Source organism: Parasteatoda tepidariorum, chromosome 2, assembly GCF_982258835.1.
Source record: "Parasteatoda tepidariorum strain Cologne lab strain chromosome 2, Ptep-v5.0, whole genome shotgun sequence".
NCBI lineage: Eukaryota > Metazoa > Arthropoda > Arachnida > Araneae > Theridiidae > Parasteatoda > Parasteatoda tepidariorum.
Genome location: NC_141756.1, coordinates 54,226,721 through 54,290,674, shown reverse-complemented (window position 1 = coordinate 54,290,674; position 63,954 = coordinate 54,226,721). Strand labels below are relative to the sequence as shown.

The 63,954-nt window shown below is 30.2% G+C and overlaps 2 protein-coding genes across 2 annotated transcripts; one reads left to right on the top strand and one right to left on the bottom strand.

Moving 5' to 3' along the window:
* The first annotated feature begins 18,907 nt into the window (after positions 1–18,907).
* Positions 18,908–50,821, top strand: LOC107437913 (uncharacterized). Its single transcript, XM_016050053.3, has 6 exons — positions 18,908–19,112; positions 35,127–35,310; positions 38,715–39,040; positions 43,180–43,573; positions 45,567–45,694; positions 50,152–50,821. Exons 1-6 carry the CDS (start codon positions 19,095–19,097, stop codon positions 50,419–50,421), a joined length of 1,320 nt encoding a protein of 439 aa, XP_015905539.1. The 5' UTR covers positions 18,908–19,094; the 3' UTR covers positions 50,422–50,821.
* Positions 50,822–54,006: 3,185 nt separating this feature from the next.
* Positions 54,007–54,471, bottom strand: LOC107437903 (protein GVQW3-like). Its single transcript, XM_016050041.1, has one exon. It carries the CDS (start codon positions 54,469–54,471, stop codon positions 54,007–54,009), a length of 465 nt encoding a protein of 154 aa, XP_015905527.1.
* Between the last annotated feature and the right edge of the window lie 9,483 nt (positions 54,472–63,954).

Sequence of the window (63,954 nt, the reverse complement as noted above, 5' to 3'; positions counted from 1 at the left end):
AATGATATGTTCCTTGTTTGAAAACTTTATTCTCAAATAATAGATACATAGTTTATCCCTTCATTACTTTCAGATAACATACTACACAGTAAAATTTTATAATTTTATAATTGATATGAATTTGAATATGTAGCTAAAAACAGAATAGCTGAATTCTAGTTGAACTTATTCTTTCAAAACTAAAAAATACTTACCAAGAAAACGATTAAAATTAATTAAGAATCAGCACAAATGGCACTATTTCAAGTAACTTGGATAATTTTTTATTGTTTTCCGAATTATATGGATACAGAAATATATACTATTGTATAACGAAGAAGAATATGCTATAACTATTACAATTCTGTATGTTCTGATTTCATATTTATTCACTGGAATGACGAAAGCAAAGTTGACTTCACTTTAATTCGTAATGAATTGAAGACAGAAGAAATGCATTTTACCTTAATACACACATCTGTAACAGTATCCGAAATCGGAAGTCATCAGTTGCAAGTTTGTTGATAATAGAAATTAAAAATTATTGAGGAATTTTTCTTCAAATGTTTGGCGTGTTCTGTGCCTGAAAGATCTACTAATATTCTGGAGATTTTTTTCAAGTTCTTCGGCCTTTTCCTTAGGGAAATTTTGTTTCTTATTTGCTGCTAAAAATGGCGTCTGATTCTGTCAATGAATTTGATGGAACTAAATGAAAACGTGATAAATTAATGTCTGATATTTACAGGCTCCCGCTAGACGGCGTACTCGAGCGTTGCGATCGCGAATTTAAAAAAAACTAAATAGGAGAGCGGGTCATTTAAGGGCGCTGGATTAGATACTGACCAGGACGGAAAGGATATCAAGAATTGGGGATCGCATAAGCATTTACAGATTAGCATGGGTGACGTTTAGTTCTGGATTGTGAGACAGTTGTAGAAATACTTGTTAAACCACCGATAGATGGCAGCGTTTATTGTCAATTAAATTGTAACCGTAACTGTAGAAAAGATTTTGTTAAAAAACAAGAACATCTACATTGTAATGTAGTAGTAGTAGTAATGTTTACCATTGTTCCATATTGATCATGTTAACGATATAAATATATATTTGTTACTTACCCCTTTGTAATTATTGCGTAGTTTTCCTGTACTATCAAGAAAATGAGAAAAAGGATAAATTCACTAATACTTGAGATAAATCTTCGGTGTATTTAACCTATTAGAATTAATTAAAGATGAAAAGCGAAAACAGTTCTTTACTTTTATAAAACGTAGAAATGCGTTTTTGATTTATTTCACAATTTTACATATGTAGTTACAATTTTACACGGATTGTAATACGCTTTCATTTAGTCACTGTTTATGTATAGTAAATGTATTACGTTATCAGCTCTCCCTTCTCAATTTACTATCACACAGTGTAACAACCATGTTGAGGAAAAGAGCTGAATGAAAAAAGATTCTGATCAAAGACTTGATCCCATAGGATAACAGTTTTATAAATATTAAGCAGTTCAAATATCTTTTCTCAATTGTTACAAAAAATAGTAATATTAAAATTGCAATTAATACTATATATTAAATGTGGCAAATGAATGTTTCTGTGGATTAAGAATTAAAAAAAAAAATCATAATACTTTAAGATATAAAACAAAATTAATATGTTAAAAATGTGAGTGAGTATGGAATTAAAAGCTTTATCTATAATATTAAAATGAAGAGCTTGTCTGTCTGTGTATGTCTCTTTCTTATAACTACAGAACCCTTTATCATTCTGAAATTTGGACAGCACCTGCAAGAGGCAAATTCCCACCTATCCTAAATTTCATTCAAAATTTTCAAAATAATTTTGATCTTAATTTAGATAACTACTGAAACATGTTTTGCTTAATCTAACAACATAAAGCCCACGCGAAAGAAGAAATGAAATAATAAATTTAAAAAATTCATTTATTTTAGATTTATTAATTGTGTTGGTATATGTCTTTCAGTTTAAGTTTTGTGTAGGATTTCGTTGCGTTGTTCAATGCTGATATGTTTTCTTGCACCCTGTACGAAGAGCGGGTATTCAGAAAGTACTGTATAAAACTGTGAAAAATAAACTCATGTTTGAAGAAAAATATGGCAGTTAATGCTAATATTTGGCGAATCTGTTGTAATACTGAATTGAATACAGGATGTCTCAAACAGGTCAAATAACTGGAGAAATACACATTTGACTGAGAAAGCACGTGTGAGCCGCAATGGCTCAAGGGAAAGAGCGTTCGCCTTCCAATGCGGCTAACCGGGTTTGAATCCCAGTCGATAGGAATTCCACATCCGGCTTGCACCGACCACAGTGTTGACGTAAAATATCCTCAGTGATAGACGGATCATGGGTTAGAGTTCCCTTGCCGTCAGTCTAACCGTAGGAGGTTCTCGTGGTCTTCCTCTTCATGTAACGCAAATGCGGGTTAGCTCCATCAAAAAGTCCTCCACGAAGGCAAATTTCTCCCAATACTCGATCCAGGAGTTCCCTTGTGTTCTGGATTGGGTTCAAAATTAAAAGGTTACGGATTTGAACATTAGTAGTCGTAAACACAAAAATTGGGTCGGCTGTTCAACGACAGTTATAAAATAAAATAAAACACGTGTTTAAAATTCTCCAACTTGACCCATTCCTCACTCGGGGAGTATTGCGAGGGTCAATTTCGCAATCCTCAATTAGGAACCCTCCTTTTTTAATTTCAGATTAGTATACTCCAGAAAAAACTTGTTGACATATACGTTTTTGACAATTAGGTTCACAGATGAAACGGAAATCTTGTTTAAAACTGAAGATATATCGAGAAATACATGCCAATCGAAAAAACAAAAATGGTCGTGTTTGATGCATGATGAAACCCGCTTAATGATATCAAGTTCGACTTTATCCTACCATCTAGGGCCAGGGTCCGATCAAGACAAATTCAGGCCCATGACCAACCAAATTTTCTACGCCCCTTACAAAATATTTTGAAATTAAATTACTGAAGAGTAGTCCTAACAAAAAAAATTAGAATCTATTGAAGTGCATGATTCAAGAAAAAGATTGTAGGAAATTTTGAAAACATACAGTTGAAGATTATTTTTCTAAGATAAAATTTACGTAACTATGAATTTAAGCAAAATATAAAACAACAAAACAATGTTATGTCAAAATTAAAATAGTTTGGTGGCAACAAACTATTGAAATCAGTGATTTTTGCTAAAAGTCACGGATTAGCGGAATTATTTGTTAAAGTAAGCTGTAATTATTTTTTATTTAGTACTTAAATCAACACAAAACTAGCCTACCTTATATTAGACTTTTTACTAATTTTTGAGGTCCCTTAGAAATTGTGGGCCCTAGGCCCATGCCTATCGGGCCTAGGCGATGATCAGGTCTTGGGCTTGGACGACTCCCAATTCGGGAGAGGCAAGCTTTGGGTAGGGGTCAAAATTGGCGTCGTTTGATAAGTTTTTTTTTTTTACGTATTTTTATTTGTTTATTATTTTTATTTCTTAAGACAGGGCTGATTGTGCTCCGGAAGAAATCCGGATTTCCGGATTTTTCGCTAACAGTGATCCGGAAGTTTCCGGAGATCGAAGGTTCAAACGTTTCAAAAAATCATTGATCACAGAAGTTTCCGGAAATCAAATTTTCAAAAGTAGAACTTAAGAACACAGTTTATTTTATTTGTTTGTAAGGGAGAGACAGAGAGATACTTCATAAGCTTACATTTATGATTAATATTCATTTTTTATCAGTAAGTAGTTGTTCTAATCATAAACTCAAGAAAGAAAGACCTATTTGTAAATTTTAATTACTTCTCCAGGTTATCATAGGTATGTGTAAATGGTATAGGTATGTGTAAAATTTTAAATATGTTTTAAGTAAACTAAGAAATATTGAGAAAAATTAAAAAAAACCTGGTTTAAATTTTTTTTTAATTTTTGAATTCAAAATTTTTTTTTGTAACTCAAGAAATTTTCCGGAATTTTGACTTGGGCTCACAATCACCCCTGTTAAGATATTTGACCGTTTTTTGGACATTCCTTTTAAATTTCAGAGAACCAAATATCTTCAACCACGTCATTGTTCATTAATTGACTTAAAGATTTTTTCAGTTATAGGGACCCGATCCCAGCAAAAATAGCAACCTTTTTTTTTTAAAAAAAAAAAAGAAAGTGTGGCAAGTTTTGTGGCTGTATGATAGGTCAATGTTTAAATTTTTCTTAAAAATTATATTAGATAATTCTATTGACAGATTATCATGGTTGATGGAATTGAAAAGAACTGACTAGGATAGCTTTTGTCTGTGTCTGGCTGAAAAAGAAAATTTAATTATCATAAATAACATACTTATTCATAAAACTTTCATTTTAGAATACATGGCATTCAATACAATTGGAATACAATTAGAAAATACAATTAGAATACAATGGGAGAAAATCTTTCAAATTTAATATGAAATTTACTAAATTCAAATATTTTAATGATAATGAAATATTTTAATAATTGAAATATTTTTTTTTAATTATCGAGAGTATAAAAACAATATTCAAACAAAAGTAGTATGCTCATTTGATTTATCCCTCGGCAACAGGCTTGGAAAAAATATTCATCTTTATTTCAATTGTTTTTCTTCGCTACTTCAATTACTAAATTATTTACCATCATGAATTCTAATCCTTAAAGTACTCCCCTGATGTATTGATGAAATGAATTTAAGTGTTAATAATAATTACATTTGAATAAGTTAATGTGAGAAATGTTTAAAACTAAAATCATCAAGAACTTATTTGGATCATTACTAGTATGAATCTATTTGTAATTCATTTTTTGAAAACGGAAATATAAATAAATTTTAAATTATTGAAAAGCTTTTTCGTTAAAATTATGAAAGATTCTGTTATTTTTTTTTATAGAGAACAAACTAAAATATTTGTCTCCTTAACTATTTACTTTTTATGGTTGTTTTAAGGGCGTTTGCATTCTTTAAACCAAAAATATAGAATTTTTTTTTTAAAAATATGTACATTATTTTGGCACTTTTTTTCCTCCTTTATATGTAAGAAATTGATCATGAAATTAAACGTCATTCTGATTACTTTTTTTTAAATGTACTTTTTCTTAAAAACTTACCATAAATTTTATTTAAAAGCTTACATTACAAACGAGGTAATTATTATTATTATTTTCTTTTTTTTGTCGAATTACTGAGCCTTTGAAAAATTTTAATTAAATAAAACAGCAAATTTTTTACCTAAACTTATCTCTAAATACTGTAGCCTTAAAAAATTGTCTTTCTGTCTTACTCTAAGCAGTTTAAGAAAAAGAACCCATATTTCTTCTCAAAGAGCATCGATGATTTCATATGATTTGAAAGGCTTAGGGAATTAAAACAATAAATAAGCATTTTCAAATTGTTCAGGAGAGTGTTTAATTGTTGGTGAAAAGTACCTTAATTTCCATATAGATAATAAGATGTTTCTGTGTCTAGTGCTGCCATCTAAAGAAAAATCTGAAGCTTGTGAAATACCTATCTGGAAATAATACACGTGAACAGTTTGATGCAGAAAATGTCACTTTAGAAAAAATGTAGTTCATCATTACATTTTCCCCTTGCCTTTCGATTGAATTAATATTGAAATAATTATTTTTTTTTATTGATCTAGTTGTCTTTTACAGTATCAAATGTTTTTTTCTTATATAAATCAATTAAAACAATCAATCAGTTATCCCTTTGATTTGCATTTAAAATGCGTATAGATATATAAATTCAGGAGAAGGTGCTACTGTAGAAACCGTATAACAGTCAGTTTGGGAAGCGACTTGAAGCTATAAATATATATAAATATATACGCCTAAGTGAATTTATTTAATGCTTCAGTAATATTTAATTGAAATTGAATTTTAGCCCTATGCATCACGACGCACTTTTACTAGTTGATTCGGTGGATAGAACGATTGATGCAGCACAGCTTCATGTGCGTCCTACTTCATGACGCCTTCCTTCCTTTTAATAGCTATTACCCAAAAACAATGAAATCAGCTCTACACAAATATAAGTAAAAAAAATTATCTATTAATTATATATATATAACCGTCGCTGATCAGCCGAACCAATTTTATGAGTTTACATCTACTAATGTTTAATTCCGTAGCCTTGTAATTTTGAACTCTATCCAGAAGACAAGGGAACTCCTGGATCGAGTATTGGGAGAAATTATCCTTCGTGGGGGACTTTTTTTGATGGAACTAACCCGCATTTGCGTTATATGGAGAGGAAGATCACGAGACCCTCCCACGGTTAGCCTACGGCAAGGGGACTCTAACCCATGATCCATCTACCACTGAGGAAACGCCACGTCAGCACTGTGGTCGGTGCAAGCCGGATGCGGAATTCGTATCGACTGGGATTCGAACCCCGTTCGCCTTATTGGAAGGTGAACGCTCTATCCCTTGAGCAATCGCTGCTCTCATCTGTTTATTACAAAAAAATCAAACATTTTAAAAATTTTATCAATACATAAACAAAAATACAAGAATGAAAAAAATAGTATTTAACACAGGATATGCTCCCATCAGTTTGGTCAACATTAACTATGAATATTAAAATGTGTTTTGCCAAATTTAAGAAAAGATAAAGGAACTTCTATAGATATTTCGTTAAATATTTCCCATAAAAATAACCTTGACTGCTTTATTGCTGAACTATGTATATCTCTAAATATTTTAGAGAAAAATATTAAACGGTAGTGATTACTTTCATAAGTTATTGAAAAACAAATCTCAGTCTATTAATAATAACCTAATAATTTATATTCACCCAATAATTATTATTAGGTTAATATAAATAATTACCTAATAATTTATTTTATCCAAATAACCTTATATATAAACCTAATATTTACATTATAGCAATCAATTATAAAGAATAGTGTTTTAAAATAGGATTTCACACCAAAACTTTGCCACCATTAACTGAGAATGTTGTAATAGTAAAGAAAAGTTTAAGAAAAAAGTGTTTAACTTAAATTATTTCGTAAAATATTTCCCATGAAAAATAACCCTGAATGTTTTGTTGAAGAAATATATACCTATTAATATTTCAGAGAAAAATATAAAGCGGAGCAGACTATTTTTATAAATTATTGAAAAACGAATCCTAGTCGATTAATAATAACATTTATACTAACTCAATAATATTATTAGGTTCATGTAAACAATAATCTAATAATTTGTATTAACCAAGTAATATTATTACATTACTATACATAATTATCTAATAATTTACATTTTCCTATTAACCACGTAATTGTATAACCTAATATTTAAAATATAACAGTCAATTATAAAGAATGATAGTTTAAAATAGGATTTTACGCAAAACTTAATTGATTGAGAATGTTGTAATAGTAAAAGAAATTTAAAAAAAGTGTGCTTAACTTTAAAAAAATTATTTTGTTTAATATTTTCCCTTGGATGCTTTGCTGGAGAAATATATACCTATAAATATTTCAGAGGAAAATTCAAGGCGTAGCTGATTGTTCTCATAAATTATTGAAAAAAAAATCCTGCTGAATTTAAATGACTTTCGAAAGTTGAGAGCACTATAGAGATAAAAGAGGTTCATAAATAATCCGAAGGAACGGTGGCTTTGGAAAAAAGTTTAATACGAAAAATAAACGTTCTTTTCGTAATTTCGGAAAAACAGTCTCTAGAAATCTAAGTAGTAGGTAGATTTAAAATTTCTAAAACAATGAGAACGAAGTAAAATGAGGAATTTTTTTTTAACAACAAAGAACATCTAGTAAACTCTATTCGCTTTTTTTTCGTATAATACAGTTTAAATGAAACTTTTGTAAATACAATTAGTTATAAAGCGAAGTTTACGGAGATAAGTTAAGGCTATTAATTCTTTTATTTTTTGAAACAATTTCTTTATTTCGAAGAAAAACTTGTTTTTAATTGTTTAATAAATTAAAATTTTTTCTATTTATTTATTTTTCTATTTGCTTATTTATTTTAAAATTATTATAACAATGGATAACTATAACCATTTTCAACTTGACCAATTAACAGTTCTGTTACAAATCTTCGTATACTTTTTTTTATCTCAGTTGCTGAATCAATTGATGAAAAATCGTCGACGACTAGCAATTGATAAAAAACTGCTTTTAAGACAAATCAAGGTATTTGGGGAATTGTGTTAACAAACCCTATTAAAACTCTCCTCTTACTGGATACAATCATCAAACCCCATAATTGATTCACAATAATTATTATTTCCTAACAATAGGATATATCAAAGTTTTATATATTTATATCATAGTTATAAAGTTTTATATCAAAGTTAAGAATTATTTTAACTAAAAAAGCTCTTCTTTTTTAAATTTTTTATTTATAGTACAGATTTGTTACTTGATTTTATTGAGATAAAATTTAAACTTAAAAGCGGTAACATAAAAAGCTGTTTATTTAATTTATTTTCACCCGATATATTATTCAAAAACATTTTTCAGGATAGTTAATTCTTAGTATTTCTATGCAATTTCAAATAATAATTTTGCAATAATTATTTAAATGCATTTACTGACATTACGTGCATAAAATCACATGCGTAATAAATATTAAAAACTTATAACTTATTTAAAGATATTTTAACGCAAATTCATTCATGTGTTGCACATTAAGTTAACACCATATAACTCCTTACGTATAATAAAAGAACTCCATTTTAGTTTCGAGCCTTTAATTTTTAATTAAATTGTTACTTTGAATAAGACTACAATGATGCACTATTCATTTTAATTAAAAATGTAACATAAACAGTTTAAATGAAAAAAATAAGATAAATATAAACAATATATAGTTAAATATAGTTAAAAGTAGTTGAAGATAACTATAACAAATGAATAATAAATATCTCTGTGATTAAACTGGAATGGAACAAAAGTACTTTTAATTTAGAGATACTTTTTAATTTATGAATTACCTTTTATTAATTAATAGTTCCAACTTTCATTAATTTTATGTTGATGACAGGATAATATCTTCAAATCTTAATTATTTAATGGTTTCATCGCCAACCTTTCAGTCGAATAATATTGCACTGACAACAATGTCAAGGAGTGGTTTTAAACTCTATTATCTTTTTATGTCATTTGAAGAAATTGAACTTTAAAAGAAAAAAGAGTGTGTTCACATTAAAGACGAAAGAAAAAATGATAACACGGTGGAATTCTAGATGGAGTAATTGATTTCATGTGTACATTTAGTTCTAGTATCAATTTTTGAGAACCTAAACTACTATAACTAATATGTTTCTTGCGTTCATTATTCATTATACATATTACTCGATTAAATCAAGATTTTATTTGTTGTTTAGTATGAAATTTGTAGTATTTGAAAGAAAGTCTGCTGATTGATGTGTGCATTAGTTCCATTAAAGTTTGGTTTTGTCTGCAAAGTTTGAAATACGCTAGTTCTCGTATCGTTGACAGTTTTATCAAAATTAATTCTAAACTTATGTCATTATTTTCTATAAAGTTGAAAGAATTTTTCCTTTGAATTTCTGTTTTGTCTAAGATATTAAATTGTGATCAATATATTTGAAGTAGTGACAAGAAAATAAAAGCAAGGAAAAATATATTGCTTTTTCTTTAAGGCAACTTTAAGTCGCCTTTACAAAAAGGAAGCAGCGTTTAATTAAAATAGCTTTCGTGGCCAACAGCTTGATTATGACAATCTGGTCAGCATTACGAGCAAGCCATCTTTACTTCCCAGACAAGCTGATGTCCATTCATCTGAAATTGGGTGGGCTTCAAACCGCCCCTGTGAGGATTGAACCCCAGTTCTTCATAATGACAGTTCAATGTGTTAACCATTAAGCCATAGCAAAAAGCATTAATATAGAAAAATATTTAAATAAAAAAATATATATTAGACTCTTATTTTAAAATAACTTTTTGCATACATGTTTATGTCTAGTTCCATTAAAATATGACCATGATTATGCTAGAATTTTTAGACCCGAATATAATATTACCAGTTCAGTTACGTTACCTTCTATAAAATTAAAAATTCGACTACCATTTTTCAAAAAAGTTTCAGCTTGAATGCTTAATGTATAATACCATTTCAAAGCTAGACATTTGTGAAAGTTATTTAGCTTCTCAAAATAAGTGTTCATAAGTTTCGTTAAAATGCAACATTAAAAATGAAATGTCGTTTCTCTCCTACTAATCATTTGAATTTCAAATGGAATATTTGAATAATTTCATACGACAAAAGCAGAATTATTTGAATTAACATTTTAAAAAAAGTAATTCTGAAAGCCATTTTATTACACCGATGGAAATAGTTAATGGGTGGAATGGTTATTTAAAAAAAAAGTAAGTAACGCCGATACTTAAATAAAGAATCAGATGATAGCTAAGCTCTTCGAGGACAATGGCGCCGTAGGGCAACAGCGCTGTGTGTGTTAAAGTTCCTCATTTTTTTGTATGTCAGCCTAATCCTTTTTTTAAAAAAAATTTCTTTGTTACCCATCGTTAGTATGGCCAGTAATCACCGTCTGTTACAAAATGGCGAATAGCTGGAAGAATAGGGGTGGGCCAATCTTCCAGCTAATCTTCTAGACGTTGTAGGGATGTCGGTGTTTCTAGAAATGTGGTGTCCACTCTGTGGAAACAGTTCACAGAAACAGAAAGAATGGTCCTTCAATTTGGTCAAGGTCGTAAAAGAGCAACAACGCCGGCTCAAAACCGTTATTTGAGACTTCTAGCCAGAAGAAATAGTTTTACGACACAACTATCTAACAAATTGTAAAATACAACAGGAGCATCCATTTCACAGATAACAGCCGCCCAGAGACTTAATGCATATTATAGTCTGTATTCTTTGACTACGAACCCCGAAAAACATCGTCTAGCTGGTAGCAAGAATATATTATACCTACATTGGACTGAGTATGATTGGAATCAGGTTTTTCAAGCGATGAGCCGTGATTCAGATAAGACAGCGACTTGGGATGTGTTCTCACTTGGAGAGAACCCGAGGGTGGACATGGGTCCTCTAACATTGTAGAAAAGGGCCACTATGTCCGAGGTGGTTTGATGGTCTGGTTAGGCATCATGGCTGACGGGAATACCGACAGGAATGTGTTCAATAGAGGTAATTTGTCAGTTCAGCTGTACAGGGACGAGATTCTTGCACCCTATGTGAGACTTTTTCGAGGTTGAAATGGACGTAATTTCATCTTTGTGGACTATAACATCCGTCCACGCAGGACTCAGTTGTTGGACAAATACCTCCATTCGGAGGACATTCAACGACTGGAGTGGCCTGTGATGTTCCCTGACCTTAGTATTATCGTACACGTATGAAATGTCCTTGGATGGTCAATTGCAGCTTTAAGACCAGCTCCAACTACAATCGATGAGCTAAAAGGTACCTTGGTTTAAAAGTGGGTGTGGTTGTCACATTGCAATTGATATGGATCTCTGTAAACAGTATGAAACGTCGATGCGATAGTTGTGCTAGAGGTCATCTTACACCTTATTACACGTGTTTTTCACTAATGGCAAGGTGTCAGTCAGCTTATTGTGCTGGGCAAGGGACAAGTTTTCTCATTTAGGTTTTTTGTTTTTCCAAATATCGAATGATATTTTGGCCAGGTTTGGTTTATTTGCTTTTTTAGTTTTTTTTATTGGAAGGGAAAAAAAACAGTAAGCCATTTAATTGCTTTTACTAGTGTATAGATACAAGTTATATACTCAAGTTACACCAACAACGTAAGTTTTTATTTATATTTTTATTTTATTTATTTATTTACTTTTGTAACACAACATAATCTTAATTTTTTTGAAATGTAAATACTTACGAAGAGAATAATTGTATAAATACTTAGCGTAAGTAGTTACGAAGAGAAAAAATTACATCTGCTTGTTGGTTTGAAAAATTCGCATCAACATTGCTTTAAACCCTTAATTTAGTGCAATTTACTGGAAAAAGATCTTTTACTTTTCCTATTTGAAAAAAAAGTCTTCTATTTAAAGATATTTAAGCTGCCGTAATCGGTTAGCAACATTTCGTCTTTAAAAGACTTAATTTATAAAGATGTTACAAATTTCTTAAAGAAAAGTTTAAAAATAGTTTTGGTAAAAGAAGTTTTCAGAAAATCAAAAGAGTAATTTAAAAAAATTATTTTAAAAATTGTTTTGATAAAATAATTTCTAAAAGACCATAATTTTTTGTTACAATATACGTTGAAAAAAATGAAAAACTAAGATCGCAAATCATAAAACAATACATTTTATTACATCATTGCATTTACATACAAATAAGTGACCATTTTTACTATAAGCAGCAAGTAAAAATCGAACAAACAAGTTAAAACATTTAAATACAATTGTATTAGAATAAAGATTTAATTTTAATTCAATATACCAGTTTTGTAAACAGTAAGATTTTGATGCAAAGAGCAATGCTTTTAAATTAAAGTATCTTTAATTAGAAATAAAATCTCCATAAGGAATAGTTTCCTTTCAAAATTATTATTCTAATATTTTTTCTGTAGTCAATATCCGTTTTTCTGAATTAATACAAACCACAGGGATGAGTATGATTTTAACGGACACAATTACTTTATTCTATTTTATAACCGGTGTTAAACTGCTAACCTATCCTTTGATTTACGGCTACCAATATTCCAATCCGTAGCCTTGTAAGTTTGAACTTAACCCAGAAGACAAATAAGCTCCTAAATCAAGCCGTGGTGGCTCAAAAGATAGAGCATTCGCCATCCAATGAGGTGACCCAGGTTCAAATCCCAGACGATAGACACGAATTCCGCTTCTGGATTGTACCAGCTTTGCACAGTGTTAACGTAAAATAATCTCAGTATTAGATGGATCTTGGTTTAGAATCCCCTTGCCATCGGCCTAACCGTATGAGGTTTTCTTGGTTTTCCTCTCCATGCAACGCAAATGCGGATAATTTTTATCCAAAAGTAAGCAGAACTTCATACCTGGTTAAGGTTGAATCAAATATGCATGACATCGTGGTTGATCGTACACGAATACTTATAAAAGTTCGTTGAAGCAGATCATGTTATAGTTTAGGTGTAAAATAACATCTCACGATTTCTGTCGTGTAATGTAATATTTTTCTTTATATAAACTAAATAATCCATTCATTAAAATAATACTGTACTATTCAAATTAGTAAAAATTTGCTAGTTTAAATTCCAATCCTAATCCTTGCCATTAAAAAACGAAAGTACGAAATTTAAATATAAAAAATATTTTTTAGGAAATTCACAAAGCTCAAAAGACAGTCAGGCTTATAAAATGTCTCAAAAATTGGACAAACTATGAAAAAGAAAACTCGCAGACTTCTTAAAGATGTGCCAAATAAAAGGAATAAACTTGATACTTATTCTTTTGATACTAGAAGTTTCCTTTCTTCAATGAATAATGTATTACATTTTTTAAAATTTAAAGAGAAACTCTCTATGTGACCTAGAAAACTAAATTATTTGAGAATCAACTTGGAATATATTAATATTATACTTGTTTAATATTATTATACTATTGAATTTTTTGAATTATAACTGTGCAACTGTCAACGATAAATTAAATTTTTATTTTATTTTAAACATTGTGACTCTATTATCGAATTTAAAAAGATATGAAATGTTAAGATTTGCTATACTTTTAAAACTTTCTGAGAAATATTTTAACATAAATATAGTAATTCATAAAACTGCTCTTGTTAATTTTACATTAATTTTATTTTCCCCGTCATGAGCAGTCAATTTATATCGGATTTATAGCTATCAATGTTAAAATCCGTAGTCTTGTAATTTTCAACCAAACACAGAAAACAATGGAACTCATGGATCAAGCATTGAAACAAACTCGCCTTCGTTGTGGACTTTGATGATTAATATTTGTTACAGAGAGAAGAAAATAAAGAAAACCTATCACTATTAACCCGACAGTAAGGAGATTCTAACTTTTAATTCGTCTACTACTGGAGATGCAACTACCCTTCAATAAAGGACCTTCGAATTTTTGTCATTTTTTTCGAATTTCTCAAAAAATACTTAAAGGACAATTGTATAACTGTAGAAATGTTTAGTTCATGTGATTTTTGATATTTAGCAATAAAATTCAGAGCTTTCAGAAGTTTGGGTAACCGACAGAAAATTATGAGAGTAAATAAGTATTTTTAAATACGCTTCGCCAGAAAATCAAACCTTGTAACTTGTATCGATTACTTCAGTTGTTCATTGAAATGCATAAAATTCCGTAAGCCTAAAATTTATGGAAATATGGACATTTTTATAAAAATCCAATTTTTTTTATAATTTATAAATTGCTATAATTTTATAAATATTCAATGGAATCAAACAATATTATTAGAGCAATTTAAAATTAGAATTTAAAAAAAAAATCGTTGAAAACTGTGCAAGATATCAAAGTGTCTCTTCCATTGTTGTAGGGTAGTGTAGTTCACGTCAAAAATGTGGTTAGTTAGCAACCTTTTAAAAAATTAATAAAATTAACAAAACATTTTAAGTTTTGAAAACTTGAAAGTTTTTCGAATATAAAACCAAGATATATTTTATAGACTGAATTATCCTTGGAAGCAAAATTTCTTCTAACCTTAAGGAAATTACTAGTAAGATTTACATAACATTAAAAAATAATTGATAAATAAGATAATTTATGTGTAATTTAGGTGATTAATCTGTGTATCACAAATATAACCATCACTGTACTCGTAATTTTATAATCTGATTCTGAAAAAAAAAGATCAATTTCAAGATTTGAGGAACTATTTGGAATAAGGTTGAGTTCATCTTCATTATACAATAACTCTCGGGGGGATGAATTTTTCACGTTATTGAGTTGTCAAAACTTAGTAATCCTTGAATTGCAACAGATCGTCACTTTTGTGAAAAACGACATATTCTCCCATGATCTTCAATTGGATATAATATATAAAAAAAAACACAACTACTTCCACTTAGTAGGAATAACATTTACCATGACGCAATGCTAAATTCTATGCCACTATCCACATAAATGCCACTATCCACATAAATCAATTATTAATCAAAAATCGAATATCAATTACTTTTCTTTATAATGCAATAAAATCTGGCGAGCAGCTATTTAAACGATCAAACACTTCGTTTGTTTATTTTTGGCTTGAAGTTAGGCTCGCAGAAAATGCCGTTCACGGGTTAAATTTAGTAGGAATAACACAACCTGTGACGTAGGCTATAGTATACCCAATTGGCACAAATTAGAAATCAAATTATAATAGAATCAAAAAGATTTTAATCTAAATTATTTCATAAACGAAACTATTTAAATTTTTCTAAGATATTTGAAATCGTTGAGCTCCTTAAAGTGAATAGAAATCGAAAACAGTTTTTTTTTGTTGCATTTCCGATGCATCGCTAAAGCTTATTTTCACATAAAAACATATGTAGAAGTTATAAATTATATCAAAGTTAATTAAATGGGGTACCACTTTGTATTTAAAACAAAGCATCCAATATGGCTAAATTTAGCTCTTTGCACAGCATATTCGAATCCCAACATTTTCACATTTTGTATTCCATTATAATTGTTTCCTTCCGTATCGTGTCTGGTCATTTCATTACATGCGTCATTCATACATAAAATCGTCTGCATCTCGTCTAATCTACTGATTATATAATTAGGACTTAAGTATGGCTGTAAATGGTTAGAATATCAATATGTTACAACTTTAATTAAATCAGCAGACGGTATTTTACAGTATTTAAATCAACAGACAGTACTATTGGAATTAACAGCACAGGTAATTATCTGGTTTCCTTACGTCTTAAACGATGCGCAATTTCTTACTTAAAAACTATTTGGTACTTTGATTTGTTTCATCGTTAATGTTCTTTTAGTTTTGAAGTATTATTCAAATCTCTATTTTGCACATTTTCAGTAAGAAGTTTGCTCTTATTTGTGTTGAAATTTTTATAAACTCTGTAAAATTATTTACTGATCAAAAAGTTTTTTGATTTGTCGCATTTTATTCAAAAACAATATTTTAAGGTAGGAAAACGATTAAAATTATTTAAACTAACGATTAAATTTATAAAAAGAATAACAAATGACTATACATAGCTAATGAGTCCTGCATTTCAGCTTCAGAAAATAAAAGACGGAAAAGAAAATAACTAAAATTAAATTTGTCATCTCATCTTAAAGGCTTCTTTCATGCTATGTATATGTTGTTCTGTTATGGTTAAACTCTGCAACTTTTTCATTTTTATCCAGGAACTGAAATTATTAATTTATTCTTAAATAACGCTAAACAACATTTTATTTTATATTTCATAACCGTCGTTGAACAGCCGACTCATTTTTTTTTTTTGAGTTTATGACTACTTACGTTCAACAACTCCCCGTAACCTTTTAATTTTGAACCCAATCCAGAAGACAATTGAACTTCTGGCTCAAGTTTTAGGAGAAATTTGCCATCGTGGCAGACTTTTTGATGGAACTAACCCGCATTTCCATTACATGGAGTGGAAAATCACGAAAACCTCCCACGGTTAGCTCAACGACAATGAGATTTTAACCCTTGATCCGTCTACTACTGAGGATATTTTACGTCAGCACAGTAGTCGGAACAAGCCGGGTGCGGAATTCGTATCGACATGTCTTTTGCTAGGATTTGAACCCAGTTCACCTCATTGGAAGGCGAACGCTGTATCCCTGAGCCACTATGACTCACTGAACAACATTTACACTAACTTCATCCAGTATATAAATAATTCAACTCGTACAGTAGTGCGATGAGTAGTATAATGAGACTCAACACCTTTCTTATTAAATTTCGCTGTTAATGGAAAATACAAATTTTTATGCATCAATGGGAAAATGCATATTAATTTTAAATATAATACGGTTTTTTGTATTCGATGAAAGAGAAATAAAATCTTGCAATAAATTGAATTTTTCAACACTTCTTGTTAATCGTTGAAATTCAAGTTTACCATCATTAAAATTGATAAACGGCCTCCTTATGTGTACTTTTTGCCAACACTTAAATTTTGGAGATGCATTTTATAAAAGAACTAGATTTTTATAATGGAAAATAAGACATTTAAAAATTTACACTAAATTTCCACCCAAAAATTAAACAAATTTTTTAAAAGAGAGATGAAATTAAATATATGTATATTTTGATTTTTTTATATATATATATATATTTTTTTTTATTTTCCTGTATATTTTTTTGAAATTCGTGTGTGCTCGAAAATATTAAGTTATGTATCAAATTAGCTTTGCAAGAGCACTTCTTTCGAATTAAAAGCAAAGTTATGCAAGGTGACAAGTTCTTTATGCAAATCTACTCAAACTTAGAAAGCCATCAAATCTGAACACATTTCTTATAATAGCGTCAAGTAGCGAGAAAAAACAAAACAGATTTGCATTTATAGTCAAACTGCAACATGGAAAGCAATGTAATATGTATGACATAATTTGTTAATTTGTTGTGATGTGAGAAAAATATAAGTTAGAGTGAACAAAATACAAATGGGCCCCAATAGCACCTAATCATTTATCGACGTAATATTGATAAAAAATATGTTTTTATTATATTGTGTAAAAATGTAACTTTTTGGTAAACGTAAAATTTTACTCTTCGTGTGCCTTGTTTCAGCCAGTGGTATTTGAAGGCATACTTTTTATCGACTTGATTTGATTTCGTAATTTGGTACGTGCGTGGCATAAAAAAAAATGTGTTTAGTAACTACAGCAGGAATTGAAAAGTAATGGGAAGCTTTTACGATTGGTTTGCATTTGAAGGAACGTGTTCTGTATTCATATTTTGCCAACGTCCCATGTTAACAAAAAGGGAACTATATGAATGCCATTCATTAAGTTTTTAACTCATACTTAAGAATATTTTTGTTTCATTTTGTTTATTCTAATATATTTAATATTTTAACGCCCATTTACATAACATTCTGTACTGGCAAATTGATAAGTTTAAGACGACTTCGTATTTTTCTTAAAAAAAGAGAAAAAAAATCTAACATGTGCCTTTTAAAAAATATGTGTAGAAACTACAGCGGGAATTAAAACGTAATGGAATGTTTTTATGATTGGTTTGCATTTCAAGGAAGTTGTTCTGCATTCATATATAACCAACGTCCCATGTTAACAAAGGAGAATTATAGGAATGTCAATTTCCTATTCATTAAGTTATTAACTCATATTTAACGATATTTTTGTTTCATTTTTTTGTTCTTATATATTTTAGCACCAATTTACATAACATTCTGTGCATGTAAATTGGTAAGTGTAGGACGACTTCATATTTTTTTTAAAAAACGAAGAAAAGTGCCTTTATTTTTTTATTCTATTACTTAGTCACTAAATTTCAGTTTATATGGTTTTTATTATTTTTAAAATCTTAGTTGTACAATTCAAACATTGAGAAACGGTGAAAGTAGACACTTGTAATTGTAGGACATTTTCAATAACTGATTGGAAAGTTATTGTAAAAATTCTCCAAACCCTAGATAGGCCACTTTGCTCAGACTTTCACTTCTGACAAAAATAAATCAGACGAACTTGAGTTTTTAACTGACGAGATAAAGTTTAAACTCCTCTTAAAATACCACGGATTATCTTAAAAGTCTATAAGTAGATTTAATCCAAATTCAAATACCTCATGCAAACTAAATGAAAAAAATATTTTTTCCTTTTCTTTCAAAGATTAGGGTCATATTTCAAGTTTAATAAAAGTATGTTTAGGTGATGTGATTAATTTTAAGATTTTAGAAAGGAGATTTTCTGCATTTCAGCCTTTTGCGCGTCCTTACGAAAAAGTCGCTTTTTCCTGCGTCGTTGAGCTATTCAGTTTGACACTACTGCGCATGTGCCACCCACACAGCCACCAATCTTTCAAAAATCGATAGCGAAGGTAGTGACTAAGTCTCATTGGTAAATATACTAACTTAAAACGTCTATCCCCTAAGAAGATCTCCCCATAATACTCTCTGCTTTTCGTTTAGTTAAAACATTTCACGATAAAACATGTCACACTGCAGAGTGGTAAGTATAATATTGAAGAAACTAATCATTCTAAATTGAAATGAATGGATTTGAATTTTGTTTAAAACTTTAAGACCTTACGAAATGCACGTCCTTGTTATGACCCGTTGTTTCTGTGTAATTTTGCATTATGTATTTTGTTGAGAATTAAAATCTAATCTTAGCACCGGAGATTAAAAATGTCTGCTATGCAAAATGTGTGCATTCAATGATGATGGCTTAAATTAAAATGATAATGGCTCAAAGAAAGATTATGGGTGATACAATAGTATACAGTTAAAAAAATTGTACAACCATATCTAGTTGATGTAGTGATCCGTGATAGATTAATGCAGAAAGTTAGTTTTAAAAATAATTTTATTTTGCACGCAAATTTTTTATAATTATACGAAATAACGGCAAGTGAATTGTTTATTTTCAACATCAGTCTTAAATATAGAAATATAAAATACTTTTAACTGAGTTGATAAATTGCATGTAAATAAAACTTAAAGCATTTGTTGTCATCAAACATTGTGCATGCTTTTTTTTTCTCTCCAGAAAATATTGTCTCGTGAACAGTTTAAAACGCTATGCTCCTTTTTTTTATAAGAAATAATTAATTGATAAAACTTTACTGTAAATGTACTTTAGTTATACCAGGATTGAGAAATTAGTTTGAAAAATAATTTTGAGTTTGTAAACATTTGGCATTATCCGGTAAAGAAAACGTTAAAAATATCAATAATTTCTACATTAGTAAATATAAAATGCATTTCAATTCTTTGATTAATTGCATGCGCGGCAGTTAAGAAAAGAATTTACTGAAGTTGAGGTGTGCATTATTTTTGTTTTAATAAAAATAAGTTATGTGAATAATTGTAATTTTTTGTCTGCTTTTTATTTATACATAAATTAGTTTATTTCTGATAAACGGAAACTTACTTTTGTATGACATTGTACATTGTAGTCTTAAGCCAGAAATTAATATTTGCAAAGACGAGACTATTATTTCGTATGCGTCATTTCAGTATCATTTCACATGTAATTGTATTACATAACCATCTAATATGAATAATTGAACTCGAGAATGCATCAGAGAGAAAAGTTTTATACGGTTCAAATGAAATTACGTTTTAAAGATGTTGCATTACGATTTTCGATTACACAATTCAGAATTTTGAATATAACATATCGTTTAAATACTCAGTTCAACAACGTCGTCTTAAATAGTAGGTAACATATTTACTACAGTTGGTTGCTTAAAAATAGTTACAGCTTTAGATCTATTATTATTATTACTGAATACCCGTTTTTCGTACAGAGTAAAGAAAAGGAAAAAAATAATCAATAAATCAGTACACTGCGAATTCATGCTCAAAACTTAAAGACATATACATAGACCATTAATTAAGCTAAATTAATTCCAATATTTATTTATTATTTTATCTTTCCAGCTGTTTTTATATTGTTAAAATTAGCAAAATAGATTTGAAATAATTCTTGACATCAAAATAAATATTAAATGTATTCAGTATCATTTTATTTTATGACAGTCGGTGAACAGCCGACCCAATTTTGAGTTTAAGACTACCAATGTTCCTTTTAATTTTGGATCTAATCCAGAAGACAAAGGAACTCTTGGATCAAGTATTGGGAGGACTTTTTGATGGAACAAACCCGCATTTGCGTTAAGTGGAGAGGAAGAGCATGAGAACCTCTAATGATTAGCCTGACGGCTAGCCATATTCCGTCTATTACTGAGGATATTTTACGTCAGCACTGTGATCGATGCGAGCCGGGAGAGGAATTTGAATCCCAGCCAATGCTGGGATCGAACCCGGGTCACCTCGTCGGGAGGTGAGCTCTCCGTTCACTGTGCCACCACGGCATTCTACTGAGCCACCATTCAGTATCATTTGGCATGGTGGTGTTGCTTGAAGCCAACTCAAGAGAATTAAAATTTACCACAATCAAGCAATTTTCTCTAGTACTTATTTATTCAAGTGGCCATAAAAACCTCCTTCCACAGCATAGTTTTTACATTTCGCCTGAACGCCATTTAACAATTAAATTTGCTTTTTAGTACATAGCTTATTTTTTATTTCAATTAATACCTATTATCAAAATTAATTAAGCATCATTGGCTTTAATAATAAATTGGAGATTTTAAATTTTTCTTCTAAACAAATTAGCACTATATCTCTGTGGATTTTGCTTTTTAGTGTGTAATTTATTTTTGTTTCAATTAGTACATATTACTAAGATTTATTAATCATCATTGGCATCATAAATAGAATGGCGAGTTCTTATTTTTTCTCTAAATGAAACAACTTTGTAAAACTTCTATATTATTTTTGTTTAATGTTTCAAATATAAAATATTACCACAATTAACCAAGTCTCATTAGTGTAAATAATAGTATGGAATTTCTTTTTGAGTTTTTCCTAAACGAATTAGTAATATTTCTCCGATAATTTGGATTATCAGTGCATTACTTATTTTAATTTCAATTACCGTTTATTTTATATTACTTAGTTTAATATATAAACATGTTTTAAAAGCTTAACTATAAACAAAATATGAGCGATAGCTCTTCACGCTGTCGTACCACAGGTCCCTGGTTCGATCCTCGGGCCGGGCAAGGTTGACTCAGCCTTTCATCCCTTCAGTGGGTCGATAAATGAGTACCAAGCATGCTTGGGAACTAAACACTAGGGGTTCCACGTTCGGCTGACCACCTGACCGGAACAGCTGCTGCTGCACCCCAGAGTCCAAGGTCAAGAAAACTGAGATGGGCACAGTGGGCCTTGGCCCTCTTGGACTGTCGCGCCGCTGAGTTTAGTTTATAAACAAAATAAGCACAGGGTTTCAGATTAATTTAGGAATACTAATTTGATGACGTTGTCCGCTTACTCTACTTTATATACGTTGATAATTGAGTATAACATAATGACTTTTTTTAATCTGACATAACGAATAAAAAATAATTAAATGGTGAGGAACGTGCAATAAACAATTTTTTATTATTACTGGGAGCTATAAGGTAGCAACCATCACTGATGTTATCTTTAAAATATTTGATAAAATATAATCGTCTGCAATTTAATTTATATCAGTAACTAGTTCTAAGCGAATGAGAAAAATCCATTTTTCAAACGTCTCTTAAAAACAATCTAATTAAAATTTTTGAACGATTTTTTGGATCGGGGACAGAGGTTCTCCACAGTGCGTAGCGTTTTTAAAAAGTGCTTAAGGTTGCTTTTTTCATTGGGTGTTTTTAAAAAGTGCTTAATTTTCCCTTTTCGAAAATGAGATTTCTGTTCTTTACCATGTCGATTTTCGCCATGTATTATGCAAAAGCGGGCTTTCCACATTGTTCGATTCAACGTTTTCACAATTCATTCAGCCGCAATCTATTTCGGCTCACCGTCGGTCCAGTATGAAGGCGCCAATCATTTTACATGTTTGATGAAGCACTTGCGATTCCGCATGTGCGTCGACTGAGCTGGTTTTGGTGAGATTATTGCACTCTCATATGCAACTCTGCTGCATTTTGCAAGGTATTCTCAATGTCAGGCTTCATTTTCCGCCCTCTGATATCGAACCGAAAAATATCTTGATAATTTTATAATGGCTAATATAATCAGGAAAAGAGTTCTTTGTCAGAAACTAGTTATTTTATTGTGATCACGTGAAACCTTTGAAAATTATTTTGTATTTTGTTAATGTATATAGTGCTTAAAAATAGTGTTTGAGTGTTGAAAAAGTTCTTAAAAGGTGCTTATTTTTTGTTGAAAGATTCGGCTACGCACCCTGTTCATGAGCAGATTAAATTTCAGTATGATAAAACAAAGGGTTCAGCAACAGTAAAAATAGACACACGCAGACAAACTCTTCATTTTATTATTATATGTAAGGTGTTAGCTATTTGCTCAAATTTGCTTGACTAATGGACTTATTCGTTGAATCAATTAAAATGTCCAATCTCTAACTGCGAAAAATAAAAGAAGTAATAAAAAGAAGTTTACCAAATTACATAATGAATTTCTGTGACGGTTCCATTAAGATTTTTACATTTAAACAAGTAAGAAATAGCGGTGTAATTATTAAAAGTACTATACTTATGCCATGGATAAATTTTTATCAATTAGTGCCGCTAAATCTTCGAAGATAAGATTTTGACTTAATTATTTTCACTAATTGCCTTTAAAAGTATGCAGAATTTATCATCTCTTTCAATTCTATTTAAATTTGTTCTTAAGCTATTTTCTTTTTAGAAAAAAAAAGAAGGAAAAGAAAAGAAATAAAGAACGATATAGTTGTTTTTTAACTCTTTAGTGAATAGTTATTAAATAACACTTTCGCAGATACTAATTGTTTAATTCATATACAAGGCATATTATATTTTAAGCGTTATTTGTTACCGTTACTAATATAGAATCTTAATTCCCTTTTTATACCTTAAAATAAGTACTATTTATTAAACTATTCTTTACTAAAAAGTGTAATTTTTCAGTTATAACAATTAATGTGACTACGGCTTTCGTTTTAGATGTGACAAAAATAAAATTATATACTTTTTTTAGTTCACATGAAAAACATTATTTTATTTTTAAATAACTTTATAGTGGCTGTGATTAAAAACATTGGTATTTTGACAATGACTTTTGTTCAATTATGGGCATTTTGTATAACAGTTAAGATTTCAAGATACGTAAAATTCAAAAAGATTTCACCGTAAGCCAGTAATTATTTTTAGTTGCAATTGTTATTTTCATTATGGAACAAAGACATTTAATTTACATTTCTTCAATAAGTAAAATATAATTTTTCAAAAGTAACATTTATGATTATTTTTATTACAATGGTTACAAATTTGGAAAAAAAAATACCTTCACCTTAATTATGTTTCATAAACGTTTTAATCTCCAAAACAATAGTTTTTACATTCTCTCAAAAAATTAAGATGGAGAATAAATCATTGTGGTAATGTATAAATCCTTTTTGGAATGTTTTCTTATGGAATGTTTCTCTTTCGGAATGTTTTCTTAAATATTATTATTTCAGTTGACTTTTTCTTTTTTAAAAAATTGTTATTATGTTATGCGAAAATAATTTGAAATAAATGTATTTCTTATTATTATAGTCTATTAAGCATTTCGATTTATTACAAAAATTAATACATTTTTATAAATAATATCATTTTAGTCCATAAAAATATTATTAATTATTCGAATCAAATACAAAATTACACTGCAAAATTTCATAACCAGTGACTTTACTTCTTTGATATACAAAATTCCTTGCAGTGAATGTTTCGAACTTCAAACAAATTTTACGTATGTTTTATGAATGAGTAAAGAATAAATCATTTAAAAAGAGTTCAAATAATATAAGTATAGGAATAATTTAGGCATTGCAATAACAAACTAATCTGTTATCAAAATCAAATAAATGTCTTAACATAAAATCTTATGCATACCATTAATAAATATGTGCTATTAAATGTTTTTTAAATACTTTTTTTAATAAAAATAAAGAACTTGGTTCAATCGGGTACTTGTATCTAATAACATGTTTGTGCATGGTTTGTTTTCATTACAGCTTTGAGCCTTGGGTTTATTATCAAGCTGAATCAATTTTTGGATAAGATTAAGTTAGATAACTGCAAAAGACGTGATGCCTGTGCGTCAAGTCTAAATGGCTGACCCACGCGTGACGTTGCTTTAAAGTATCCAATTATCAAAGTCATAAAAGCATATGTTTAAAATATAAAATTAAATATTATTTTGAAATAAAAACGTTACGAGCAACAGAACATTTTAAGCGTATTTTATTTTTCGTATAAAGTATGTAAATGTATACGACATTGTTAGAAATTTCTCTTAAAAAATGGTTAAATAACAATTTGTTTAATTTTAATTTTACCATATTAAACCAAAGCAGGCAAATAACCACACGAAAGATGGTATTCAAACTGTTAACCGTGAAAAAAATCATTTATGAACTATTTTCACCTAATATGGTTAAGCAGAATTTTACTCGCGCTAACTAGGCCCACTTTATGATATGACTTAGATCCTTGCAGCAGGTTACATATTATAGCAACGAAGATTAATCTGCCTATCTTTTGAAAGGCTGAACGGGGGTTCGAATCCCAGTATTGATACAATATTTCTTTCATTCCTTCACATGAAGAATTTCCAGTATTCTGCATCCCCAACTGGTAACTCTGGATTATTAGAACACAATAGTCTCATTCACGCACAGATGAAAGCATCACAAAGCTGCTTAACACAAAAAAGTATAGTATTTTCACTCTCCCACGATCTATGGCATCGCCAGATTAACTAATTAAACCAAATTCCACGATTTATTTGACGAAACACAACTCAAATACAGCCTGAACGCAATATCCATTGCCTAACGAAAAGCCTAACTCCAATGTCTAATTGAATTTTCTTTTTATGGCTTTGAAACCATACTAGTTGCAAATGGTTAAAAAATAATATAGGTAAAAAATTCCCCTAACCGTAACCTTCAGATTTGATTGTATAGTTAAACGCTTGTATGTTATTTTACTGTAATTTTAAAGTGAAAATTTTAACAGTATAAAACATATTAATATTTATAATATTTAAGCATATTATAGACATTTAATTGTGACACATTTACATCAAAATCGTAGAAAGAAACTATAAAAACCAAATTTGTCTACTTAACTTAAAATTAATGATTTAAACTGTAATATTATGTTATGAAATTGACATTTTCAATTAAAGTGTTGTAAGTTAAGGCTTCAGAGAATACTATATAATTCCATTAATTTTCATTAGTTTTCAAGACATTTTAACTTGAGTCTTTTTTTTTTTACTTTATCTTTTAACTAATGCATTTTTATCATTTCTTTTTATATAGGTTTTAAAAAAAGATGCCGGCTCTTTCCAGTTCTTTTTTTGAAAATGAAAATTTTAAATGAAAATTTTTAAATCAAGCAAACGCAGACATTAACTTAATTTGGCATTTCTTTTAAGTGATATTGACTTTATAATATTACTTAATGATCATTTCTACTTGAAAAAAGACCAATTTTATAACTATAAATGAAATAAATCCTTTAAATTTTTTGTGAAATTAGCTTATTATTGCTCACATAAAACGATTTGGTTTACTTTTTCAATATTTTCTAGCCTTTTAGACATTTTTTTAATATTTTATAATCTATGTTTAAATATGAATCACAAAGCATATCTATTATATTTGATCATAAAATATTATATTTATGTTGGAAAAACTCATATTATTTGAAGTTAACATTGAGACACACTAAATCAGGGCTCTCCAACTGGCGGCACGCGGGCCGCATGCGGCCCCCCAACACATAATGTGCGGCCCGCCAATTTCTTATTCAGGCTGATCGGCCTCAGTTTTCCCATTAAAATGTAAGCAAATTGTCTTATAATCCTTCTGTTCCATTGTTTTATAATTCATAATTCAACTATTAATTGTTATTGTATAAGAGGTAAGATGTTATTGTTCAACTTTTTCAAACTGCGGCCCACCAGGTGATCAGTGACAGGAATTCTGGCCCGTGGGCTCTTTGCAGTTGGACAGCCCTGCACTAAATCATAGTCATTATAATGAACAGAAAGTTGCAAACCGTAAAACTTAATTTGAAACTTACTGTGTTTAAAAAAATCCAAATATTTTTACAGAATTCGTATGAAAATTAATTTTTATGTTAATCAACATTTTGTACACAGCTTGAATTCGTAAAATGCTTTGCATATCAGCATTAAAGTGAAAGCAGAATGTAAAACTAATATGTTGAAATTAAATAAACAAAAAACATATTTTAATGGCAAAAACTAAGAAAATTCTCTTTCAAACTCACGCACTTACTTGGGAAAAAAATATGGGCGATTCTACTAAAAATATGGAAAATTTTACCGTGTTTCTGGCTGTATGGAATCACAAAACATGTTATGTAAGAATTTTAAAACTAGATCAAACTTGATACTGCTTCTACTTTTATGAAAACAATTCATTTATAGTTCATTCATTTATAGTTCAGTTAGTTGGAAAGTCTTCTCCCCATTTTGAAACCTTAAGCACTTAAGATGGCCACTTCAAAATCTGGCAATGGCCGATTGGATAGGCCGAGGGCCGCTGTATGTTAATGATAGGCCAGGGCGGTTGCCAGCATACCACTGATGGGATGGAGTACGGCGCCACACTGGAAGCCAACGATGTTTTCCCAGGGAGTGGATCTCAGTGGGAGTAATACGGTTCAAACAGTCCATAGGAAGATCACAGCCATTCATGGCGAGCACATCGGCTGTCTCATTGCCATGTACCCCGACATGCGATGGGATCCATTGGAGGCTTATTAGTGTCTTCTGGCCTATCTCAGATAGAAGCTTCATAATCTTCTGGCCAGGAATATCCAACATTTCCAGCCAGTTCTTGAAATACTGAATAGAACTCCTACTATCGGTCAATATCCAAATGCAATTATTATCAGTTGTCTGGACATAATTTAGGGCTGTTCCAATAGCCATGATCTCAGTTCTAAAGACTGAGCAATTGTCAGGGTTTCGGATGCTGATCCTGACTTCACTATCATTGCTGTTGACAAAAACACCACTCCCGATTCTACCATCTTCCAACTTGCTACCGTCAGTGTAGATGACCATGGCGCCAGAAGGGGACAACCTCTAAGGCCAGCTGTTTCAACAGGTCTGGATGGTCCACCTGTTTATTGGCTTGAGATCTCAGATTGTCATTAAAACTGATGCCCCTAAGGGTCACCGTAGGAGGCAAACAATTTAGAGTGGTTGAAGGAACGACCTCAAATTCAATAAACCCCTCCTTCCTAACATATTCCAATGGGGTGTCTCTTTTCAAACGTAATTGGAATGTAAACGTAAACGTAATAGGAATTACCATCAACGGTAATCCGTTGATGGTAATAGGAATGGTAATATGACCATATGGTAATATGAATGGAAAAATTACCAAATAAATGTTTTATATATGCCATAAATTTTGGTTTTATTGCCAAAATTATGGTTTTTGTTTCACTAGAAATGTCATTGCCATACAGTACGGTAATTTTATCAGAATTTTTTCCTCATTATAGGATATAGGGGTAATCTCAAGCAGATTTACATGTATTTTTTGTCTGTTAGCCATTTGAAAGTAAATTTAGAAGAAAGGCACCATTCATATAATTTTTCTAAAGAAAAATAACTGTGTTGTTGCAAGTTCTTCTTTTCTGTGATATATTACTCTAATTTACATACATCAGTAGAAAAAAAAGTCAAATTCTTTATTTACATTGATTAACATACTAAAAGCAGTTAAAATTTTTTGTTTGCTTTCTCTTACTATTTTAATATGGTTTTTTTTTAAAATTTTTTTATATAACATCTATAGAGGGAAGTTCATCCCAAAGACTCAATTATTGACTTTAACAATTATTTTTAATATTTATTAATAATTATAGCTGTGCAAGTTTTTATAACTCTTTTACTCCATGCTGGTCAAGTTTCCCTCATACTGGGTCAAACTGCTTCTAAATAGGGATGTTTGAACCAGTTTGTACACTCTTAAAAGAAGGGTCATTTTTTCAAAAAACACCCTTTAGTAGTGAAAAGGGTAATTTATTATGAATAAAGTAATAAGCAAAAAAATATGAGTAAACGGATAATAAACTTTATAAGCTATCAAATAATGTCAAAAAATTTTATCAAGCACACAATAAATTAGAAAAATATTTTTGCAAAAATTGGTAAAATTTCCCCTGTTTCCCCTGCATATAACCCTGTATTTTAAATGTCATTTATAATATTTTCAAAACCCTTATAGAAATTAATTTTTATTAAAGAAATCTCATTGGCTTTATTTATTTATTTATTTATTTTGTGAGCTAAGTATTTCAGTGAACTTGCACAGGTGCATATAATTTCCTGTTGGATATATTTTTTTTTACCTTTTGGATACAATTCTTTTTTCAAGTTTCCGTATTCATTAATTTTAATATAATGAAATTCCAGTCATCCATTTGTTAACTCAAAAATACAACGTCAATACAGAAAAGCAAAAATAAAACTACACTGTGCAAAATATATTTAAAAATAAAATTGCAGTGTGTATTCAAATTTTTTCATTCTTAGTCTTATTTTTAACACCTTTTCTTACAGTGCTTGTTCTTACAGTGCGTAATAATACAACAGACATATGGTGCTTTAATCACATGTTATAATTTTGAATAAAAATACACAGAAATTTTTTTTAAATGATTTTGACACATAAAATTTTACTTTGAATCTGTCTTTTTGAATTTTAGGCGCTATACGTATAAGTTGAGCAGTTAAATCAGTATCATGAACCATAATACGGTTCAAATTTGCTTTAGAATTAATTAGGTGTTAAATTAAACTATGTTTTTATTATGTGTTTCAACATAGCCTCACATAAAGGTTGCAGCAAATTTTAACGATGTTATGGTTCAACATATTCTTACAGAATTGCCATCATAAATGCTCGTAGTTCAATCGTGATGACTTCAGTTATAATTGGCCAAATAAGGTTTCTAAAAATATATGTTAAGGATGGTGTCTAGAAAGCACCATATTGAGTAAAACTAATATAAAAACGGTTAAATATTTCAAGAAAAATACATCAAACCAAATAGCTTAAAACAGATGCATTCGTTATCTTTTAAAAGCTACTTAATGATACCGAATTTGATCATCCACCTCCAACTCCTGTGTGTGGGTGAAGGGCAACTTTGTAATTTTAGATATGAAACCCTATTTTTTAGTGTTAATATGGATGTTCCAGTAAAAAGTAGCTCAATTCGATTTACTGATTTATGATTATTGGTAGCTAATAAAAATTAAATTGAATACAAGTCGTGTAAAATGGCGATATTTCAAAAATCCATCAGATTAAGATCATAAAAATAACCATATTTTATATAATTTTTTTTTTACTGATTTTATTTAATAATTTAAAAGAAAAATCCGAAACAATTTTATCTATTTTTTTAATCCAATAGGTCTCGCTATAATTTTATACAGCTTGTACCCCATTTTAATTTTTGTTGCTTGCTAGCCATCGTTAATGCAAAATGTATAAACCTAAAATTTAAATTAGTTTTTTTTTTATTTTAAGGAAATTAGGATTTGATCATAATTAAGATTTTAAAAATTCTTCTACCCTACTTCCATTTCAAAAAGTTTGTGGGGATGATAGCTATCGACAATGTCAACCTTCATCTATGAAAAGGTAAACCACCATAGAATCGAGTCAACATATGTCTTATATACTAGTGAGATGGAATAATATTTTTAAAGTTGTAGGCTCACTACAGTACTCCCCTACCAGAATTATATCTGTGATAGAATTCGACAAACGGATACCACTAGTTGATTCATTGCTATTTTGTGTGAAGCCGGGAGAGCTGTATTAAAATCACCGTACTTTTGCTGATCGTGATTAAATTAAGGGCCGTGATCGCTCCTGTTACCATTTGTAGTCTAGTGTATGCAGGCCGACGTTGTATGTGATCGAGACTGAGTAGCAACAGTACGAGGAGGTGGATAATGTCGCAGTCACGTGTAACAAGTCAACTGTTTAATGTGGACCATCCATCGAAGTAGGCGTGTTCAGATCGAAGTGGGCGTTACTGTCAAGATAGGAGTGTTCATATCGAAGTGGGAGTTTCTGTCAAGGCAGGCATGTTCACACCACTTTCGAAGGTCACCAATGTGGGGATGGTCACATCTACCATGTCAACCTTCATCTATGAAAAGGTACCTCACCATATAATCGAGTTAACATGTCTTATATACTAGTGAGTTGGAATAATATTTTTGTAGTGGTAGGGTCACTACAAGTTTTTCGGTTCGCTATATGTTTCTAGAGATACTAGACCGTTTCCATACTTCTTTTTACCCTATGTCGCGTGACATATTTCGTTTGATGCATGATGGTACATTAAAGCACTTAATGAAAGACTAGGATTTGATCTCCAGGGAGATCAGCCAGGTGGCACTTGAACCCGAGCCAGCTTCAAATCAATGGGTATCAGCTTGTCGCGGAACGAAAGGCGGCTGATTCACAATGCATTTATTTATTAAATGGGGGGCTATTTGATCTGCAAAGAAAATGAATCAGATACTCTTTTGACGTTAGTGCAGCTAGTAATAGGGTTCTATTCCCAATTGAGGCTTAATTCTCACCCATCTTTTTATCGATGGGTATCAGCTGGTTGAAGTAAAGGCGGCTTATTCGCAATACGAACCAAATTGTTACCACTCTGCCATTGGACATGAAATTGTGAGTCTTAACCTTTCCCTGATCCACAATGGGCCGCAGCGGGAATGCTTTCTTTTATGATTCAGCTCACATTTAATTCAGAAAGTCAGCAATTGAACATATCCTTTCGTTACTAACGACAGTTCTGAAAGTAATTTTCATTGCCTTTCGTGACCGGTTTTATTTTTATTGGCTCATTTGTCTTCGAGATGTGGTAATTTCCTGGGAAACATCGATTCTTAAGCCTGTCTGGGACTACATAAGTAGCCTGTGGAATGGGACTTTCTTTTCACATTTTACTTTTTGATTGGTTCCAAACAAATCGCCTTCGAACTAACAAAAAAAAAACGGAAAGAAAACAACTTTTGTTTGACCGTTCAGCAAGAAATCTTTGAAAAAGAAATCATAAGGTTTAGACTGATTGCGATTCGAAAGAATTTGCAAAAAGTAATTTTCTTTGAAGTGTAAAACACGAAATTATCTTCGCTTTTATATTGAAAGGAAAATATTCTTTTGTCACTTTGAAGACGAAAAGGAAAATGATTGAAATTTGCGTTAAATAGTTAAATATTTGTGAATATAAAAAGGTAAAAAAAATCTTGTTTTTTATTTTTTTAAGAGAATGTCTTATTTGTGTAGTTAGTTTCAGAAAATGAAAAGTAGTATTAATGTTTCTTCTCATAAAAACTATTAAATTCTTTGATTAACTGATGGGAAAAAATTCAGCTCTTGCTGTAAATGCATGAAACTCTTGAATTTCGTATCTTCTTCTTCATTAAATTTGAAAAGAAAAACCCATTACCGCTATCGGATGAAACTTTTTTTTTAAATCTTTATGAAAATCTGCATACTATGCTACTTAAGAGTTGCTTTGTTCATACATTCAGTATTTGATTAGTAAAATTAGTATGCTACTTGTAATTTTAATTCGATAACTGATTTTTAGTACTGTTTACGTTTAGCATGTGATATGTAAATTTAGGGGTATTAATACAACTTGATTATGTCATCTTAACAACTCCTTATATAAGTATTAAATTGGGTTTTACTATACTATTTAAATAAAATATTAAAAAACTGCAGTTAGTTTAACTTTTTAAGAAATTCATTAAATTATTTTATAGTATGTTAAATAGTTAGAGAATTAATATTCTTCTTAAACTGGATGATAGTTATAAACAGTTAAAAATAAATTATTTTTAATATTTGATATCTTTTTGAAAAAGTAATTCTTCTGTCCTATTCACATTGGTTGGAAGAAACTTATTTCCGCCAGGTTCTTTTCTAATTTTTTTAAGATAGATTTCCTATTCCTGAATTAAACACGATAGAAGTTTTGAACTATAATATTTAGTAGTTTTGATTTGGAAATTTGTATCGAAATAACGTTTTTAAAAGCCTAACGAACTCTATTTCGACGTGCTTCTTAAATTCTCTAGATGCTACTAGGAGGTTTATAACATGCATTATGAATTAATATGCGTCAAAATCTAAATGTGTAACTTGATAAATCAACCGCAGAAGATAACTAACTGAAACTTGTTGCAATACTTTATTTCTCGAAAGCAGAAGTTTATAAGCAGTTCAAAATACTTTTAAGAAAACTTTCGACATTAAATTATTCAAGGCATATTATTTTCTGAAAAGATTTCAATTAATCAAAAATTATCGTCCATAACTTCCAGTAGTTTTCACGAATGAAATGTTTAGGAACGTATTCTGGGATCTCTTGCTCTTTTACGGATTGTAATTTCAACGAGAAATCAATCCCGTTGTGATTTAAATATAACCCGAAAACATTTTGAGTTTTCATTATTAATTAGCATTATTATTAACAAGGAAGTTTATCCGATGAGCCACTCAATAATATCCGTTCAAGAAAAATAGTAGTGATCGTTGCATTTTGAGTTTTAATAATTAATTAGCATTATCATTAACAAGGAAGTTTATCCGAGGAGCCACTCAATAATATCCGTTCAAGAAAGATAGTAGTAATCGTTGCATTTTGAGTTTTCATTAATTAGCATTATTATTAACACGGAAGTTTATCCGAGGAGCCACTCAATTATATACGTTCAAGAAAAATAGTAGTGATCGTTGCATTTTGAGTTTTCATTATTAATTAGCATTATCATTAACACGAAAGTTTATCCGAGGAGCCACTCAATAATATACGTTCAAGAAAAATAGTAGTGACAGTTGCATTTTGTGTTTTAATTATTAATTAGCATTATTATTAACAAGGAAGATATCCGAGGAGCCACTCAATAATATACGTTCAAGAAAAATAGTAGTAATCGTTGCATTTTGTGTTTTAATTATTAATTAGCATTATTATTAACAAGGAAGATATCCGAGGAGCCACTCAATAATATACGTTCAAGAAAAATAGTAGTGATAGATGCATTTTGTGTTTTAATTATTAATTAGCATTATTATTAACAAGGAAGATATCCGAAGAGCCACTCAATAATATACGTTCAAAAAAATAGTAGTGAAAGTTGCATTTTGTGTTTTAATTATTAATTAGCATTATTATTAACAAGGAAGATATCCGAGGAGCCACTCAATAATATACGTTCAAAAAAATAGTAGTGAAAGTTGCATTTTGTGTTTTAATTATTAATTAGCATTATTATTAACAAGGAAGATATCCGAGGAGTCACTCAATAATATACGCTCAAGAAAAATAGTAGTGATCGATGCATTTTGTGTTTTAATTATTCATTAGCATTATTATTAACACGGAAGATAATCCGAGGAGCCACTCAATAATATACGTTCAAAAAAAATGGTATTGATCGTTGCATTTTGAGTTTTCATTATTAATTAGCACTATCATTAACACGAAAGTTTATCCGAGGAGCCACTCAATAATATACGTTCAAGAAAAATAGTAGTAATCGTTGGGTATGATTATATTTTTTGTTTCTATTTTCTAACCTTTTAATTTCAGTGGGGAAAATAGAATAAAAAATGGAATACCCGAATAACTTTTGATCTAATGAGTTGATTTTCACTTACTAGGATGCTATCTTTATGGTTTAAGTGTCTAGTTTTAAATAAAGTAATTTGTACCGTAGTAATTTGATATTTTAAAGCAAAAAATCAGGTACAGTAACGTAATTACTCTGAAGAAGCTTACCCTTTCCCCCCAAGAGATTCCGATTCCTAATCTATAAAATAAGAGGTTTATGGAGATAATTTTATGCAAATTATTATTAAGATTATTGAATTTTTTTATTTCTTAATTCTGGTAAGGACAAAAATGTTTATAATTGTAATGAATACTAATTTTTACTGCAGGTATTTATTTATATTTCATTTTATACATAATTTGAATATTTATTTCAATACTTTATTTTTCACCTAATTTATTAATTTATCATTAGGATTTATAAATTTTTGTTTTTAAAAACACTAACACAAAATATATTTTCGAAACTTTAATTGGATATTATTGTTTATTTTATTGTCTTTTTTGATAGTTTTTTGCAAGCTGTATTTCTTTAAATAACATTTTATAAGAATTTTTAGAACATCGACATCCTAGTCCTAGTAATAACATTTTATAATACACCTGAATCGAAAAGTGTGTAACCGTTTTACCCAAAAAAGAGTGATCGAGAATTCACTTAGTATAGGTTACAATGTTTATTAAACATTGCCTTCTTAATAAATAGTGTATTCTTTTTTCCTTTACAGGTGACAACACTCTGCTTATTAATTATTGCAATTAGTAATGTTTGTAATGGTTTGATGTTGGATAGACTTCCCAGACATATTCCACTCTCCAAAGATGGTTTTAATGAAGATGGAGTAGAAGACGATGACTTGGTAGATACATATGATACCTCCATTGAAAAGAAGAAGTTATTGCCAGAGCCAGGTAAATCAATAAGATTCATAAATAATTAACGAAGGTAACAAACTAAAGGGTTTTTCCAATAAAAACTTCGATTATATTTTTGATAAAAACTATATTTTTTTTACTTTGTTTTACTTTGAGCATTTTGACATCAAGTATAAGATAATCCACAAACTTTTCAAGATGCAGAAAAATATTGAAAATCACTCACTGAAAACAACACAGGCATTTTGTAAATTGGAATCGTCTGTTAACTAAAGTATTTTGTATAAAGTTGCTTATTTTAAGTTTTTGTTTTAAATTTGTTTTTTCAATTCCAACTTATTTCACTTGGCGAGTAAGATTACTCGACTTCTAATAAACCTATAAAATTAAAATTTGATTATCGGTTTGAGTATATCGTGTTGCGTAAATTCATAGTAGAACTAGAATGTTGGTAAATATTTTTTTGTCAAAATAATTTTTTTAATAAACTTAAAATAAATAAAATAATTTAAAAAATATATTTTATTTTTCAATTTCTTTGAGCTAGAATGGTTTTTAAAAAAGCATATTTGGCTGCGCATTAAAAGTTGTTTTAAGTCATTAACATGATTTTTATTACTTTTATCGCGCGTGCAAGACATAATAGCATCTTTTAATCTACAAAATAGCTTAAAAAAAACTAAATTATAAAAATTCCTTGCATTGTTTCACAGAGAGTTTGCATTTTAAAAATGTCTGTGCTTATGTTAAACTGATATAAAAAAATTTAGAATCTCAAGTTAAATTTTAGATAAGTTAAAGAACATTGAAAAAAAATAGTACTAAATCGATGAAGTCTGATTGAAATTAAAAATACCCTGACTTCTTAATTAAGTAGTCCAATACAAAAACACTTTACATCAGTATTCGGCAAAAGACTGCGATCGGGAACAACAGAACCAGAAAAGCATTTTAATTCAAATTTATGGGAGCAGCAATAATAATAATGATAATAATAATAATAATAAATAGTGTTAGTCGATTTTCACTACAAATGTAAATACGTAAGCAGTTAATGCAATATTTATTTCAAGAGATTTGAAATTTCAAAAATTCAATTGCTTTTAATATTATAAATGATGGAATTTTCTGTTCTCTGATAAGCTATATAATTATTAGAATAGTATAGCCCACTATATTTAATAAATTTGAATTATGAAAAAGTATTTTAAACTTAAAAAGAGTTTTTGTAAATTTCGCAATAATTCCTGAGATTCGAGCTTTTAATAATGGCTTAATATAAATTTTTTACTTTAATATATGTAGAAAGTAAATTTAAAAATGCGATGAAAATATAAAAAAAAAAATCAGGTGCCTTAATTTTTAATTTGATTTTGACTAATTAAATGGTTGATCCTGGAGTTTTAGTCTTATTTTCGTCATGCAACCTTTTCGAGAAAAATAGTGTTCATTAAAAACTTTCTCGGAAATTAATATGCAGCGTAAAATAAATCAATGATAAAGATGATGGTAAAGTTTTGAGTAAATAGGGTATAAAATTTCTTCACCGAGTTTTTCGATTACAATGTTGTTTGAAATGTGCAGAATAATATTTTTTAAACGGATTGCTAGTTGAGTATCCATTCTTTGTATGGATTAAATTCGTAAGCATGAAATGAATCAGCATTGCTTTCAATCTTGCTCAAAAATGAAAGACGCAACGATTTCTGTTACTTCCATCAAAAAACGAGTATTCAGCTTGTAGTTTATGAAATAAATCATGTGAAATTAAAATCAGTGCCTGGTCGATATGAAACGCTTCTTAGAATCAATCTTAAAAAGACTAATTCAATAATTAATAAAATTTTTATTTCATTTTTCTAAACGTTTTGAAATAATATGTGTCATTGTATTTACATTGTTTGCGTTTGTATCATTATTAATACAGTCAAATGTTACACATAAGATTTCTGTATGTGTATTTTTTACGAGATAAATAAGATTATATACGGTTTCAAATTAAATGAATTGAGTTTAAAGCCTAAGTTATGTTTTAAGAAAACACTGGTTAAAATTTTACGTCATTATAAAAAACGCTATATTTCTTTTATTTACATGAATTTTAACTCAAGGAAAAGAATTCTGAATTACTTATCACGTTTTTTGAAAAAAATAATCTTAAAAGGGATTTTTTTTTTGAAGTTTCACTATGTTGTGCCTCTTACTCCCCATTTTTTATTTCATTTTATACATGAGTCTTGACATCAGACACGTGACGTCACGAGAGTCACGTGCGGGGTGAAGATGATTTTCAGTCAGGTCAGGAATTCGAGCGCGTGGTGATAGGCTTTTTACGTCACGTGGTTATTTTTTTTTATTCTACATAGTAGGACGTTCACGAGTTCCAGAATAGTATAAATTCGAGAGACTTATTTCAGGCTAGTGACGTCAGAATACATATCTCATCAACATGTTTTCGAACATGGAGTGTTAAGAACTAGAAAATAAGTAAAATATAATAATAATAAGGAAAAAAATAGTGCGTGGAGTCCCTCCGCGGGGAAGAAGTTAAACTTCGCAACCTGCGACGTTAATTGTAGAAGAATCAGCAGTCGTAGAAGGATCACTAGTTCTATTCAACGACTCTTTTTCCTGCTCCGCTCGCTTCCGTGCTCTGTAATCACGGTAATATTGTGCATTTTTCCCTCGCGGACCTCTTCAACCAGTGCTTGTGGTTGCCTCATCGTCGCGCCCTGGAAAATGTATTTGTATTAATAATGTATGTGAATGCGTCATAATGTAATTTCAGAAGAGTAACAAACAATTGATATTCACAATAGACGTACCTTGACATAACCTTAAATCTGTCGCATTGTCCGTGGGATTGCTTTCACTCATTTTTTACAATTGTTATCCACTAAATTTGAAAATAAAAAATACTACCCTATTAAATTATATGTGTATCAAAACAAACTAAAAAAATATTTATGGAAAAACAATACTTTTATGACTTTTATTATTTTTATGCTAGTGAGAACCAAAACAATATGTAAATGAATGAGGGAAAACTGGATCCTACCACGTGATTTCCCAGCCAATGAAAATGTAGCGTTAAACGTTTAACGCAACCTTGTTGGAAGTCGCATAAGAAGTATAACTTCAAAAAAAGCATTCCCGCTATAGCCAAGTGTAAGCCAGGGATGTCAAGGAAGTTAAATTTCCACAATTTCATGACCGATGGCATGAAGTTGGCAATGTGGGCAGCAATGCACACCGGCTCCCTATACTTCCCTGACAAACTGATGCCAATCCATCTGTAGCTGGGTGAGATATAGGCCGGAACAGGGAATAGAAACTCGTTCTACAGTAAAACATAATATTATCCAAAATATTCTTAAATGTCGCCCCCATAAATAACTGCAGTAACATCATCAAAATAGCTGATTTATATTTTCTTTCAGAACAAATAGCCCCCTATTTAATGAAACCCACATGGAAAGCAATATACCCCTTTACTCAAGAAAAGAAAATGTTTCGCAAACGTGCCGCATCTGAACACAGTGGTGATGTTAAGACATCGGAAAAAGATAAAGAGGAACTGGCAAACATTCTTAAGGATGACGACGAGGACGATTCTAAGGAGGAGAAGAAAAAGAAGAGCGTCAAGAAGAACAGCACCTCGAGACACCTCAAGAAGAAGAGACAATCAGAAGATGAGCCTGATTCCAAACAAACAGACGATGAGGAACAAGAACAGGAAGAACCTAAGAAGACAGAGAATTTCCAGGTGAGAAATAGATTAAATATAGAAAGAATATAGAATAGAAATATAGAATGGATTAAATATAGAAATAATATTATGCCACATAGTAACAATTTATATAAATACGATTTTATATTTTACTCAATTCACAAGGATTTCGTAAGTGATGTATTATTTGTATAAAATCTTGAATGTTTAAACTTTGTTTGCTGTGAAAAGTGCTTAATTTTTAGACAAAATTCAAAATTGCAATTTGCTTCAAATAGCTTTAAAATATTGTGCTTGGTGGATGTCTAAACAAAACTATATAATCGATTGATTTATGACAAAGAAGAAAATTTTTAAAAGTATGGTTTATATTTTTTCTACTGACCGGGAACATCATGTTTTTTTTTATAAAAGGAGCATCGCAAAGTTTCAGTCAAAATATGACGTTACGTGCACTTACTAAGACATTAACCTTTATTTAAATTTTTACTTTCAAATTTTCAATCAATTCTACAATATTATCAAAATCGATACATTTGGCATAACTGAACATGATTTAATTCTCGGTTTTAGGCAGCAAACACTATTTATAAAATCGCCGAGGATATTTCTTGACAAATCTGAAAGCTAAAAGTTTTATCTTGACAATTAATCTAATTAAGAACCGATAGCAACATTTAAAATGCATATTAATGCAAATTCTAAAATTTTTCCTATAGAGCGAATCAATATGAAAATGGTGGAATAAGATATCTTATTAACACCTTTTTTTAAGTAACATGTAATTGATATAACGATACAAAATCATATTAGATGTTCGAATTAAAAAATAGCTTATACCAACGTGTAAATAAATTGTAGTAATTGAAACAGCTGCAAATGATACACGGTTGGACAAAATAATGGAAACACTTCGATATTCACACATTTTTGGTATTTCTTAAAAATTACACAGAGAATCAGTTTGTAAATTTAGATGTGTTTAGAACGTGTCCTTTCTCATACATATCATTGAAGTTTAAAGCTTTTTGAGGTTTGAGGGACCGTCAATAAATTACAAACGGAAAGAAATGCTTATGAACACCTTATGTCCAAATAAAATAGCAATAAATTTGTAACTTACAGCTATTATTTTGGTTACTATACGCAATAATTACGCAAATTTTCATAAACCTAGTTTTTATGTATTCATAGAGATAAGAACATTTTCATGAAAAAACGAATTTTTTGCTATAACTCTGAAAATATTTAATAAAATTAAACAAAACCTTTGCACTAATTTAAAATTAATCTGAAAATTACTGCTTTAAAATTTGAGAAATTTTTTTTAAAAACGGCTCAAAATATGAGCCAATTAAAGTAGTTTTTTTATAATGTGCATGCAAGGGAAAAATTAGAACTTTTTTTTCTATTAATTTTGCAGTGAATCATATTTGGCAACTAATGAAAAAAATCTGATTTGAATAGCTCAAAAATGTAAAGAATTTCAAGCAATTCTCTGAATCTTCTTATTCCTTTAAAAAAAAAAAAAAAAAAACTCAAAATGATAAGGGGTTATCCACAAATTTCAATTTATATTATTAAAAAATGACACAGACACTGTTAGGGATCATCCCTCATAAAAATTATCTTTTCTTTCGCAAGTTTTACTTTAATACCATCACACTTTGTTGTACGGATCATCATTAGAGGGGAATTATCATTTATTAATAAATCTTGTTTAATAGTGCAAAATAAAATTTGTGGAAACCCCTTATAATCTTGAGATCCCTCTGAAAAAGTAAGAAAACTACTATCTCCAAGTATTTTTTGAGAAATAACAAAAAATGTTTTAGTACAGAAGTGCCTCCAGTATTCTGTCCAATCACTGTATGTTTCTCAGTTAAATGTAACAGAAATACCACTTGCAGCTTATCTCATTGGATAAAAAGGATCTCGTGATCCTCTTTCTACGCTTTCTTTGGTTTGATTGTTATTAGACTGTTATAGCCTAAAATACAGAGTATTTTACAAAGCATTGCCTGAAAAAATTTTACTTCTACATTTCATCTGTATTTTAACTGCTAAGAATTAATAAAAGGCAGTTTGAATGAAATAGAAAGTTGACATAAAATAATATTTCGACATCACCAACAAATCGCAACTCTTTGCCCAAAGTGCTTCTGATTTTTTGAAATAATGAGTTACTCTCGGAATTACGTATGATTCTATAAGTATTACGATATATTTGTTACAAAAAACTTCTACCTCTAATAATTCTGAAGTAGGATGTTTACAAACGCTATTAAAAAACATCCGAAACACGTTCCTTAAAGTTAACTACTATCTTTTATTATAACGATAAGATTAATAGGGGAATTCTAAAATAGACCTAGCTTTTTTCTTTAATTTGTTTTTTCGAAGTGTTACGTTAAAAAAGTTTCCTAAAAGGTTTGAGGGAATCAGACAATTTTTCATTTTTATTATTAAATGTGATAATTTTTAAGCATCCTTCAGACAAAAAAAAATATTTTTAATTATTTTTTTCTTCCTTTGATTAATGAAATGTGTTTTACTGAACTTTACTGGCAAATTTCATATTTCAGTTGTAGGAAACCTCACGTAATTTTATATGTTGTGTTTGAGCACTTTTTTAAAACTTTTCAAAGTTATTACAATAACTTAGAAAAGTGGTGAAAACGTATGTATACAACCTTGAAATTTAAAATTAACTATTAAAATAATAAATTTATAATCATTTGTTTTTGTGGACGAAATCTACTTTTAAGAAAAAGATCAATTGTGAATGCGAAGCAAACATGGAAGTAGTTGAGTAAGCCTCTTTAATATTAAATAAATAAACAAATATAAATATAAATAAAAAATACGATTATTTTGCTATATTTTTAGCACAGGAAACATTTTCTCCACTAAAAAGTCTGACTCAATTTTAATCTTTTTTTTTTAAATTTATTTGATTTCTGAAGAATTTTAAAAGAGAACATTATTTAAAAATTTGGCACTTCTTACTAATTGTAATTTTACGATAGTTATTTTAATTTTTGTTTAAAAGTTATATTACATTCAGAAATTCAGAGCAAATAATTCTCGTTTAGTATCGTGCAATATAGTAATTATAATGTTAAGACAAAGTTTTATTCATCATTACGTAAGTGCCGATATTGTTAGAAAAAGTATTCAATAGGAATGCATTGAGAAATAGAAATTTTCAATATGCGTATAATATCAAAACTATGAAACAATTCAACAAACGAGAAAAGAAACAAAAACATTTTTATGTAAATTGTTACAACATCACATGGTTTTAAGATTCAAACTGGCCTCGAAAGCCTTTTAACAAGTAGGTGGTGATCTATACAGTTAGAAAGTTCTCTGAAAAAAATTGGTTAAATAACAGTTTATTTAATTGGTATAAATTTTAATTAATTGTTATTTTACCATATTCAATCAAAACAAAAGTAACCGAAGAAAAAAATTATACAAACCTTTAAAGATAAAAAAAAAATAATTTATTGACGGATTTCACTTAATACTTTGAAAGAACCAGAATTTTATCTGCGTCAACTAGTCCCACAGCCAATGAAAATCGAGAACAAGTTTTTCAAAATCTGGAAGCTGAGCCATGTAATAAGGATTAAGAATTGATATATAGATTTTTGTTAATGGACGCCTTATAACATTATAAGTAAGTCATAATCTGCAGCTCCTTATGTTTTCACTAAGAAGTGTGCGATCAAATCCTTATAAAGCCACTTAGTTCCTTGCTGCCAAGTACATACATTAGCCGAGAAGGTTTATCTGTCACGAATGTTGTGAATGGTTCGGTGGTGAAACCAATACTTACTCCATTCCTTCAACACACGAAGAGTTTTCAGTGTCCGGCACTTCTCAATCGCTGATTCTGGACTAATTAAATACAAAACTATCATTCACGCATTTATCTATTCATTCACGCATCACAGAACTGCTAAGACAAAATAGTTTCACTAAATAATCTAATTAAGTCACATTTCACGGTTTACTAGACACAACACAACTCAACCACTACTCCAATGCACATTTACCTAACGAAAAACCTAACCTAGCATAAATGTTGTAAAATGTTTGCAACTGTCATAATCATTTAAAATATACTCCTAAAAGAAGATTTAAAAAAAAGTACCTTTCATTCTCAGGAATGGCTTCGAAAAGAATACTACAGAAACATGGCCAAGTCTTTTGCAACTATGCGACGCAAGCGAGATGGATCAGGTGGCTATCCAATGGCATTGCCTGTTCGACGACAAAAGAAAAGTATCCAACCTTCTACCAGCATTAATGATATCACCGACAACCTTCGCAATATTGAGGATCAGCTTTTTCAGGATGCCCTTCAAGTGATGAGGGATTCTGGGGATGAGTACGAGGATGATGTCCAGCGCCAGAATCGCATCAGTAATGATCTTAATCTCGCTTATGATTTAGAAACGATGAGAAATGCTTTCTTTCGGCTAAGGGACACTTTAAGCAACATGGAAAATGAAGAGGTTGGAGAGGAAGAGGATATGTATCATATGACTAGAAAGAGAAGTGAGTATTTAATTTGTATTTGTTTTGAAATATTATCTTTGTAAGATTTTTCATAACTGCAAACCTGCTCTTTTTATGAATAGTTTACATAAGTGCTAAAAAATAATTTCTTTTCTTTACAATTTTGCAATTATTAATATACGAGGCGCATCCAGAAAGTAAGTTTCCTTAATTTATATATTAAAAAAAAGAACTCACACTTTCAGAATCATATTTATTGGCAACAAGTACACCAATGTTTAAGCTATTTTTCAACATAACCACCACCAAAATTGAGACACTTGCCGTATCGTGGGATCAACTTTTGTATCCCTCTGTCATAGAACTGTACCGTCTGTGAATGGAACCAGCGTGTGACAGACGTCTTCCGTTACTGCGAAACACTGCGGAAATTGTGACTTGCCATTCAAAACAAGAATCGTGGAATGTTTACTGCAGGTGTTGCGCTCCTCCATGACAATGCTTGTCCACATACGGCATGACGCACAACAGCTGTTTTGACGGAATTTGGCTGGGAGTTATTTGATCATCCACCATACAGCCCTGGTATTGCTCCCAGTGATTTTCCCATTTTCTTGCACCTGAAGAAATTCCTGCCCTCCAGTAAGAGTTTTGGCAACGACGAAGAACTGAAGAGGTCTGTCACACGTTGGTTTCATTCACAGGTGGCAGAGTTCTATGACAGAGGGATACAATAGTTGATCCCACGATACGGCAAGTGTCTCAATTCTGGTGGTGGTTATGTTGAAAAATAGCTTAAACATTGGTGTACTTGTTGCCAATAAATATGTTCCTGAAAGTGCGAGTTCGTTTTTTTTTAATAAATTAGGAAAACTTACTTTCCGGATGCGCCTCGTAGGAAATCGAGAAGAATCACTATTTGTCATGATAGGAAATTTGCAAAATCATCTATATTTTTTCAACTATTTTCTTAAGAAAAACTTTTTTTATAGAAAAAAGATGTATTTCCTAGCATAAACATGGAATATGAAGCATTAAAACAATCAGAATTTGTTTATGTGACGCTTTAATAATAAAATTTACAACTTATGTTTTTAATGTCAACTCTTACACGATTATTAAAAACTTAGAATAATTAGAGATTTTAAAAAGGAAACTAGAAAGTTACCGCATGCATAATAATCTGTAGTTTTATGTTCAAAGTTATTTTACGAATATTTTTACTATCACACACATCAACTCTTTTAAATTAAGATAATCAGATATATTTATTAATTCTTCTTGCAACTGCGAGATAAATTGGAATACGTTTTGGTTTACATCTGCAAAGTAAACTTTTAGTTCCGCATTTTGTTTTGGAACAGAAGTTTTTAAATTCTTGGCAATCAGAAGCACTTTTTGTACGTAAAACCCTAATTACTTTTTTCAATCTTTCTAGAAACTTTCTCGAGATTGGTTTCATTAGAGTAAAAAGCTCACCGGAAACAATTTCTATGTTTGTCTAATATATATATATATATATATATATATATATATATATATATATATATATATATATATATATATATATATATATATATATATATATATATATATATATATATATATATATATATATATATATATATATATATATATATATATATCCAAGCACTTTTTATTGGAGGAATTATCTAGGGAAGATGTTTTAAGAACCCTAACCAGGGGGGGGAGGTTGAGAAAAATTAAGACTTTTGGATAGTTCTCCTCATTAAAAGGTGAGAAATAAAGGAAAAGCTTTTAAAATAATTATCAACAAGAAATACTATTTTTTTAATCTAAAAATAAGTTTTTTTTTAACTTAAAAGAAAATAATAAAGATGAAAATATAAGGGAATTGAGTCTGAATTAAAGATAAAGAAAGAGATTTTAAACTTTGAATTAATGTTAAAAGACTTATAAAATATTTTTTTTGAGAATTTTTTCCCTAATTGCCGATATCCTAAGGTAAAATTGAAAATTTAGATGTGTAAGTGCTCCTATTGTGTTACAGGTGGTGAATGCCCACCATTGGATCAGCTAACTAGCGACTGTTCAGCACTCAGTGATATAATGCCTGAAGGTCCTTTAAAACGTCTTCTTCGTCGAGCATGCAATTGGCATGAAGTGTGCTACACATGTGTGAGTAAAAATGATTTGTTTGGAAGTTATAGTTTAAAAAATTTAGATTTAAACTTTGGTTGCTCCATTTTTCTTTAAAAAAAATCTATTATAAATTTTTAATTATGGAGAATATGTTAAAAAATCAGCAATTTTTTTAAAAACTGAAACAACATAAAATATTTGTTTTTAAATCTGTATTTTGTCATAAGTAATATGATTTTTATAATATTTTAGCTATTAATATTCATTTTATTTTATTTATTCATAACTTTAAAGAATTCTTCAATACACAATGTGAATTTGTTGTTCGTTTTTCCCCTAGTTGACAAAATCAGACATGGCTAAAGTTTTAATCGTGCCAATGGAAAGTATTTAAACAGTTTGAAAAAGTTAAGAAAATATTATTAATATAATATTTCAGCAAACTTAACTGATTAAAAAATTAAAGTCATGAAGAGTATAGTACAATTTATTTACTTCCTACATTATTAAATAAATAATATTGATCTTCATTTCTTTGTTTTTTTCTCTTGCTGCTGACATTAGTTTCAATTTTTTTTTAAAGAATTTCGCCAGTTCAACCCCGAAATCGGAGAATTTGTTCCGTATTAAATATTTATCTTTAAAATGTATGAAAAATTCCTGGTTTAGTTGTTAAAATTTGGATTTAAACATTGAACATCAAATTTTTTTCACAATATTTATAAAAATATACCAACTAGAATATTTGTTTTTGTTTCAATCCCATTTCTTAACATTTTAAAATTCATATTTTGTATAAGTACCTAGTTCTTTTAAAACCTGATATCCTGGTAAACTCCACTTTCTTTTTTCAATTTTTGCAACTGTCTACGTTTAAATAAGTATTCTAAGTAATAATAAATTGTACTTATCCGATAAAAATAAATGCTTCCCAACTTTCAAAATTGGGTAAAAAGGAAAAGTAATAAAGTTTTACTCAGTATTTTAAGTATGGATTAATATATTGAAATATTTATAAAGATTTAAGTTAGTATTCACCTAATTAGCAAAAAGCACTTATTAAATTCTCAGTGACAAATCAGCAATCTCTCCAACAATCTAGATGTATTTTTCTCGTCAAACTAACAAAAAGAACCTACGTAATAAAGTTCTCAGTTTTGCATCGTTTCAAACAAGCTAGAAAAAAATTTACTCATCAAATTAACAAAGAGCCGGCATATTTAAATTCCCATTTATATGTCCTTCCAAACAAGTGAGAGTATTTTTTATTCATGAAACTAACAATGAGCCCCCCATGTACATATATTCTTAATGGCGTGTTTTTCAACAATTTAGAGAAACTTCTTCTCATTAAACTAACAAAAAGCACCTACGTTGCTAAATTGTCAATGTTGCATCTCTCCAAATAGTCTAAAAAAACTTTTACTCATAAAAGTAACAAAAAGCTTCCACGTAGTTAAATTCCTATTGATATGCCATTCCAAACAATTGAGATAATTTTTTATTTGTCAAGCTAACAATAAGCACCTACGTAGTTAAATTCTCAGTGATGTTTCATTCCAAACAATAACAATCTATAAATCTTTCATTCATCAAATTAACGAAAATAACTCACATAAATTAAATCTCACTGATGTCTCATTCCAAACAATCTAGATAAACTTTCTGGAAACATTCCAGACAATGTTTTTACTAAGATTTGATAAAGTTTCTATCTGGGTCCCACTGAGTGTAAGTCAAATATTCCCATAGCTCTCCTTTCGAAGTGAAACTACTTAAATTGTTTTCCCCAGCCGAAGGGTATGAAAATTCTTTAATGGAAAGTCCATTCCCCATATGGTATGGAAGCCATTGAGGCATCACAGAACGATTCGGTTGCCGAAGTAACAGGTCTCAGACGTTGCATTGTTACCATTTCTTCGCTATTTAACGAAGCATTAGGACCGAGATAGGCAAAAGTGAAATGCTTCCGGTCTCTTAACGGTGTTACCATGGTAACTGGTCAACTTTCATTCGTTTTCCATCCATTCACTCTCTTCAAGTAGTTTTATGATGGATATTATATTCCTGGAAGAAATAAGGGAGATATTATTCTTCCGAAATGAGCAGTTCGGTTGATGATGGACCGCTGATATTAAAACTTCGGCTGTTTTTATTTTTCTTACTGAGTTAAAATCTGATAAAAATTCTTCGGGTGGATGTTAATAACTGTTAAAATGAGGAGTGAATATTAATAAAAATGGCTGATAAAGTAGAGCTATTAGGAAATGATTAGTTTGGAAGATGGTAATAAATTTGATCAATATAGATTTACCTAGGTTTAGGTTAAAAATAAATATATTATTTTTTTGATAAAGGTTTTCTGCTGTAAGAAAATTAAGAATTTCTCAAAATCAAAAAAACATGTTTTGCAATTAAATGTTTATTCTTTCTGACCGAAAAATTTCGAAATGACCGAAAGATTCTTTCACCGAAAAAGATTTTGAAACAATTTTATTAATTTTAAAAATAATTTTGTTCTTGATTATATTATATATTGCCCACTTCGCAATGTTTGTAAGTTATTTTTGCATCTGTCTGTGAACATTTTTCTATGTAGGCATCTCTTTTGTTATCAAATGAGATTCCGTTAAAAAAGTACTGATATTGGAACCGTAGTATTCGATCTAAAACTGATTTGGTTTTAGTACAAAATTCCTATTTAGAAGAAAGAGTGGGGGAACATTTTAGGATAATTCTTACTAAACTTTTTTTAAGAAAAAAAAAGAAGAGAAATAAAGTGGACTCTGTAAATTAAGGACATCAGTTTCGAGTGACTTTGAATTCAGTTTCACACTCAATTTAATTCGAAATTTCCTAATTCTGTTTCTTGAAGCCTCAACACGACTATTCAGATGACTCTTGTCTCGGAAAATATGATTTTCAAAGTGATTTAAGCATTTTCTGAGAAAAAGAAAATGATAGCATATTTTCCTGTCAGTGGAAAGCCTGCAGCTGCAATGACCGGTTTTCTGTTTTATGATCTTTGATCTTTTGTACTCAATTACTTATTTGAAAATCAAAATAGTTCAGATTTGATCTTGGATTTACCTAATGAATTGGAGTTATGAAAAATGCGCCGTCAGGAGACATTTTAATTTAGTTCAACTTGTAAAAACATTAGTGAGGTTCCCTAGTAGTCTTTCTGCTTCAATTTAAGTCCAAGTTCTAGAACATGACTTCGCACTTAAGTGATTTTAAAGAATATTGATCAGGGGAGTGTCATGGGTGACAATCTGACTTAATAACACTCTCTTCTTTTTCGCTGTTTGAAATTTCAGACAAAAAATTGTCCTTTTTAGGAGACTAGATATTAATTAAGCGATTGTAATCGACTGTTTAAGGGTAAATTCAATATCTGAGTTTCAAATGTGTTAAAAGTGAGAAAGTCATCTTTAAAGCAGTGTGGTTTCCCAAAACAATTGCAACAAAGAGGCAATTTAAAAACGTAATTTCAAAAAATATTTAATGTAAAATTAAATCTGTCCCGTGACTGCGTTGAGTACGCGAAACTATGATTCATTTTGAGCGTAAAACACAATTAAAATTAAATTTTATTTAGATTGCAAAGAATTTGACTCGTTCAAGATTGAACGAATTTTTCCGAAAGTTTGTACGATAATATGGTTTAATATGGCATTATATATGTACCCATGTATTGGTAGATATGCACCGAAGAGCCATTACACTATGACCATCCTGCTAATAACATGTAGGACCACCTTTAGCCCTCAAAACTATTAGCACCCGCCGTGGCATTGATTCCACAAGATGCTGATAGGTAGTCCGAGGTATCAGGCACCAAGCGCTCACCAACTGGTCCTTCAATTCCCTCACATTGCGAGGGGGTAGCGTGGCAGCACGAATTTGGTTTTCCAAGTAGGATTACAAATGCTCTATTGGATTAAGGTCAGGTGAATTTGGGGCCAAGACATGACTTGAAAATCACTGGAATGTTCCTCGAACCAATCCATGACGATTCGACCCTTATGACATGGTGCATTATCCTGTTGGTAAACACCTTCCCCAGCAGGAAAAGCTGTTGCCATGAGTGGGTGAACCTGGTCTGCAGCTATGTCCAAGTAGCTTACAGACGTCAGGGATTGTTCTATGAGGATTATGGGTCCTAATATGCCCCATGAAAACATTGTTCTTGGACGAGAAACCATGAAAACCTGGGCGAGCCCATTGTTATAGATGGAGTATGGTCATAATGTAATGGCTCTTCAGTGTATAATACCATATTGAACCATATTATTGTATTTCTTAACCTTGAGTACACGATACTGTGGTTCACTTTGAATGTAAATTAAGATTCAATTTAACACATTCTCGAGGTTGCGGTGAATTCTCGCCGTTTAACGTTGAACGAATTTTGTATCAGAAAAAGAACGAAAAGTGTATCAGAGTAAGTAAATTGTAAATTTTCCTTTTATTTTGTATTCTTGTTTCAGGGCAAGGCCTACGGGTTGACATCAGAAAGCTGTGACGGTAGTTTCATTGAACAGACACAAACCATCTGTCGAGGAGATGCACCATGTGAAAGTACGGCCAGCTTGTTGGTGGTACCTCTGAGGCAGAGGCGAGTATTTTACAAGCGCAGCAATCCAGAAATCTGCGTTGAAGAACCATGCGTAGAAGCATACTTGAAAGAAGGTCTTGCTGCCATGGAGCAAGGACTTTATTCCATTCGAAACAACCTCAACACCATCAGGCATGCTTGAGCATGAAAGCCGATGAAGATTTATTTCATTTTTTATTTGTTTTCATCGATGTAGTTTCGCGGTGACAAAAAGGGTATATTTTTTTTCTTTCTTCTGTTCATCGATTGATGTTTGGGTGGGAGACGTGTGTCGCCGCGTTGGCCATGTTACGAGTCAATTTCAGTTCTTGGTGAACATGTTTACCTTGTCTTTCAAATCTCGGCTTTGGTGTAACGTACATTCGTTATTTTATTTCGTGTGATAGAGCTTTCTTAGATACGCTTCTCAGACAAGATAGTGAGATGACTAGCTTTTTCTTAGAAGCGTTATTTGGGAGAGTAATAATGACATGTTAAATGTTCATGTATTGTTCCATAAGTTTAATCAATGTTGTATTTATCAATAAACATTTTGAAACATTTACGATATTCCTGATTTTTTTTCTCTTCTCTATGATTTCATTCTTGGGGCGTTTGTTTTGAAAGTCAGTTGAATTCACGTTTTTTAAAAGTATTTATTTATTTATTGTCATCTCTGCTCTGTCAATTATGTCATGACTCATGCCTTCTAGTCGGTATTTTGCCTTGAGAAAAAATACACATTGCGTTTTTATTTCTTCGTTCTTACCATTTCGCTGAAACTGATCCTTTTTAAAAATATTTTTTAATAATTATTTGAAAAATTAAATAAAATGCATAAAAATGTATTATTTTTCCTTTTAAAGAAGGAACATTTTTTTCAAATAACAAAAGTAATTTAAGCTTTTTTTTCTGGTGTGCGGCTCAAACGTAAAGTTAAACAAGTACCATTTAAAAGAAAAATCAAATTTTATGAGCTCAATTGGAAATTAAAATTCTTTTCCTTATAAAATTTTGCGCAAATATAAACTTCAGTTCAATAATATCAGTAAAAAAAGGAGAAAAAAAATTATCGATATTCTAGCACATTAGTGAGTTTTTTCTTAAAATTAAAAAAACGAGTTGAGCTGGTTTCACAATCAACTTACTATATAGCAAACAAGTGAAAATGCACATAAACACATTTCATATATCATATTTGAATCTACTTGAATGACAGTATTGAGGCCGCATGATGCTTAGAGTTATTGTATTCATAATTTTAAAAGCATGTAGCAAAATTTCCTGTTAAATATTATAAAAATGTTTTAATCGTAAAAATTTGTGTTTAAAATGTGTAATCTTAAATTCGAACTGAATAAAACATTAACTTGGATAAAAATTTATGTATTCTTATCTCAAAATAAGAGCAAATTTAAATTATCTAAAAAAATTTTTTAAGATATCCTTTACGTGCAATACTACTAAATTTATACAATATGAAAAGAATTAGAAAATATTGCTTTAAAAATACATTATTAAATTAAAAGAAATTTAATCAAGAAAACATGCGAAATTAATTTACCAAAAGGGTGAATCTAAGAAATTAAATATAATAATTAATATAATAATAAGAAATATAATAATTAATATAATAATAATTAATATATAATTAAATATAATAATAAGAAATTAAATAAATAAGCGATACCAAATTTTGACGAAGAATATAATTTAAAAATTAATATTAAAAACCATGATTCTATAGTTGATTCACAGTTCTTAATTATTTTCTATGGTGGTTTATATGGTTCAATAAAGTTTTTGACTGCGAAACTAATTTTAAAAGCATTGTATCATATTGCTGCTGGATGTTAAATTTTGATTTAGACTCGTAATTTGTCTCTAGAGGCAGATTAATAATTGAAATTGTATATTTTAAGGAAGAGCAGGGTTGGATAAGTCTCAAAAGAAGAAATACCCAGTTGTATCGGTTGCCAAAATTAAGCCATCCATTGACTTTAATAATAGTATGGTGATTTTTTGCTGTCCTCTGTAACTTCTCCCATAGCCACGTAATTTCAAGCACAATCCAAAAGACAAGGGAACTCCTGAATCAATTAGAGTGAAAAAGTAGCCTTCGTGGAGGACTTTTTCATAGAACTTACCCTCATTTGCGTTGCACGGAGAGGAAAAGCACGGAAAACTCCCATGGTTTGCTTGAAGGCAAAGGAACTTTAACTCATGATCCGTCTACCAGTGATGATGTTTTACGTCATTTCTGTGGTCAGTGCAAGCTGGAAGCGAAATTCGTATCGACCAACTATCGCTGGGAATTCGAATCCAGTTCAACTCATTAGAAAGTGAACTTTCTATCCCCTGAGCCACTGCGGCTACAATATGTTAGTTTCAAATGATGCTATAAATTTTTATAATATACCTTTAAAGTATAATTTATACTCTTATAGTATACTCTGGACCGGGATAGCCTGGTTGGTAGGGCATTGGACCCATGTCCAAGACTTCGTGGATTCGATCCCCCCCGGCCGAAGACTCTCCGTGTAGTAAATGGTGACTGATGTACGTTAAATCTGTCGAGTCGCAAAGTCCTCCATGTTCCCATAATAAATCAATACTTCTGGGGGTACTGATACAGGAGTTTCCTTGTCTTTTGGAATGGTTCGAAATTACAGTTCTACGGAGTTGAATATTAGTAGCCATAACCCCGAAATTGGGTCGGCTGTTCAACGACGGATATATATATACATATATAGTACGACCTTAAAGTATAATTTGACACGGCTAAGCTTAATATACACCTGGATTTGTTTAGAAAGAGAGTCCAAACAGTTTTGATGAACGTTGTACCCAGTTTCAAACCACTCGTTGAAAAGTTGATAGCGTATATCCACCATTATGCAGAAATGATGGTTTCGACAATTTACCCACTGTGTCACACATTTTCTACGATGTTCGATTTTAAAGATTTCGCAGGCGAATTAAAGCATATTAAGGTAAGTGAGTGTTTATAAAACCTATTCTGCCACGCAATAGAAGAATTGGTAAAAAAATCTGAACTGAGATTTTTATATAATTGGCATTTTTGTATGATATACTAGATATTACAAACAATTTAGTTCCAATCATAAATTTTGTTTTTATTAGTCTTAATTCTATTTTAGCGTTCATAGCATTGAAAGAAATTATTAATTGAAAGAAATTATTAATTGAAAGGAAATAGTTGTCAGGCCATTTTCCGCGATATTTATCATGAAGCGCTAACGTTGTTTTTTTCAATTGCAAGACAGTATTTTTCCAGAAAAGGATTTTTTAAAATTTTATTTTATAATTCGCGCTGAACAGCCGAACTAATTCTGAGTTTACGACTATCAATGTTCAACTGTGTAGTCTTATAAATTTGAACCAAACCCACAAGGAAAGGGAACTTCTGGATCAAGCAATAGGACAAACTAGCCTTCGTGGAGGACTTTTTGATGAAACGAATCGACATTTGCGTTACATAGGAAGAGAAACTTACGAAAATATCCTATGGTTAGCCCGAGGACTAGAGCAACATACCACCTTGATCGAAAAGTTCCCGGAATTTATTCAGAAAATTAAAAATACAAGTTTATTCATCTAAATCTATATTGTCCCCTTCAAAGTAATCCCCATCGACTACAACACACTCGTGCCAGCGCTTGATCCAATCCTCGAAACATTTTTTATGTTCAGTTTTCGGTATGTCCATCAGTGCTGCCTACGATTTTTACTTTGATGAACGCCATCCACTTACCTGATGTCTGGATTGCGTGTCGTACTCATAAACCCACGTCTCGTCTCCAGTAATGATCCTTCTGATGAATGTGGGATCGGATTCAGCCTCGCAAATCATGTCTTTTGCGACGTCAACGCAGTTTCTTTTTTGTATGAAATTGAGGTCTTTTGGCACCAACTTTGCTGCTACACGACGGAAACCCAAATCATTAGCCAAAATGTCTTGGACGGATCCATAGGCAATGTTCAAGCCCTCCGATATCTCTCTGATGGTTAATTTGCGGTTATTGACCAACATTTCTTTTACTTTATCAATGTTTTCGTCGGTTTTCGATGTCGATGGTCTGCCACTGCGTTCATCAACTTCGATTGACTCACGACCACTTTTGAACCGCTCGTGCCACTGATAAATGATCGTTTTCTTTAGAGAATCGTTGCCGAAACACTTTTCCAACATCTCATTAAATCCGTCCCAACGAGCACCATTAAATCCGTTTTTTTACGCTAAATTTAATACAAGTTCGTTGTTGCAAATTTTAATCCATTTCTAAAATTGTAAAAAATCGCCAACACACACAGAGATGGATGCACTCTTGGCTACGTAACTTTTGCAAATGTCAAGCTATGACGCTAAGATTTAGAGGGAATATCAACAACAGATGTACCAACTTAACAACAACAACAAAAAAAAAAAAGACAGAACTCAAATCGGAACGATGGTTGCGCCACCCGGGGATTATTTCGGGAACTTTTTGATCAAGGTGGTATGATCTGTCAACCAAAGACGATATTTTGCGCCGGCAATAGGGTCGGTGTGAACCGGGAGCAGAATTCGTATCGACCAGCAATCACTGGTATTCGAACCGGGTCACCTCATTTGGAGGCCAACGTTCTATCCTCTGAGCCACCACGGCTCAGAAAATAAGAAAATCGCTATTGACAACTTAAATAAGATTAGATGTTGACTGAAATGCAACACCTAATCATCCTAAACGTTAAAGTAATCATGTCAGAGTCCCGGAATTGATACACAGTAAGAAAAGTATTCCAAAAGCATCTCAGACCCACATCTTTACGCTAAACGATGCTTTTTTAAGATTTAGAGGTTAGAAACTTTTTATTCGGAGAGCTAATTATAGCCGAGGGAAATAAAATGCAGTTTAATGCATCGCCTAATTGTTCCTTAACAGCTTCCTTTTATTATCCTGCCATAAAATCGTTTTATCTTTATTGATAATAGAAGGAGACGTGTTTAGTGACAATGAAATGCTTTTAGTGATGGTCAACGTTGTAGATATTTCTCGATTCTGTCTATAATATCTCTGAAACAGTAAAAGTATAAATCAGAACGGCGAACTAGTCTTAATAGTTAGAACATTACTTGAAATGAAATTGATAATAGTAAGAAAAAGGAGGTTTCAATTATATAGTAGACCTTCGCTTCGTTTGACTGGAATGGGTGTAGAAATATTACTCGACTAAATAAATATTTTTTTTACGAAAATCAAACATTTAAGAAGTGCCATTCCCTATAAATTTGAGAATTGTAACATTCTCAGAAAATTACAGGAAAAATTTCGTATCTTTATGAAAAAAATTGGTTGATTCAAGTAGTTGGAAGGAGTAAATATTTATTCTGAGGAAGATGATTAATACTAGTTAAAGAAGATATTTCTTCGTGAGAAACGGTGCTTGAACAGATATGTTGAGGAATGATTGTAAGAAATAATTATTATCCATTTGTCCGATTATTCTATTGATCAGAATGATGAAGATAAACTAATTTATTGAAGATAAATTAATTAAACTTCCTCAATCAACAAATCAAAAATGAGAGTGTTATGTATACGTTAGAATAGTTTTCGCCAAGGAAAGTTTAGGAATTGGCTATTAATAGCATAAATTTATTGAGAAGGCATTTTTTCTTTGCCTTACGCATTTGAATGGGTTGGCGGGAAAGAGAGTGTGACAAGTAATAAAAAAATTTTATAAAAATCCAAGAATTTAGCAGCCATGTAACGGTTTTTGAATTTAATGTTAACGTGTTAGGCAGATGAAGGGGGAATCTCTAAAATAAATTTTATTCTACGCTCAATTCAAGTTTGTTGTATAAAAATATTATCAATTAAGATTTTTATTTATTGAGAAAAGAATTAAATTAGATAATTTAGTTTTTAAATGTTAGAAACTATGTTATGCATATTTCAGCTTGACAGTCTTATAAAAAAAAAGGCAAAAAAATATAAGTTAGGAAATATTATTTGATTTTGATGTGCCCAGAAGAATCATAATAACCTTCGTTATAATCTACTACCATTATCTACTATTAGATTATGTGATTTAATAGATACCTTCGGGCCGCGACTCCCCGTGTAATAAATGGTGACTGATGCACGTTGAATCTGCCGGGGTCACAAAGTCCTCCATGTTCCCATAACAAATTTTTCCTCTGGGGTACTGAATTAGAGATTGATCGTTCTGAATGGATGTATGGATGTATGAATGGGTCCACCCTATAAACGGGTGGTATGGGAGTGGCAGAATACGAATTCTGGGTCATAAATAGTACTACTGGAGAATGAGAACACTCGCATCCTCTCTTCCTTAATGGCCCTAGATAACAACAATGGATACCTACCGTGTAATATCGGTTGCGAGTATTGGGCAGTAGATTCGTAGTAACAATTGAAATGCTAGTACCACAATCATGAATCACTCAGCTGTAATTTCGTATCGGTAATCAAATCGGTTGGTAAGGATAGCTAGTACACTATGTTACTTTACTTCAGACGAAATTCTTGCATTGATAAAATTATTGCCTCCCCATGTTTCAATGTAAGTTTCCAATTAAGATCTTTCGCCAAAAAAAAAAAAAAAATGAAACAGTCAGCATTTTATTGCATGAAAATGGAAGTAAAGCTTTATTTTTAAACTATGAACCTACAAATTAAAAAAAAATGCTGAAAACACTTTAAGCTTAAATATATTTATCAAAAAATGTCGATTTAAAAAAAAGAAGCAATTTTCAATGCTTTTTTTCCTCTTAAAATCAACAAAATCAGATTCACACGTAATCCATCCATCCGCAGATCGTAATTTTGGATCTAAACCAGCGCATCCGATCTAGTAACCCCAGAGGTATTGATTTTTCACGGGAATTTGGAGGAATTCGTGACTCCAAAAGTCTTATTATGCTCTCAGTCACCATTTTGTACACGGAGAGTCTTCATCCAACGGGGATCGAACTCACCACCTCTTGTACATGGCCCCAACGCCCTACTAACCAGGCTATCCCGGCCTAATGTTTCATAACAATATTTAAATACAAGAAATTATTTTCGTTTTTATAAAAATTTGCTTCTCTCCCTACAAATGTTTTACTTCATTTTCGTAATTAAAATGGAGGACTCTTAGCAATAGATTAAAAACATTTGACTTATCAGTTACGAACAGCTGCTACAATTTCACAATAATTATCAGAATCACATCTCTCTAAAGATATATAAACACCTTGTCGTGGTGAGTGTGCTTGCGTGTGTCAAGGATCCACTTATATATGCCAACGGTATCGTAACTACTGGTAAGGCCTCCTGATTCTGATAAGTCAGTGGTGAGACACCAGGCTAAGAGTATCACCCTGGCCCACCAGGTTCGGAGTTAACAACCCTATCTCGTTAAAAACTACCGAAACTGAAATTATACAGATCCATCTCATTGAAGGGGATGAAAGACCTCTATTTCTCAAATCTGTTCTACTATCTAAATCTGAGACATGGTACTGAAATAAAAAAATATCAGGAAAAAACTTCAAATATTTATTAACAGCAGTTTAAGAAAAATCTTACGTATCAAGTGGTTCCATAAAATTTGTAACTATGAAGTCCATTAAAAAGGCAAAACAGAAACCTATTGAGCTCTGGAAACTAAAAAATGTAAACGGAAATGAATTGATCATGTTCTGCGTAAATCTGAAAAATTTAAAGTGAAAAATTTAAAATATATATATATATATATATATATATATATATATATATATATATATATATATATATATATATATATATATATATATATATATATATATATATATAAGAGGGAAAGAATGTTTGTATGAATGTTTGCGTGTCACACATATACAATATATATGCAAACATATACAGTAAGCAAATTTTTATAAGGCTGTTTGTAAGCAATCGCCACTTTTTGACGTCATGGAGTTCGGGCACAATATCGGAATAATAGTCGATTACAACAGTGGCGTACGCAGAATTTTTTCAAGGGGGGTGTTCACAATTTTCTGAAACTACTAAAAGAAATTCGAGTCTGTAATAAAGCACTATTATTTCCCTAATTTAGACAGCTAGACAATTTTGACTTTTTATTTAAACAACATTGTTTAGTCAAATTTTGATTTGATTTTTTAAGTTTAAGAACATAATGTAATATCTTCTGAAAAAAGTCCAATGTCATATGGGTGGGAAGTAATACTTTGAGGGCCACTTTCACATTCATCAGATTTTGTTATGCTCGAAACGTTTTCTTTAACGGAAGTATCACATTTCTGTACAACAGAAAAACTTACATTCGTACTAGATGCTGTCACCTCACTAATTTCAGGTCGTGATTTTTTCTCAAAGTAATTAAAAATTGTTAAATTCTTGCCTTTTGACATCCTAAAGATCCAAGAACAGCAAATATATATATATATATATATATATATATATATATATATATATATATATATATATATATATATATATATATATATATATATATATATATATATATATATATATATATATATATATATATATATATATATATATATATATATATATATATATATATATATATATATATATATATATATATATATATATATATATATATATATATATATCTGTGTGTATATATATCAAGTGATTTTGGTTTCAAAAGTACAACCCTATTATAGTAAATATTTTTTCTGTATTCTGAGAAATACCATGAGAAAAAAAAGTAGGCATAAGGCACATAAAATTCTATAGCCTTAAAAAATAATAACTCGCATAATTTCTACTAAAATTTTTATTTCTGCCATTTTGTCTGAGCTCAAGGGGGTTGTTTAAACCCCTAAACCCCTCCCTTGACAACGCCACTGGATTACAATATCGGAATTCTGTAGTTGAAACCGATTGTTACATGTTACAAACTACCTTTTGAATAACTTCACCAATTAGCACGACTTTTTTCTTTGTTACAGATTGCTAACATTTTTTTAATTATCATTTTTCGATATTTTCCTTCCCTCTGCATTAAATTTCCAGCATTCAAGATTGGAAGAACGTTTATTTGTATTTTATTATCGTTTCGACAGGAGCTGTCAAGAAAGCAGCATCTTTAAAAAATATTTTTAAAAAAAGTCTACAGGATCTCGAAGAAAATGTAATACTTCATTGAAGCTCACCGTACTCGTAGTTCAAAAGAAATAAAAGCGCATGCTAAAAACTAACAAGCAGACCAGCATCAGTCATCAAAATTTAAGGCAATACAATACTTTCGAGCAATTGGGAACTTGTACTTCAAGACGAAGATCACGGATACCTACACATGTGATCTATGACGTCAGTTCCAGCTGATAGTTCATAAGCGAATTTGTTAAAATATATTTCTTTCTCGTCTACGTCTTTTATTTAACTTAGGTTTATTATTTGTTTATGTATTTTATTGCAACCGTGATATTTCTTTATTTTGTGTACCTGGCGATTTCGATGTATAATTAGCTTGTTTATGTTCTACATGGTTTCACACCTGTCTTTGTGTAAAGTAAGAAATATATAGGAAAAGAATTAAACTCTTTGTAAAAGAGTACATAATGTGTCACGTAAGAGAATCGATATTTGACGGGCTTGTTTCACTCAAAAAAGAATGGAAAGAACAGTTGCTAACGTAAACAAATTCCACGTTTCAACAACCAATGAGGATCGAGAAAACCAAACCACCCTACGTCACTTGCAAGTATCTCATTGGGTACTTGCAACTCGAGAAAAAGAAGGCCTCTGAAATCACACGGTTGAGCATGACTTATGTTAACGTTGCAGCTATTTGGCTTGGCTTATAATAACGCTGAATCTATATTCGAATCAGATTTAATTGGATACCTCCAAGCGACGTCACGCGTGTGTGTCGAACCTGATTGGCTCCCAAATTATGTCACAAGCAAATGCCAACGCTTGATATTGCTGACAAGTATTCAAGTGAAAAAATAATGAAAGTGCTTCTTGATAGGTTTCAAAAAAGTCATTTGACAATTATTTTCTTAAATGCGCTAATAGTATCTAAGCTAGAATAGAATTTCCTAAAATTTAAGTTTTTTTAAAAAAAAATTCGCATTACGTAGCTTATCATACAAAAATTCCAAATACGTAAAAGTATAAATTTTGAATATTTCGTAGCTTATGTTGTAATTTCAATTGCGTGGAGTAAAAGGTAATTTTGTAATTTTAAACATAAATATGCTTAATCTTATATGTCCAAAAGGTATTTTAGTTTCAAGACGTTTAAATATATTTCACATTAATATTAAAACTTTCGGATGCCAAGTATTAGAAATAATTTTGTGATATATATTAATCCTTTAAATGAGAACATCATGAAATTTATAAAAAAAATATTCTTTATTTTCAAAGGCTAGAAGTTAAGCACCAACAGTGGCTAAATGAAACCGTAGAAAAACTATATATTTTAAGAAACCACGAAATCATATAAAATTTGAATGATTATCATTTTACGATAAATATAGGAAATAAGTAAAGAAATACAGTAGTTTCCTAAAGTTCAAGAACACTTAACTTTTATACTCTCTGTTTCACCTGTACGGAAATAAAACATTACGACAATTTTAAAAGTTATTGGCGCAAGCTTTTAAAACAGTTTTACTTCTTCTTTACTTCTAAAAGTATGAAAGAAAAACCTGCGTACGCTATCTTTGGGAAATTTTTACCGAGATATTTTTTTAGCTTATTTTTATTCATTTTCTTGGAAATATTGCGGCGGTATTTTAAGTAAATAAGATGAATTGATGGTATTGATCGCCGCTTTGAGTGAAATTAACATTATTAAACAAATACTCGGGAAATGAAGACATTAACTAATAGAAAAAATTATGAAAAAATAAAATTTTTCAAAACAAATAAAAATTACACTAAGAAAAATGTACGAAATGCATGGAACTAGATATATGGAAACACCGAAAGTACTCGGTAATTTTTACAGAAGTGCTTTGGTAATTATTTTGATGAAATTAACTGCAAAATTTGGTTAGTTTTATAATATGTAATTAAGTATATTAAATGGAGTAAAATTTGGCATATATTATCCTGATACCTTAAAGCATGGTATAAAAGTAATTTATTCGGCTAATAATTTATGCGATTCACTTGATTCGGAAAATTATTTATTCGATTAACTTTTCAGTTATGTATGTTTTTTGTTAAATGTGTGGTAATGAGTACTATAATTTAGAAAATCAGAATTTTCGTTAAACCGTTACCATGTGAATGAAAAAATTACCAAATGAATCGTTCAAATACCTTACATTAGGATTTTTTATTACCAGAATTATTATCAGAATTGATTTCACTAAAAAAGTCATTTCCATATAGAACTGTAGTTATACCAGAATTGTTTTTTCTCCGTGTAAATTTACGTTTAATCTCAAAACAATTATAAAAATTTAATATGTTTAGGGATGAAGCAAAGTACAAAAACTTAATGAGTATAAAACGACATTAAGTAGCAAAATAATATTCTTGAATATTAATGAAATGCATTTAGTTTAACTGTAAGCAGGTTGCTTGGCTTATTTTTTCACACTTCAATGATAAAAATGATAAATTATTCAACGTTTAGACGATCTCAATTTGTTATCATTTCATAACCAATAAAAACAATTTGTGAAGAAAAATAAGGGAAACTGGGCATAATGCGTTATAAGCCGGAACTAGATTATTTCTTATTTTTTTGAAGCAGAGGAGATTTCAATAAAAATAAATGAAACCTTTTATCTATCTTAATTGGTACTTGTAATATGAATAAAACTTTTTATAATCAAATTAATTGGTGAAAATATATAGAATAACAAATGGATAACGAGGTTTTAAATATTTATATTTTCGAAAGATTTCGCATATTGCTATAAATAGTAAACTATAATAAGGAAAATTATACTAATAAACACTAATAAATTAGGTTATTATACTTAATTATAACACTAAATGTATTATGCTAATAAATTAAGTGTTTTAATATTAATAAAATTAATCAATACACAGCAAACTATCATGAAATATAGTTTGGCACCATTTGATGGAGTAATTAACTATTGCATTAATTTGGGCAAGAAAAATGACGCTACTGCCCCCTACAGTATTATTTTATTCTTTGCAAGATAAATTCTTTCAAAGTAGATTTTGTCAATCATTCAGCGGTTGACTCTTAAAAATATTAAAAAAATATATAATTTTCATTTGATTGTTTTAAATAGTATAACAGAATTTTAAAACACACGGTAAAAAATGAAACCTATATTAGAATTTTACCCGAAATGAAATTGTATCTATATATTAACTTTCCAAACTCCACTGCGGGGGTAATATATAATTTCAGAGTAGGTCAAAAATGTAATCGATTCATTTTTTGATTACGGTAATCAATTACTTGTAATCATGATTAAAATTTTCAAAAATTTTTATTACAGCTGTAATCATGATTACAATATTAATTACAGTAATCAATTACTTGTGATTACAATTTTGATTACAGCTGTAATCACGATTACAAGTGATTGATCACTGTAATCAATATTGTAATCATGATTACAGCTGTAATCAAAATTTTTTGAAAGTTGTAATCACGATTCCAAGTAACTGATTACTTCAAATTACATGTAATCATGATTACATGTAATTTGATTACATGTAATTATGATTGCATGTAATCTAAATACACGATTATTAGATTATTGTATTCTTATAAATGATTATATTTTACAGTAGATAGTATAATGTATTTTATAATGATACATTTTGCGCGTATTTACATGTATTGCATTTTATACGTATTTGCATACGTACAAATGAATGTAACTAAAATGTATGTACATATGATTTTATCTAGTGCTTACGTACAAACATTTTAATTTCACGCACATGTACATACGCTTATAGTGTAAGCATAGAATATATGTACGCATGTATATAGCTAATAATTTTCCATGTATGTGCAAACAATATAGACATGTACATTTATACACAATGAATATATGCATTTTATGCAAATAGTTGTGTATGTAAAATGTATGCCTCATGCATGCATGTGCAATTTATTTATGAACAGTATAATATATGTAAGCATGTACAATATAGGCATATATGTAGTATGTACAATATATGCACAATATATGTATGTATACATGTACATGATATGCATGTCCAATGTATGGATGTACATATGCACAATATGTTCATGTTTAATGTATCCAAATATGCATAGTACATTTGTGTACGATTGTACGTACATTGGGCGTATTTATATTTTACATTTATTCATACATACATTCGACATGCATACGTATTTACATACACACATTTGAGATGCATATATTGAACAGATGTATATGCATATAGTGTACAGATGTATATTCATATAATGTACATCTGATGAAATGAACATAGAATGCTCATATAATGTACATATGTGTGTACATATACAGTACATATGCGCAAAAATATATTGGACATAATTCTTTCGTATAAATTTTACATGTGTACATGCATGCTATCCCAATCTATGCATATGGTGCAATGTATATATGTCCAATAAATGTATCCACACATGTACAATGCACCTATGTTCCATGTATGCATATCCATATGTACTATATATGCATGTACAATGCATG

Excerpts from the sequence above, each read along its gene's own strand:
- LOC107437903 (XM_016050041.1), bottom strand. The coding sequence starts at position 54,471 with ATGTTGGAAAAGTGTTTCGGCAACGATTCTCTAAAGAAAACGATCATT.
- LOC107437913 (XM_016050053.3), top strand. Across the intron at positions 35,311-38,714 it reads GAAGTTATTGCCAGAGCCAG|AACAAATAGCCCCCTATTTA; the intron begins GTAAATCAATAA and ends ATTTTCTTTCAG. Across the intron at positions 45,695-50,151 it reads ATGAAGTGTGCTACACATGT|GGCAAGGCCTACGGGTTGAC; the intron begins GTGAGTAAAAAT and ends TTCTTGTTTCAG.